This window comes from Micromys minutus, assembly GCF_963924665.1.
Source record: "Micromys minutus genome assembly, chromosome: 13".
Taxonomy (NCBI): domain Eukaryota; kingdom Metazoa; phylum Chordata; class Mammalia; order Rodentia; family Muridae; genus Micromys; species Micromys minutus.
In genome coordinates, this window is record NC_137982.1 from 32126711 (window position 1) to 32198799 (window position 72089).

At 39.4% G+C, this 72089-nt stretch overlaps 1 protein-coding gene across 1 annotated transcript; it reads right to left on the reverse strand.

The window, feature by feature from the left end:
* Positions 1 to 8258: 8258 nt before the first annotated feature.
* On the reverse strand, positions 8259 to 34436 carry CYTIP (cytohesin 1 interacting protein; the record flags this gene model as incomplete). Its single annotated transcript, XM_080927304.1, has 8 exons — positions 8259 to 8851; positions 12838 to 12904; positions 20334 to 20403; positions 22850 to 22943; positions 23141 to 23243; positions 26036 to 26090; positions 26415 to 26464; positions 34266 to 34436. 8 exons carry the CDS (start codon positions 34434 to 34436, stop codon positions 8385 to 8387), a joined length of 1077 nt encoding a protein of 358 aa, XP_080783430.1. The 3' UTR covers positions 8259 to 8384.
* Between the last annotated feature and the right edge of the window lie 37653 nt (positions 34437 to 72089).

Genomic DNA, 72089 nt, shown 5'->3' on the forward strand with positions numbered 1-72089 from the left:
AGGATATGTCTATCTGAGTCTCAGGAACTTGTCAGTTACAGTTTAGATTCTCATATGTTCATTACTTCTCTGTAGACACAAACTCTATGGAGCCATGACTCTTTGTATATTGCTTTGTATATTACTTTCTTACTCAAACTTAGAGGCCATGCTTTACCCTGTGACCTTAGTTTATGATATATCTAAAAACAATTGATGTGTAGCTTGTTTTTCTAACAATTCATTTGTTCAGGTGATAGTGGTGACTTCCAAATTTCTTAAAATTTGGCCTAGAAATCATCAATCAGCAGATGTTCTCAAAATAAATATATTTACATTTCTTTGAACCTTCCTCATCAATTTTCCCTTTATAGTCCTCTACCATGGCTCCCCTTCATTCTTTTAATCTTTAGTCACCAATTTAAATGTACTTCTTTTACTACACTCTTAAAGCATTATGTTTACAACAAATAATTGAGAATTGTATGCCTTTAGCCTATATACTTTGTGCAAAGTTCCCTCAGCTGTTTTAATCTTATATTGTGATAGCAGTGATGTATCATTTTCCTGGGGCAATAAGAACAAACATGTACTTAGATAGGGCACCAAGAACTGACAAAAAAAATCATTAAACACAAGTCTACCTTAGTGAATCAGTGAATTTATTGGAGCGATTTATTGCAGCCTGTGGTAAGGGTTACTTAAAGCACAGGTGACTCAGAAGAGAGCTGCATGAACAACAAAAAGAGAAAGAACCCACTCTTAGCATGAGTGACAGCTCATGAAAGCTGAATGCTATAGCTCTTTGTGAAGTCTAATAGAGCTCTGATGGTTGCTGAGTGTCAACCCATAATAATGGTTTTTGCTTCTATAACCTTAGGGAGAGATCTTGTGACTCTTGTTTCAGGAGTTTACTAGGATAAATGAGTTGTGTTCATCACTGAGCCTTATTTTATTTACTTCCTGACCATTTTGTTTGTAAGATTTTACTAATCGTTTACAAGTGTGTATGTGTGTGCATGAGCACACAGAAGATTTTCAGGAGCTGGAGTTACAGGTCATTGAGCACCACCTGATGTGGATTCTGGAAACTAAAACTTAATCATCTAGAAAAGCAACAAGTTCTGTTAACCACTGAGCCTCTCTCCAGCTTGTGTTTATTGAACCTCAATGAGCCTTCTCCCTCTAGAAAACAGTGTGTGAGTTTGGAGAAATAGCCACACACAAGTGCTGCCTATTGTTTGTCACAATTAGCAATCAACAAAGTACTAGTTGATTACTAGTACTAGTTTGCACTTTATCCAGAACTTCTTTCTTCTTAACTAGTACTTCCCTCTCTTCTACTTCTTTTTACCTAATACTTCCATCTGTTTCATAGGCCACATCACATCTGGTCGTTGTGTCTCAGGCTCCTCTCAGATGACAGTTTCAGACTTGAGTTTTTTTTTTTTTTTAATAGCTTTAAGAGAAGCTAGTTTGTCAGTTTACAGTGTCTGACTTGAGATTGGCCTACGTATTTCTTGTGAGTGTCTTGGGGCTGTGGGCTTGGGAAGGCATGCTATAAAGGTGAAGTGTGTTTGAATATGCATGATATCAAGGGTGCATATTACCAACATGACCTATTCAGATTTTTAACCTAACAATACTGCTGAAATAATGTTCATCAGGTAACTATAGTTCAGAAATATTATTTTCTTCTCTTTCTATGCAGCAGTATTTACAAAGAGGTCTCTGGACTAAGCCTACACTGGGAATGGGGTCTGATGGAATTAGGGAAGATCTATCCAATAACATGTTGTCTTGAACATTAGAGCTTTATAATAACTGAATATAGGACACTCTAGTTGTCCCTACATTTGTCCTTTCCTGAAATATTTTACTGGATGTTTTAAGTGATTTAATTTTCATGTAAATTTAGAAATAACTTTACGCATGCCCACAAGAAGTTTGTTGGTATTTGATTGAGGTAATACAAAACTATAGAATAATTTTTAAGCAGGTGGCATCTTAGAACTATTTAGCTTTCATTGGTACCCACTGAAGTTCTATGGACATGGATTTTTCTTAATCTCTTTCACTGGCCCTTTGTGGCTTCTTATACAAAAATCTCATACACATTTTGCTGGATTTTCCCTCTTGCACATTATTTTTGGCACAGTGTGGTATTTTTGAAAATTTTCAATTCCAACAGTTGATGGCAGCTGCATAAGAAAACAATGGCTCTGTACTGGCCCTGCCTCCTGAGACCTTGCTATACTTAGTATTGGTTCCAGCATTTTGTATTAATCAAGAAATAATATTGTTGGTTTATACCTGATTCAAGATAGGACATACCTAGTTTTGCATCATTGTGATACTTGAAAACTATTATATTAATTTCAGGCCTCTAAAGATTTTTTATTAAGTTGTGGAAATCACTTATCAGTTATTCCTAAAATGTAAGCTTTTATTTTTCAAACTGCTTATTTTATTTGTTTTCTACTAAATTCATTTGTGGTGTCTCCTGATCTAGTCTCACTCATTTCACCCTTTTAAAACATGGTCTATTGCAAAGACCTGGTTGACCTGGTTCTCAACATAGATTAGAGGCTCACCTCAAGTTAGAGGCAGTCCTACCTCAGCCTCCCAAGTGCTGGACTGACAGGCATGGACCCATCTTGTTCCCTGATTTTTGCTCATGCTTGGTCATTTGGTTTTCGGCCTTATAATTTTGATAACACATGCTTTGTTTTCATTTGTATGACTCCCCATTGTCCTATGATCTTAAAGACGTACCTGTCACTGAACTTGGATGAATCGTGTAAGTCGGATCTGAAGCAAAGCTGTAAATATATGATATATGGGTTCTCTAGTCCCACCTTGTGCTATCTGTGCCTCTTTCAAACCCCTTTTTCTAGTGTCTGGAGAGGTTGCTCAGAAGTTAGAAGCACTTGCTGCTCTTCTCGAAGGACCCAAGTTCAATATCCAGAATCCACATCAACATATTCAAAATGCCTATAAGTTTAGCTCCAGGGTATAGGATACATTATTCTGGTTTATGGAGGTGCCCACACAGGTGACATTCACTCATTCACACAAACATATAGTAAAATTATAGTAAAATGAATCTTTAAAATGTGTAAATAAAGTATTCTGCTTCTAGAAAGTGGCTCTCATGTCTTACTTCTAATGCACATACTTTGATAGGATGGGGTTCTATGAATATAATCTGAAATACAGCACCAGGGTCAAGGTACCACTCCCATATTACACTATCTATCAAAGAGGATGGAAAGATATTTCAGCAGTTATGTTACACAGCAAATATTATGGTCTATCATCCATGACTAAACTGAGTTACTTAAGATTCTGCCTGGCTTGTGACCTCTCCCTCCCTTTCCTTTGATGGCTTTGAAGAAATAAGATGACTGGAACCATATGGCCACAAGAACATTATTCTGACAATAACCAGGAGTTTACAAATAAATTCTCACTATAGAGTTAAGAGGAGAGTTTGCTCCTGGACAGCATCTTAACTGTAAATTTCTGAGACACCAAGCAGACCCACACTTGTGCCTGGTTATGTGACCCAGCTCAGTCTCTACATTCGTTGTTTTTTGAGTCATGGTGGGCACCATGGCAGCAGGCAGGCAGGTCTGGCTCCGAAGCAGTAGCTGAGGGTTCCCATCTTGATGGACAACCAAAAGACAGAGACACAGGATATGACTAAGTCTTTTGAAAGCCCACATCTCACTCCTTGTGACATGCCTCTTCCAACAAAGACACAATTCTCTAATCTTTCCTGAACAGTTCCACCAACTGGAGAGTCTATGGGGATCACTCTCTTTCAGAGTACCACAAATAGCATCACAGAAATCTCAAGGCAGTCACACAAATGTTTTTATTTTCGTCTTTGAAAGAAACTTTTTGCTTCTAGTAGAGAATGACTCCTGCTGAAACTCAAGAAAAGTATTCTTTATTTCAAAACATAGATACCTTCATTTTGTAGTCCATAGTTCTGTATACAAGTAGACAACAAGCAACAGTGTTTGTGACCTGAAGTTCTCAGTCTAGTTACAAATTGGTTACTCTTCTTTACATACAGAAACACATTTCATAAGAAGTGCACATAAACTAGGTCCAAGTTCAGTCTCTTTTACTCAGACTGATAGTTCTGTTACCATTTGTGTCATGTACCCTAAGATATAAAAGTATTAGAAGTAGAATGTTTTGAGTTAAAGTTTGTTATTTAAAAAAAACAAAACAAAAAAAAAAGTGTTTCTTGGAGCTGGAGGGATGGCTCAGTGGTTAAGCACACTAGCTGCTCTTGCAGAGGACCAGGCTCGATTCCTACCACGTACACAGAGGCTAACGACATCCTGCTCTAGTTCGATAGAACTCCAATGCAGGTACAGCACTCATACACGTAAAGGGACAAAATCTGAGAGAGAAAATATTCTCTTTCCTACCTGTTTCATGCCATATTCTTTTAGCTAGATGATACGGAAGTTCAGAACGGGCATGACTCAGAATTGGTTTATCAGACACCATTCTAGAAAACAGTATTTTCATGACAATTTGTCAGTTAGTGCAATGCACCAAAATTACACACTTGGCAACTTCAGAATTCAAAAAGTATGTAAAACGTCTTTTAAGTTATTTTCCCCATAAATTACATCCAAGTGGGTCACAGTGCTACAGAAGCTACTTCCAATGCCCCACTAAGGTCAGATGCAGACTAAAACATGGTGTGAAATTCCCCCATATTTCCACTGACCTGCTTGTGAACACTAAGTATATGGTACACCCTTCCTTCCTGTCCCCTAGTTAACCAGCTTTGCTTCCTCTCTCCCAACCCCAAGAACATAGATTTACCTTTTGATGCTAATTCTTTTCAACCCAAATGACTCAATACTTGCTCTGTCCCTTCCTTGTCCTCACTTTGCATTTGACATTTACTAACATAAATCTGCATTTCCTCATTAAAACCACAAGGGAAACCCGTGACCTCTGCTCTGCTCTCCCAGATGATCTGAAGTGGCTCTGAAATGGGTTCCCACTTTCAAGAAGCTTTGACCCATACAAAATTGTACATCTCTTCCCCATATATCATGAGGTAAGATTAAGATACTGTGTTTATGTAAGCTTATCTTTAGCATGATAGTCCTAAAAGATAGAAAAATGCTCCACTAACTCAATGGTAACTTTTTTTTACAAACTCTTAAGAAATCAATAATGTATTGCAATTAATTAATTAATGTATTATATGGAAAATGTGATGTATTGCAGCATTTAAACACTTATGTACTATATTTAAATGTTTGCTAATGAAAGATAAGGAAAGAATGACCCTAAAATTTTGGTTTCCTACTCTCCAGGGATACATTATTACATTACATTATTAATACTTTCTGGCAGGTAAATTAAAAGCATTAAAATTAGATGTTCATAGAACTGACGCTAGAGCTATCATTCAACAGGAAGTAAGGAAAGGGGGCTCATAGTGAAGATTCCTTGTTCATCACAAAGGGAAGGTGATACTAGGGTTAAAATGAAGGTTGGGGCTAAAACAATTTGGTCAGTAGCTGCAAGGACGATGGAGAGATCTTGGAGCAGAGTATGTCCTAACCATGTTCACTTGATACAAAGAAATGCAGTCTACTTAGCAAGGTCAGTACTGGAAGGTCAGACAGTCATTGTCCTGAGGAGTTGATAAATTCTAGAGCTGATGTATATTGTTGACATGAATGCTACCATGTCAAAAGACCTCAGTGTCTCAGACCCCGGGAATGGCAAGACCTTCAGTGGTCAGAATACAGATGGTGACAGTGTTTGAAAGTATCAGGCACAGCTTTCTCCTCTGGGATGACTACAGCCTTAGAACGCTGTCCTGCAGAGACCTCTTACCAAGATTAACTAACCCACATCCTTGTTAAGGTGTGTCTCAGACATGCTGGTTTCCTGGCTGCTGGTACACCTTCATCAAAGCATACGAACTACACCATCCAGATTTTCTGTACCTATGTCTGTTGTCACTTCACTCCAGTGTCTGAGTCAGGACAGTCCCTTCCTGGTCGCAGCACTGGGGGAACACGCATAAGGCAGCTTCCTTTCCCTATAGTCTTGCTTGTGATTGAGCTGTGGCAGACTAAATTGTGGGTGAGGACATCTAGTAAGAAGCTTCCATCTAGTTCAGAAAGGGGAACACCTTGTAAGTGAAGACCTAAAAAATGACATAAAAAGGACAGCTGCTTTGATTGAGTAGCTTTGTAGCTTTGAGTGATCCCTCTGAAATGTTAACAGTGCAAGCTGGTCATATAGAGACCGTAATTTAATTAGCAGCCAGCGATGTACTCATAATATTAACTACTCAAGGGCTATCAGCTAACAGACAGAGGTCAAGGCCTGTAGCTAACTAACAGAACTCAGAGATGAACAAAGCTGGATCTCTGCAGCCTGCAAACAGGGAGTGATCAAGCCCATGGTTGGAGCAGAGTGTGCTGTTCCTCTATTAGCATGCACCATGATACCCTAGAGAGCTGAGAGATCCCCAAAAAATTCCTCAGTCTTTTTCAATATCTGCTGCAAATCCTATGAACCAATATAACAATAAAAACATTTCTAGATGAGGCCTTTCCAGGGCTTTTTCATTCTTGGGATCCCTCCCATCTTCAGAAGTTTCTCCTATTTGTCACTTTTTCCCATCTCCCCATGTAAAACTTCTTTGTCTTACCCCTTCCACATGTGTCTGCATCATTACTATTTATCTGAGACAACTCAAGAGCCACCGTTGATTTTTTTTGGTAAGAGTTGAGTTTCTGACTTTCTAAGTCCCTGTATCACACACAGCCATGATGAGAAATGTCCAGTTGTTCTAACAGAACTCCACCAGAAGCAGCAAAAGAGAAAAGATTTCAATAGAGGCCAAGAGTATTGGCTAGATTCAAGAAGAAGCAACTTCCATTTCTAGCCAGGACACTGACCAGTCATGTGACTACAGGCTCTGCATCCCTGATTTCTTCTTTGTATCCTGTCCCCAATTGTCCCAGGATCACATGTAAGCTGCTTTTTTAGACTGCCTGACACTCCATATTTGAGAGACAGCCCTGCTGGTATACCTAAGTATGCATAACACACACACATATATAAACATGTATCTCAGTTTATAGACAGCAGGTCCCACCTAGATAGTTTACTATTTATTGTTCTGCAAAATTTACCTCGACTTTTTAAATCAAAATTGCTTTCTGTAGGCCAACTAGAAATAACACATACACACACACACACACACACACACACACACACACACACAGCGGGGGGCAGGGGAAGGAAGGGAGAGGGAAAGAGAGGGAGGGGGGAAGGAGCTTAGAATCAATATGTCTTTATCACATGGTTCAGACTATTTACTTGAGCATATAGGTAATGATCAGCTGTATCACCAGAACAAAGAATTTAATGGATGCTGAGATAACATGGAGTATGATTCACAAGTGAGAACACAATACAAGCGCAGCTAACAGGAACTGAGAGCTGAGGCGATACAGCGATACCTATGCGGAATGTTTAATGACGTGTATAGCAGGAAAAACACACGCAGATGGGAAGTTCTTTTCCTGCCCTCATTTTTAGAAATTTAGACAGTTTGCAGCAAAATATAAACAGAGATCGACAGGATCCTGAGATTTCTGGTCTTGGCATCCATGTGTAGGCAGAAAATAAAAAATTGAAATGGGCAAAAATCAATGAGATTCTCACTCATTTTGTTCAGACATGGAGGGGGAGGAGCTTAGGGTACCAGTCCCAACCCTCTGCTCCCGATATACGGAGCTTCTCTCTTTCCTCACTGTCACGATTGAAGTGAAAAGTCGCTGATGGTCATATATTTTTTAAGTTCCTTTAATGGTTTGAAAACAACTTTAATTCCCTCTTGTGGAAGCTCTCCCAGAGGCTACAGAGTAAATTAAGCAAATATAAGGTTTTGTAGCCTATCAAATTAGCATATGAAAAGCAACCCAATAATTATATTCTGTCAGTCCATATTCACACTTGACTCTAAGAATTATCCACTTTTTTACATACGTAGTCAGTATAATAAATATTTTTGTACTTCCGTGGCCAGCATTAGAATGAACAGACATGTTATTACATTATTTAATCTATTACTGTCCTCTTCTGATGGCTGCTTAGAACTTGAGCTCTGAAGAATAAAATAACAACAAAAAAAAAAAAAAAACAAAAACAAAAATAAAAAACAAAAAAAAAAAATAAAGTTAAGAGCCAAAACTAACCGTATAAGAACTTAAAGGTCAACACTGCCATGAAATGGGATGTGCGCTTTGCAGTCTATCTGAACCTCCCCACTAAGCCGGGAGTTCAACTTGGTGGAGAAATAATAACAAGCCAATTCAAAAGGTCCTTGCAGCCCATCAAAAGCGACTCTCTTCCTCTTCCACCGCACGATGAAGACCAGGGATGAATTTCAAAATTTGTTTCCGGACACTTCCCCGTCTGCTTTTCCGGGGCAGAGTCCCAAACACGCTTGTGTAATTGCCCTCCCACAAGGGAGAGAAGGACCCACTACTAGTGACACTGATGCTCCGGTTTCTCCTGGAAGAAGCATTCCTCGGAATCTCGTCTCCATCCTTAGAGTGAAAGCACTCGTCATCGGTGCTGGTCTGCCGGCTGAAGGCGCCCCTGAGGGAGTCCTCAGACACGCTCGTCCGGTAGCCGTCCTCACTGTCCACGGTGAGGGAGCTCAGACAGCTCTTACAGCTGCTCTCACTAGACAGCCGGTGCCGGTCCAGGAGAGCCGGATTCGGCCCCAGCAGGTTTCCAAACAAGGACGACTCATCGAGGTCCATGTTATCTAAATTTGGGGAGTTAGCTGTGTCTCCTGCAACGCAGAGAAGAGTCTGTTGTGAGAGGAATTCAACGACCAGTCCCTGCAAGATAGCACACCCAACTTGAAAGAACACAAGAGAGGAAGAACAAGTATTTTTGCCCACGTTTTCACTTACACAGATACGGTTAGGAGGGGTCTCCAAACTAGCTTTCATGGACTGGCAGACTAAGGGAAAGGTCAGGAAAATTATAACTTCGAATACAGTTAAACAAGAACATTCATGCTCATAACTTGGGTCTAGAACGTACTCCAGGAGGCTCACATGGAGATGATATTGGGAGATGGTGAAAACTTTAAAAGGAACTACCTCCCAGGAAAATTTAGGGCACTGGGGACACAGTCATGGGTTAAAAGGTCCGTGTCCTGCTCCATTTTTCCCCTCACTCTCTAGCTACTGCCAGCAATTTCAGACTGCTGAGAGTTTCTACCAAGATGTACTGTCACAGGGCCTACCAGTTTATTATGGACTGAAACCTTTGAACACTGAGTCAAATAAAACTTTTATTTCTGGAAGCTGACTTATCTTAGTGGCAGATAGCAGCTGTGCTTGACTTGAAATCAGTTCAATGCAGCTGACACTGAGACACTGTGACTTTATGAACCCCCAAGTGCTAATTTCTTAAATTGTGTAACCCTGGAAACTCTTATGAAAACGCTCAGAGAAGCGAGGTCAAAATAAATGCTCAGAAAAATCCTTCTCTGACTCTATCTGTCTCTGTAAAGAATTGGAAGTTTATTATAAAGCCATATAAAGCATATGGGGAAAACAGCTACAGATGAGAACACGTGTTTATAAAAGGCTGGTGAAATCAATTGTACCTTATAGTCTCAATATTGCAAAATTTCTCTTAGAATGGCTGACTGTTCGAGGATGGTGCTGGACTTAGAAAGCATCTCTGTCCCCAGAATTTTAGCTGCTTGGCCGAGTTTTTCTGCTTCATAAGCCACACATGGGCTCCCCAAACTGAACTGTGAGCCACATTCTTTCCTGCCCGCCTGCTTCTCTTGGCTTGGGCAGCTAGTGTGCTCAGAAAAACATAGCTGAGAATGAGTCTGCGCAGAGGGCCAAGACCTCCACACGGTGACCCGTGTTAGTCCTCTTTACGTTGCTCTCCTGTGACTTTGGTTGACAATGTAGGAGGAGACTGTTCTGCCTCCATTTGATCGATGAAGCCAAGCACAGCCAGTCTACATACTATTCTTTCTGCTACCACCACTGGCTTGTGTTAGCTCTCAATGAGCTGTTGAATCTGGATGGGAGAGCAATTGCTTTGTAGATCCTGGTATTCTGGGTACTTCCTCTAGTTCTAGAAAAAGCAGATGAAAGAATACCTCCTCTAGTCCCCTAAAAATGTGCAACAATATAGCTCCTCATATTAGATCTACTCAAGACTCTTGGTGTACATGTAGAAACTGTATGCTGCGAACCTTCCATAATTTAGCAAAGGTTTCGGAAACACTCCCTGTCTATGAAAACCAGGAAGTTGAACAAAGCTTCAAGAAACTCTCTCCCTCTCCCTCTCCCTCTCCCTCTCCCTCTCCCTCTCCCTCTCCCTCTCCCTCTCCCTCTCCCTCTCCCTCTCCCTCTCCCTCTCCCTCTCCCTCTCTCTCCCTCTCTCTCTCCCTCTCCCTCTCCCTCTCCATCTCCCTCCCCCCCCTCTCTCTTTCTCTCTCTCCCCCTCCCTCCCTCCTCCCCTCTCTCTCTCTCTCAAAGCAAATGACTTCCCCTTCCCCTGCTGCTGCAACCAAAACCTTATTCTGATTTTTCACAAGTGTAGTGTGATATGTCTGGACATGATGGTGTGCCTGTAATGTTAGCTAGCACCAGAAGAGAACTTCAACATAACAAACCTCCATTACAGCAACAACAACAAAAATTAACTGAAATTAAAATAAAAAAGCAGGCCAGTGAGATGACCCATTGAGCAGGGGTCAACCTGACAGTGTGAGGTCAACCTCTGTGAGCCATATGGCTGGAGAGAACTGACTCTCACATGTTCAGACACACTGTGGTACAAAGTGTGTCTGTGTGTCTGTGTGTGTGTGTGTGTGTGTGTGTGTACAGAATAAATATATACTTTTCAAAGGAGAGGTAACTTGTCAAATTTTCAAACTTGTCTAGTAAAAAATGAAAATCAAGTCTCAAAACTGTTAATACCTAAAGGATAATTAAGAAGGTAAAGGCTCTTCAGTGGCAGAAAGAATTAGACTGTAAGAGAAGACATGGAGTTGGCCAACAGGTATATGAAGAATGTCTGTCATCATTAACCTACTGACAGGCACAGATCAAACACGGTGAGCGTCGCCTCACCCTTGTGACATGCTTACACAGACTAGACACAGATAAAAATCAGTGGTGAAGCTGTGGAGGAAACACAACCTCACACCGTTCAGCCGCCGTGGAGAACAGCATGGAGGCTCCACAGATAACAAACAAACAAACAACCAGCACACTGTTCCATCATCCAGCACTGTCAGTAGTGCATTATATCTACAGGAAACAGAATCAGTGTTTCAACAAAACCTGTGTTCACATGCTCAGCCTATTCCCAGAAGCCAAAACATGGCATCTGCAAAGATATCTGTCAGCTGACAAATAAAAGAAAAATAAAGAACAGAAAGAAGAAAAAAATTATTTGTGATAACGTGTATGAACATGGATGTGTTAAATGAGAAAGTACCAGTACAAGAACACAAATATGAAGTCATGTCACTATGGGTGCAATCAACAAAATGTTCTAACAGTTATTGAGAATACACTGGTGGTAACCAGAGGCTAGCCAGCAAGGAGATATGTATCCTGAAACCTCAGTTCATGGGTACTAGTTATAATTAGGTATGAGTGAGAAGTTTGGTGTGTTACACGGTAGGGTGATTACAACTCATAAGAATACACTGTAAACTTCCAAAAGCTACAAGGAAGATACTGTAAAAGCCTTTATCACCAGAGTGAGTAAATAAATAAATAAATAAATGAATAAATAAATGTCTGAGAAGCCAGTTTATCTTGACTCAAACATTATATAATGCCCACATCAAATCCCAATTTATCATATAAATATACATATATAGTATATTATGCATATGATATTCATGAATTTGTACAGTTTTATGACTCAATTTTAAATGATTTTTAAGTTAAATCTTTTTCTGCCAAGTAGTTACCATTTGAACAAATATCCAGTTGCTAAATAGAGATTAGTTGAGTGTTACCTAAAGAAGAGAGGGCCTACATTCAAGCCCACACAGATAGCAGCGCCAGTAAATTATTTGTGCATAATGTTCCCTCCAGCCAGCTATGGTGGTGTGTGCCTGACATTTCTGTGTTTGGGAGGCTAAGGCATAAGGAATTTCCCTTGGACTATTTAGTGAGCATCAGAATACAGAGGGTCATATAGCTGGACCCTGTCTCAACTGACCTAAAAACAAAATTCACACCCCAAGTGCCATAGCAAAGAACAAGTCAGCTGACTAGATTAAACTCCTTGCTTCAAAACGCATAGTTAGCAAATGCATCTTAATGTAATAATTTTGCATGTATGACTAGGTCCTGAGATTCTTTGCATATATAACTAAATTTTTTTTGGAAAACTGTTGTTACTATACCTATAAAGAACATAGTCATTTCAGTTTGAATAGCCCCAGCCAGAATCATTTTCAGAAATCTAATTCAGTGACTGTTGAATGTCAAGTAACGTTTTCTATGGGTCTTCTGCAATCTCTGGTCACCTTTTCCAAATGCCTACATGCTTGCATCCATGCATGTTTTCCTATGCATATGTAATATGTATGGAGAAGAGAGAGGAGCATGACTCAGTCTCCTCCAAGCACAGTCACTCCAACCAAACACTGACCAGTAGCCTTCACTGCTGCTAAGCAAACTTTTACTGTAATGGTGATGGCTCTGAAAATATTTGGAGGTAGAGATGCTGAGGGTGTGCCGAGAATGTGGTTTCCTGGCAGGAAATTGAGCTTACCATGCAGCAGGCGCTGTTCCTGTAAGTGCAGAGACCTGAGCTCCACCCATTTTTTCTTCAAGGTTTGCTGTGAGAAAGAGAAGGGGGGAAGGTTCTCAGTCTTAGGAAATCCAAGTGGGCAAGGCAGGGGAGATTGCCAGCAATGCCTGCCCCACGAGCATTCTCTAGAGACATAGGTTGAACTATAGAGGATATTAGGAATACTGTCTTCTCAAGAACCCACAAGTCTCCTCTTTAAAAAAGAAGAGAAAGTGGTGAAGCTCATGTTGTTTTAGGTTTTAAAGGGTTTACTAGTAATTTCTACATCAGTGATACAGATAACATTGGATAGAAACCCTAGAGTTTTGGGGGCTGTATAAGTTAACAAATGGAAAATTTAGGACAAGCAACTAGAAATTAGTAAATGCTTAGTAAATATCATCACCAATCAGAGGATCTGGGCTCTGAAACAATCTTTTTATTTGACATCTATTGAGAACACACTGAAGCACCCCAACTTTCCTTGTTTGTTTATTTGTTTGTTTTGAAATGTCATCTAATGTAGCTCAGGCTAACCTGGACTCTTGATCTCACAGTTGATGATGATACTAAATTTTGGATTCTCCTGCTTCCAATTCCCAAGCACATGCTCTACCTTGTCATTTATGAGTTTCTCGGGAGCAGTCGTAAGACATGATACATGCTAAGCAAGCATTCTACAAACTGAACTGTATCTTCAGCCCAGCCCTTTTCTTCCAAAATGCTTCTTCTTTCGGCTACTGTATCAAATGAAAAGAATGTGACCAACATGAGAAAGAACTGACTATAAGAATAGTCACTCGGCATAGAAGGCCTGGCCTGGTCCAGCCCACAGGCTAGCCAATAGGTGGAAGTCAGAGCCAAGCGAGAAGAAGCCATCTGGAAAGGCAGGTGTTATGTGTTCACCCTCCTCCCAGTTTCCTGCCCCCTGCTTCACTGTGCCTTTGCTATTTTAGGTCCGGAGAGCAAGGCCACCAAGTGGGAACAGCTCAGGCTTGCCAAGGACATGTATCCATGAGAAAGATGGCCTAGTTGGAACAGAGCAGTCCTCTCCTTCCTGGAGGGAGTGAATGGTGATTAAAATAGAAAGATTTCTTTTTATTGTGCATTTAGATGGAAATGGAAGAAGGGGAAGAAGATAAAATCTCAAGACAATAGCTGAATGAGTACCAGGAGTAGGAATCATTCCTCGGTCTACAGAACACGTGGGTTCACAGCAGCACCAGAAGCCTTTCTGTGGCTGCCAATATTCGGTCAAACAATGAAAGCAGTAAAACGCTTAACCCAGTTCATTTTTTGTTGCTGTTGGTTGTTTTGTTTTTCTGGGTGTTTTTGTTTGTTTGACTATTGTTATTTTTTGTTGTTTTTGTTTTCTGAACTGCTATACTCTATAGTAGTTACAGGATGGATGGCTGCACCAGTGACTACTCTTACCCTATTAGAAGTTTATAGTTATGTGGAAACCAAGACCAGAGGCCTGGGAAGCACAGGACTAGCCAGAGCTAGCACATGGACCTACAGATTTCTTCTTTTGTAAAGATATTTATCTCCTAGAAGAGAAGAGAGGAAAGGAAAAAGGTAGGTTGTTGGTCAAAACTAAAGACCCAAAGACAAAAAAAATTTTTTACCATTCTGAATTTGGTTTTTGGAAGTTCATGGACAGAGCTTTTTAAATAATTCATATTTGTGACTGAAGGTTTGATGATCCCTGATTTTCTGGTCTAGCCTAGCAATCTCAGTGTGCTATTACTTACACTAAGAAAACTTCAGCGTAAAGAGCAGAGGTAACAAAGTGACTTTTTAAATGAGCCTCTTTTCTATTTCCCTTAAGGTTGTTAAACATTTAGTCACGTCTAAATGTTTTATATCAGATGAATGTTAAAAGTGTATGTGGATCTGGCCTCATGATAATACATTACACCAGACCCATACATGTCAGCTGAAGGTATGATCAAATATTGTTGAATGAATACACAGAAAGCAGCTTCCTTAAATAATCCCAAGCTATCACACAGTGAGTTAGTTTCAGGTACTTCCCCAGTATTTCCATTCTACATAAAACAAATAACACCTAAAGTCAAATCTCCCAGTACCTAATCTTTGTATTTTGCTCTTACAGATAATATGTCACTTAATTTAATAATTTTGTTATAGGCTGGAAAAAATTTTTATTGAAACAAAATATTTTTCAAGGTATCAAATAGGCCTAGCAAGTAACAGAGATACGTTTAAAAGTGGCCCTTTTAACTGGTTCACTATCTGTGCTAAGCATCTGAAGCATAGGCTAAGATAAAGAAAATCCCTGAAAATGTGAGTCAGAAGGGACAAAATCCTTCCAATGAAGAGATTAGAGCTCTTCGTCATCTTTGCACTTTTGTGAATAGAATGGTCACATATATATGATGCAAAATAAATGTCATCATGCAAAGGAGAAGGGAGACTGCCTTTAGTTATAGGTCACAGCCAGTCATTTCTGCCCTGAGGGATTAAGTCCATATCTCATAATTTCAAGGCTGGTTGTCAGACATAAATGTTAGGTGGTAAACGGAACTTCAAGAGCTGTCAGGTTGAAGCATCAAGCATTAGTGAGGAATTTAGATCCTGAGATAATGTGTGGCTTCAAAGCTTCTATTTAACACTAATTCAGCTAAATGTTCTTCTTGAAAAATAAACCCTGTGTGAATATTAGGTAGTAAGAAAAATAGACTGATAAAAGCTGCTCACAACCTGAGACATCTTGGGAGACATAAACACAGCAACACTTCATGACCTGAACCACGCTGGGCATTTAGTTCCTGAGAGAGGCAGCCAAGCTGCTGGACCTGGATCTAAAAGGAGACCTTTGATGTTCTATGTGTAGGGAAGTGTATAGCCATCCCATGGAGATGACGCTAACTTTCAGACCCACAGTATTCTCAGGTGCTCAATGACAGGAAAAGTAGTGAGCTGCTAATCAAGGCATGGATCTCTCCCAGCAACATAGAAATGGGAAGAATCCAAACCAGACACCAAAATAAAAATACTATAAATTCTGATGAAAACATAAAATCAATATTCATAAGCATGAAAATATTGAGAGCAATAGAACAGATAGATACAAAAAGAGCCTCTTGTCAATAAACTATAAATCACAGTTAAAAACTCATTAGAAGGGACACATTCTGTATAGGATACAGATAGCAATGATGCCACTGAAGTTATTCTTAAGAAAGGAAAATCAAAGGTCCCTAACACATATTTAATGGAAGTCCACAACATAACGTGGAAAGTAATAAAGATGGTACACAGAGGTAGAGTCACACGTTTATAGATAGAAAGATTAGAGCCAATTTTAAACAGGATGAATGGAGGTATGGATCTGGACCTAGCTAAGTTATAGTGAAAAGTAGTCAGGAAACAGAGGGAAAGACACACACGGACATGGACAAACATACAAACACACACACACACACACACACACACACACACACACACAAAATGAAGGAAGGATAAAGAGAAAGTCCCTTAGAGAAAATTACCAAGTAGATAAAAGGAAAGCATGAATAGAATAAGTAAAAATGAAGATAAAAATCATAGCCATAGCAGGGATTAAAGATTAAGATGGAAGTTTTATGAGAAAATCAGGCAGGCCCTACTATATATTTAAAAATTAGAATACTTTATTGATGAACACAGAGCTTACTAATACTGTTCCAGAAAGACCTCTGACTACCTTTACTAATAATAAAGAAACTGAAGCCATGGTTTGAAAATCTTCCCTCCAGAAAGATCCCTGAGTCCTGATGATTCAGATGGCATTACAAAAATCTTATTGTGGGGGTGGGGGAGAAGAACAGCCAGCTCATGTCATAAGCTTAGTGAGTTTAACACTAAACCTAAAAGGGAGCCTTAGCAACAAAAATGTAGCTCATTCAAAGCTATTTTCACACACCAGTGGACACTTGATCTTTGACAAAGAAGCCAAAAACATACAGTGGAAAAAATAAAGCACCTTCAATAAATGGTACTGGTCTAACTGTTTGTCTGCATGTAAAAGAATGAAAATAGATTCATATTTATCACCTTGCACAAAGCTCAAGTCCAAGTGGGTCAAGGACCTCAATGTAAAACCAGATATACTGAATCTGATAAAAGAGAAAGTAAGAAAGAGTCTCGAACTCATAGGCAAAGGGGCAAATTTCCTGAAGAGAACACCAATGGCTCAGGCTCTAAGATCAACAATTGATAAATGGGACCTCATTGAACTAAAAAGCTTCTGTAAGGCAAAAGATAAATGAGCAACCTACAGATTAAGAGGAAGAAAAAAAAAAACACCTTCTCTAACTCTACATCCTAGAGAGAGCTAACATCCAAAATACATAAAGAACTGAAGAACTTAAACACCCCCCCCAAAAAAAACCCTCAAAACACCACCACCACCAACAACAACAAACAAACAAACAAAAAAAAACTTCTCAAATACCTCATTTAAAAACAGGGTACAAAGCTAAACATAATTAAGAACAGAAGACTCTCAGATGGCTGAGAAGCACTTGAAGAAATGTTCAAAGTTCTTGGTCATCAGAGAAATGCTAATCAAAATGACCCTAAGATTCCACCTCACACCAATCAGAATGGCTAAGATCAAAACCTCAGGTGACAGCAGACAATGGCAAGGGCATGAAGAAAGAGGAACACTCCTCCATTGGTGGTGGGATTGAAAACCATTACAACCACTCTGGAACTCAATCTTGATGTTCCTCAGAAAAATCAGAAATAGTTCTATCTGAAGACACAGCTATATAGTTCCTGGGCATATACTCAAAAGATGCCCAAACATATCACAAAGACACATTTTCATAGCAGCCTTATTTATAATAGCCAGAAACTTAAAACAACCTAGATGTTCCTCAACCATAGAATAGATCCAGAAAATGTGGTTTATTTACACGATGGAATATTATTCAGTGATTACAAATGAGGACATCATGAATTTTGCAGACAATTGGATGGTACAATTGATGTTTAATACCCTATAATACATAACCAGCATACTAATGAGTAAGAATGTGGTTTAGATGGGAGCCTCTTGAATCAAAAGAACTCAATCTTATCATGCAAGGGCCTGAAGACCCACCCTTAAAACACAAAGTAAGGATGCCAAGATTATTCACCTCACCTTAAGCAAAAATCCTCACCAAATGACCCAGAAGAGAAGGGAACTAGATCCATTTTGTACATTATTATCCTTGTAGAGCACACCCAATAATATACAGAAACCTAGTAGATTATATGGTTTAACAAAGTGCTTGACTATTAACAACACCATACAAATAGTCTGTTTTATCTATTTGTTAACCATAAATTTTACTTTTATAGAAAAACTATAATAAAATCCTAAAGTACAAAGGATAATACAACAAAATAACTATATGAACAGTATGTGTAAATTATCAGATTTTATGGAAGACAACAGCAAAATGGTTAAGAAAACCTAGCAACCTAGCAACAAGAAAATGAATTACTATGTAATATTTAATAGCCTTATAGCCCTGGCACTAATATATATATATATAACCACATTAGAGAGCCTGTGCATAAATGCAGGCCCACATGGAGACTTTGTTAAAATAGAAGTTTCATGGCAGTTCAGGTGAAGAAAAAAGAAAGGTACAAATGAAATTTAATTTGGAGAACTTTCTGTGCATATGGAAAAATTCAAATTATCCCATACTTTATAGTATATGACAAGAGTATCTCTGGATGAATTAAAGACTTCAATGGGCAAAAGGGAAAAAAACCCTAAATTTTTAAGGAAAAATTTTAATGTAGATGACTGACAACTGACCAACATTTAGAAGCTCTAAAAGTTGGCAAACTAAACTTGGATCTCATAAACCTAGAATACTTTCAATTACCTAGAAAACAGTTCTTTAAAAGTAGCAAAGAAGTATAAGGACTGTTCTGGAAAGATCTAGTGATCATCATTTAATGAAATAATATACAGGATGACCTACAGAGGAGGAGAAATACACTCACATCAGTGGAACACATTAGTATACATTTTGTTTCATGCTGTTAATAATAAAATCTCTTGTTATGTGTGTTTGAATTGATGTCATGTTCTAAAGTAAATAAGAGTCAGGACGATGAGCCCTTAAGTAGATGTTCAAAGTATTAAGGACTTATTTATATTCTAGAAGAGAATATAGAACCTGAAATTTTACATAAATTCCAGAAGCAGTCCTTTAAGTCAAGAATAATATAACAGTTTACAACAGACTGAAGATCCTAGCCAAAGCTATAAGAGAAGAAAAGTAAATTAGTTGAATAACTGAGCTACAAGACAAAACTTAAAAAGAATTTTTATTCTTTTTTTAGTTAGATAATGTATTTGAAAACTCGTGAAAGAAATTATCTCAAAGTATATGAAGTGCTAAATAAAAGTGAAAAACATATTCAAAGACAAAGGAGAGCTAAGACTCAAATGAGAGACACAAAGATTTCAACAGTTCCCACTTATTTTATGAACAAACTTTAATTCCTATCAAAGTCTGAGTAGAAGTGATTCTTGATGTTTTTATTTAAAATAGATCTTGAAAGTCACAGTGAATGGGCACTGTGACAAAAATATCAAAAGTAATATTAGTGAGGCTTGCTAATGAATAACTATGCTGGCAGGAAAAGGTTCTAGATACAATGTAAATACAGAGAACTGTCCTGAAATGAGTCGTTTATAAGCATACTTCATAAGATAAAGTAATGAATTGAGAGTGTTACAAAATACAAGTAGTTTGCCTGGAACTACACTATCCCTGCTTAGCGGGCAGCTCCATTGTCCTGCAGGGGGCGGTACTGAGACCTGGGAGGAGTCAGAGCACCTTTAAACTCATTCCAGGAGTGTCTGGAGTTCACAGCCTGGAAGGCTCACCATCCTAGAGAACTGAAATTTTGAAAACCTTCAAAGAGCTATGCCAGAGAATTTGTACTGAGCAGACACTGCCTCTTGTGACCCTTTTCTTTCCTTCCCAGATGATAGCATGTTTGCCAGTGAAGGTAGATTCAAGGACAGACACGGAGTTAGTGCATAGTCCATTTTCAGAACTGCGCAGAAGGAAGAGGCAAAGAAGAAGACTGGAAAAGAAGCAGTGTGGGTCGGCCAGCACTGCGCTCAGTGCTAACTCTTCTCTGGTTTCCTCCTTCAACGGAATGTAAATCAAGAGTGATCCCAGGTGCATCAATGACTTCAGGTAATGTGCCTTCCTGCTGGCTTTCTGAGCCTCATAGACTCTGAATGGGGAAGGAAGAGGGTGATTTACACATACTCACAATCTTAGATATTCCTGCAAAGGTAATTGTGTGGTCCTTGACCTGTCAATAGCTTAGATGCATCCTGACATTTCCCCTTCAAGGGCTATCTTGGTTCCCAAGATAGAACATTATTCTACAACTCACACATTCACGGATGAAAAATGACGTGCTGTGTTAAGTCAAGTTACCTTTAAAGCCTGCAGCTTTGCCTCAAGTTCTGCTCTTCTGTGAATCATTGTTCCATTAAGAGTCACTATCCTGTTTGAAGAGAAGGGAAAGATGGGGTAAATAGCAGAGCTATCCCTTCAAAGAGACATACCATCCTCAAGAAGCTCTGCAAGTGGAGAGCAGACTATACTAGAAATGCAACATGAATGTTATCCTTTCTGAGGCTCTTGCCTATGGAATGTGGATACTTGAGTATCTGGACCTAAGCCAAATCGCTGAACAACAGTGAGGAAAAGAAAAGGGGACAAAGGAAAAAATGCCTGGCAAAAAGTGGAGGGAAAGGTCCTGGTTAATTATAAACCGTAGATCATTTTCTAAAAGGCACTATCTGCTGGTGGCACCATGTCACTAAGACACTATGTTGCTATCATTCAGAATCTATTCTTGCCTGGACAGGCTCAATAATCTTAATTATTTGGTGAATAGTTAAGCATCTACTATGAGATAGATAGTATACCAATTTAAAACAAAACAGTGCACAGGACAGGACTTCCTCAACAGTGAACTCAATGTGTTATTTCTTGAAACAGGGAAGATTTTCTGCAATCCTGTATGGCTAGTTCATCTCAAAACCTTTAGTTTACAAATGGCCATCTAGAGTAACTGGTTTAACAACGTCTTCTCTTCCTACATCAAAGATTTTCTCCACCTGAGGATGATGGTTAATTTTACCTTGGAATCACACCCTTAAACATCTTAAAGTGTTTGTTCTCAGCCTTTTTGACAACTAAATGATAGTTATATTTAGGAAAGCATGAGAAAAATTTGAAGATATGGTAGTTCTCAATGTGAAACCACATTTTCTCTTTTCTTCTGGTCTCAGATAGAAGAGCAAGTGCTGTGGTGTGGCTTCTGATTGAGACAAGGTCTGATTTTTGGACAATAGAATCACTAAGATGCTTCATTAGACTCTTAGTGTTGTTCTAAGCTGCCTAATAGACGTCTCTCCCCTTCAGCATTTGTTGGCCTTGTCTCATGTTTGATCTCTCTGTGGGTTTCTAAAAATCATCTCTACCCTTATTTACTTATAGTCTTGCCTCATCTACACGACACATATTTTTTAGACTCTAACAGAGTTTTTCTCTTGGATTCCACATGATTTCTTAGAGACAACGCTTTCCTAACCTTTACTCCTTAAAATTCGAAGGGCTAGCCTCGGCAGCATCATCATCAGTCATCTTTAAAATCTGCCTTGATGCACCCACCCACCACTTCCTTCAAAGTACTCATGGAAAGCCTAGTAGATTCTTCTGGCAGCTCACAATGTGCAGCAGTAACTGGAAAGAGCCAGTCTTGACATCTTAGCAGACTGGGTCCTAATGTCACTCACTGCCTAGTTGGACTCACCTAACCCCTCTTTAGCCCCAGGCACTTCCTCTATGTAAAGGAATAAACCTGGACTTACAAAGAGGCTGTGAAGAAAACTGAATTAGGTAATGTCGAAACCACCCAACTCAGAACATCATCCAAATACCCTGGCACAGCAAGGCATCCCATGATCTGAGGTTTGGCCAATGGTGACTCCATTACTCATACAGTCCCTCTAATCCACCAGCCACCAATTTCACGTCACCCTTAGGATATGTCAAATTCATTTCCAGGGCTCAAAGACATCTTTTTTTTACCTGCAAGTTTCTACAAGGAGTTCAGCAGGTCATTCCTTCCCCCGGCTGAGTCTCAGCTCCAACAGTACTTCCTCAGAGTAGATGGAGCACTTTCAACAGCTAAGCTCAACTAGCTACTGTCTTCAATATTTGCTCAGTACGTATGACTTTTATGCAATAATGAATTCCCTTATAGCTGATTATTAAGATTCTATTGGGACACAGCAAAAGCAAGTCTGATGCTGTCTTATTTATTTATTTATTTTTTAGCTAGTTATGGCTTTTTGGATAGTAATGGGTATGTTTGTAGATATAGCTCCTTGACATTTTTATGATTAGTCCAAAAGGTTAAATCCATTGAGTAGCTGGGAAGACCAGTGTCCTTTGGATAAATTAAACTTTAATACATACGACTATAAAAGCTCCAAGGTGGGAGCATTTCATTATTTCTTATAAAACAGTGACAGAGGAAAAGAAGATGCTTAAGGCATATGAGAGAGAGAAAAAAATGTGTAGCTGAAAGATCTTATGAACTGTGGGAATGAGACCATTTCTCTTAGTCCAAAAATGTGTGCCACTTTAATTGAACTGACATTTAAAATATATTAATAAATGATGTCCCTCCCACAAAGACTTTGTCTATTGTCATCCTTTGACTTCAGATGTTGACATATGTTTGTAACTCATGAAATCTTGGGAAACAAAGGGAGCCCATAAAGATATTCATACCCACTCTAAAGCTGTGTGTTCTATTCCTTCTGGTGCACTTCAGACAAATAGTGTCTCAAAAACCAGACGAGTCACTCACATGTCAGGTAGTCTCAGACACCAAAATAGCTTTGAAACCCCACAGCAACTAAGCAGATATTTACGTTAGCAGATTTCCTGATGATCGGATCAGGTCAACCACTTGTCTGTGAGTAAAGCCTTCTGTGCTTACACCATTGACATTTGCGAAGATGTCACCTGTGAGATGCCCAGGGGGGAAAAATGAGTGTTTTATTAGTTACTTAACTAATGACATGGAAATGAAGCAAAACAAGCAAGCTCCCAGACCACAGTGCCTCTCAAGGAAACTCGGAGCAGCAAGTGCTCCCTATTCTTCCATATCAAAGAGTTTCTTGCTATGTGAATGGCTTTTAGCATGAGCAGAGCTACATTACCAACTTGCAGGCCAGCGTGGTAAGCCGGGCTGTCTTCCTGCACTTTGCAGATCATAGTGCACACTTCTGAGGAGCAGATGTTCTGGTTCTGGAGCCTGTATGTCTGGAAAATATAAGTGGATACATAGAAACTTTTCCAAATATTTGTCAAAACCTAAAACCATGCCAAGAGCATTAAGCGGAGTAATAGGTAAGTGCACAGGAGAACTTTGGAAAAGCTTTTCCCACCGCACATGGAATGGAAGGTACCAATTTTGCAATTCCATCAGCCGCCAATTCCATTCATAAAACATCTGGCATGAGAAAGAAAGTGGGATGTGAGCAGCTCAAAATGTTCTGTTTTCAAGCCTAAGAGACCACCTGATGCTATCGTTGTGTATTTATTAAGAAAAAAAATTAAGAGTCTTAGTTCAAAATGGGCTTAAATAACCATTGCCAAGTGAAAGAAAAAGATCCTTGTGGGTGTTTCAGACTAAAGCAGGCATTGGGGGAGAATGTATGAGATACAAATTACTCAGCAGGGAGACTGGCCAACAGTAATTATATCAAATCCGAGTTCTGCAAATAATGACAATCTGCCCTGGGTTTGTTCTAATTGACTCAGTCAATTTCATTTCTGAGCATACAGACCTCTCCTGCCCTGAATTCTCACCAGTTCCTCAATCAGCCAACTAAATTAAAAAAAAAAAAAAAAAAAAAACTTCCCTAGATGTCCCTCAGTTGGACACAAATAACTCAGTGGGTTCTATTGTTGGTGTTTTTAGTTTTTACTTCAAACTTTAACAACTAGGAAAACATTTGCCCCCGTATAGCAATTTTGTAACTATGAATTTAAAAAAACAAAACAAAACAGTGCTTTGAGTTTTCCTTTAAAATCGGATTACTAAAAACTATTCCACACCAGAGTGTTGCTTTCTTCTGAGACACTATGATTAGTCACACGTAGATCACACCTAGAGCTAGCCACTAGGCTCTGTTTAAATATTGATTTCCACTCAGATGTGGTGTATTTAGAATTCAGCATCCTCTATTTAAAAGAAATAGGAGCTTTGTGGCCTACAACATGTGTCCCATCTGTATGAGAAAGCTTGTTGTAAGAGTGTCCTGCCTCAGAACACACCAGAGCTCAGCTCCTTGTAGAAACGGAAGCCAATCTATGTACTGCAGGAGCCAAACACTGATAAACATTTTAGGAATCACTGGTATAGCAATCGACACCAACAGAAAGGCCGACCTTCCATTGCTAGGTATCACAGTGAGCACAGAGCAGGGATAAGCATGTCGAATAATGCAGTTGACAAAGGCACATTCCATAGCAGCTGTGGATTTGGGGATTAGAGATAGAAAGGGCAACCCAGAAGTAATGAAGGCACAGAAAAGAACAGTTGGTCAAATCAAATGACCGTATCACCCACCCACATCTCCCATCCTTGTTCTGTTGGCTCAGAAAGAAATCATCACAAGCATCCCTGCAAGGCAAAGCATTGACGTCTGAGATGACATGTATGTGCTGTAGCTCCGAGGTGAAGCCATCTGGTGTAACTGAGCTCCTCAGGTTTCCTGTTTTTGTGACCTGTCATCTAGTAACGATGATTTTGACTTTGGTTCTACACACACACACACACACACACACACACACACACATACTTGTGGTGAGAAACAGAAGGAAGAAGTGATAGGCATCCTATTACTACCACTAGGCAACCCTGAAGAGGCATCTCTTCAGAGAATTCCGAAGCTCATGTGAGGGGCTGTATTTCTAAAATCTGAGAGATTTCACATATTTTTCTGTAGAAAATTAAGTCTCACTTATTTTATGGTAGATTATAGATTTCTCCAAATTTTAGAGGAGCGGAGCTCAGAAAGCAGAAATCTCTCCTCCCACAACTTCATTCATTCCATGTCGTTTCTTTACTCATAAAACATATTTAATGTGGCAGCTTCCTGCTCCTGATCTTAAAATACCACCTAGTTCCCTTTTTTGGGGGTTGCTATCATAGCAAAGTTTTCTGAAAGCACCATTCACTGAAGCAAAGATCTAACCTTTGACATCTAGCATGAGAATACGATTATGCAAAGCACGTGGAAAAAAAAATGCAGAACTGATGTGGGGAAAATGGGACTCAAGTTGCCCCACTCACTTTGACTACAGTCCACTGGACTCCATTCTCTGTCTTCTCAAATATAATTACAAAAAGACAGGCAACAAATATTCTTGGACAGCCACATTGAAACCTAACTGCCACCAGTGGATTTCAAATAATAAAGCATTATTATGGCGTGTGTGTGTGTGTGTGTGTGTTACAAACTTCTCACTATAACACAAAAAACAAACAAACAAACAAACAAAAAACCCTTATGGTCTCAACTGTAACATGTATGGATTCTATATAAGCATATATACCATCTGACAAGTATTTTTTATTTTTATTTTCATTTTTATTTTCTGAAACAGGATCTCACAGTATAGCCTTGACTAGCCTGGAGCTCCCTGCCTCTGCCTCCCAGCGCTGGGATTAAACCTGTGAACCACCATGCCCAACCAAAGACTGTGATTGACATACAATAAAAATACGATTATCTGAAAATAAACTTCTATGAATGTCTTTTGCTTTCTTTTTGATGGTCGTGAAATACCACACACCTTGTCTGCAGTTATCCTTAAGACCTCAATGATGCCTGAGGAGCAAGGTGAATCTCTAGGGAAATAAAAGGTTCAACCTTTTCTCTCCCCAGAATACCCACCACACTGAAAAACAACCCCACGCTAAGTAAAATGTAGCCTCCACAGCTGTTCTAACCCTATCCTGATTTCATTGTTCTTTAAAAAAAAACCATGATGGAATCACTGCCTGTTTCTCCCTTGGAAATCTAAAATGCTTAAAAGCTGCCCACCTGAATTTCAAATCCAAAGGCTCCATTGTCTTGCTTTTCCACAGTAACAACCTTCCTGTAAGTAAAAATAAATACATGGACTGCATAAATATCAAAATATCAACATTTGGCATATATTTAGTATTAACAATAACTGCTACAATGAAAATTATCTTTCATTTCTAAAACTGTAGTATGGGTTTGCAGTGTGTGAGTGAGTCTGTGTGGTGTGTGTATGTATGTGTGTGTACATGTGTGTGCACATGTGTGTAGCACTTATCTCAGGCAGATGTATAAAAAGAAGAAAGGAAGAAAGAAAAATAGAAAAAAAGAGAGACAAAAAGAAGAGGAAAAAGAAAAGATAAGAAAGGAAAAGAAAATAAACACAATGATCTCTTACCTTTGAGAGCAGGCAAAGTCCCCTAGAGAGCTTGATCTGGCCAAAGCAAGCTGAAAAATATAAAAGAGCAAGGTCCGTTGAAGAAATGTCCTTAACTTCCCTGGATCACAAAGGACTTTGTTCTTTATCATCGTCTTGGAAACCTTGTTAGATAAGGTAAGTAAAGTCCATCCTCTCTAAACAGCAAAGGAGAGCATGAGAGATCAGGGACTCCCAGACATTCTGTTGAGAAGATGAGGAGAAGCTCAACAAGAAAGACACTGGGGAGAGGGGGATTCATACCAAGTAGCAGACTTCAAATGTCCAGTGATGGCTTCATGCCTAAGTAGCATTTATGGCAACCTCTCAAAATAGAACATTTAGTCACACTGAAACACCTACAAAGACCAGCATGAAAACCCTGCAGTCCATATTGTCTTACGTGCCAATGAAATGCGTATGTTTATAAAAGCTCAATGTGTTACTCTTTTTACCAGGCTAAGAGACTCTGTAAAGAGTAAGCTAACATACAAAAAGATGATGAAAGATGGCTGACAAGGTGCCTCAGTGGGTACAGATGCTCACCACGCAGGTTGAATTGGTGAGAGGGGAGAACCAACTGCAATTTGAGCTCTGCCTTCTTCATACACAGCAGTGTGTTCACGTCCACACACGTTGATGCTCACTCAGTCCCCAACACCACCCGAGCACAAGTAGGTTAGAAAATGCAAAATAGATTCAGAAAGGGACTCCAAACCTCAATTTCGATTATGATTTATTTCACAATAGTCTCGGAAGAATATGGTAAGGTTTCCAGCCAAGAAAGGGAAGAAACTTCATAATGCTATAAATAATATAGCTTTCACTCCTCTGCACATTTTGGGAAAAGTTATTTAAGCATAAACTCCTATAAAGAGAGGGGGTGAGCAAAAGGGAGGACCTCAGTTGTAAGGACCACGGTCAATTTCTAACATTGTTATAGTTTTGTTAATGAAATATTTATTAGATGTTATTCATTAATTAGTCCTTTCTTAAATATTGTGCCAAGGACTCAAAACATAACTTTTGCCCCTAATTATATTTTAAAAGGTTTTGTTATACATACATACATACATATGTATATACATATATATATATATATATATATATATATATATATACATATGTATGTACACACACACACACACACACACACACACACCATGCTGTGTGGTCAATGGTGTCTTCAAGGTCTAAAAAGGTCACCAAGATCCTTGGAACTGGAATTAAGGGCAACCTGTTGTAAGCTTCCATAAGAGCATTGGAAATTGAACCTAGAGCCTAAATCCTCTACAAGAATGCAAGTGATCTTAATGGGGAGCCATTTTGCCATCAATAAGCAATGGTGTTTAAATGCTATAATCCTGTAATTGCCATTCATAAGCAAATAAATAAAATAGTAGATTAAAGTAGATGTTACAGATAAATAAAAATAATTTGAGAATAAAAACACATAGAAAATACATAGGAGGAATTAATACATACAGGACAAGCTCCACAAAAGCCTGCATTACTCAAATTGCCAGGCACCACATGTCAACAACTGTACAATTTTCTGGGATGCCTTATGTTAAGAATTCACCCACCAGTCCCTATATGTAACAGAGAGGTGTCCTCTTCCACAGATCTCATATGTGACAGTTGTTCTGTATGCTTTTGTCAGTTATGCCTGGAGTCTCAAGCAGAAGGGCTCAGAGCTAAAATTATCCTCTAGTCTTGTAGTAAGTTCCAACTTTTGATTTATAAGGACCAATTATGGGATACCAACAGCATTTGAATCATTTGTAATAATCTGATTTTGTGCCTAAAATATTAAATTATAAATGTGCATACAGAGAGAGACAGACAGACAGACAGACAGACAGACAGTCCAACAGAAAGACTGCAAGACAGCAACATGGATAGAGTGAGACTGAAAGACACAGAGAAACACAGTACATGTGTACTCGTGTGTGTGTGTGTTGGGGGGGTGTGTGGGAGAGAGAGAGAGAGAGAGAGAGAGAGAGAGAGAGAGAGAGAGAGAGAGAGAGATTAATGAGACTAGAAATGGAAACTTTGCAGTTAAGTCAGAAGGTTCCACCCTTGTGAAAGCGCCTTTTTAAAGGTGATACTTGCAAGCATTGTCCATCTCACCCTTACAGTGTGCTCAGATTTTCTTGATCTGTTTTCATCAACATTTCCTTCTATTTCACACTTAATTCATATTGTCAAGTACTTATTTCTGCTATCTTTAAATTCTCTTAACTATAATCACAATTAAGAACTTTACATTTTTAAAACGTGCCTCTTGCTGTTAGGATTTCTCACATTACTGTCTTTATCAGCCACCTAGAGGCTTTCATGCGTCCACAAGGGCATGCATGTGAAGCACATGAAGCATGTTTGACTGAGTGCTTCACGTCTGCAGATAGTCATCTGTGTGCTTTCCGGCGCTGGGGAAACACACTGGCTTTACGTTCCACCCCAGTGCTTCACAGGAGGCCAAGGACAGATTATGTCTTTAAAAATAGTAAAACAGACAGAACTAAGCCACAGATGCCATCTGTAAGTGAATGATGGTGAGACATTCGGTTCAAACTGATGTACTAAGATCCCCTCTCACTTCAGCCTTCATTAAAATTAAATGTTTGTGGGAAAATTCCAGGGGCGATTTTTAAAAGAAAAAAAAAAAGAAATCTCAAATATAGGATTGGAAAAAAAACAAACAGGATGTTAAGACACTACTCAAAAATCAAGTAGAACTGCAAGAGAGCTATGAGAAACAACTTGCAGTGGTGACGCCTTACTACTAATGCAAGTGACTGGGTGCTGGAGCGATTCAATCAGTCCTCAAAATCAAACAGTTGGGAAGAATTAATAAAGTGGCTACCTACCATAATGCTAAATGTCCTTTTCCTTGCCCAGTGTTTATAGAAGTGTTGGAAGCCTCAAGACTTCCTCGGCATGCCTTTTAAGCTACTGATTTTTTTGCATAGTTTAAAGTTTACAGTCCCTTAGGTCCTCCAAACAGTGTTCTCTATAGAGAGGAGGATGTCCCTAGCTTCCCTGCTTTTAACAGGCCTATGTTGCTCTCTCCCTAAAAGTACATACTAAGGCAGGCTGGGGGTGGGCACTCCTGCAAATGATTTGTGTGGGTTGTGAGTGACACAAATGGTTCAAACTAAATCAGATTATAAATTATTTTCCATTCTGGATTAGTAAATAGGCTATTTTAAGCAACAAAATATAAGTTTAAAAAAAGCAATTTAAATACACCGTCATACTCTCTGATGGGGCATGGGGAAGGGAACACTGCCACATCTTGACACAGAGTCTTCTTAATTTTGATCTGGGCTGTCCTAAAGGATAACATAAAGGAAACTCTCAAGTCTCTGCCTTGGTCACCTGCTAAACTGCCTGTGTTACTCAGAGTGTACCCAAGACTTTACCAAGAGTCTTCTGAATCTAGTTTTCCCCATCTCCCTCTCCCTAATGTATGCCAGCCCTATTTAAAGATGGAGACTTGGATGGTTTAAGTGTTCCCCAGACTGCCCTCCCAGCCAGAGCGTTTCTGAGCTGTACTAATGTCCCCCTCCCCCAAATTCATGAATGAAGAACTGCTGTGCAATTTACAGCATATGCTGACAACAGCTGTCTTTCATTACACATTATCTAATATGAGAAATCTAGGTTTAGCGATTTGGCAGGCTTGAAAGCTACCCATTCAGCTCTGACTACAGTAGAGACGTTAGCTACTCACTATCCGGGAGCCTAGTGTTGTCTGGGGCTGATCTTAGGAGGCTCCTCTGTTTTCAGTGAGATGACTTAAGAGACAAGGCATTAATATTCCACACACAATGTCTCCTGCTATGCAGTGTGATTCACGGGTCTCTCTTTAGTGCAAAATCAACACCAAATACAGCAGCTGTCAGTGTGTAGCTTTGAGAGGAAATAGGAAACACAGCTTGATGGAGAGCCTGCCTCAGAGCAGCTCAGAGACCAACACTGAAGCCACTTTTGCTGCTAGGTTAGACTGTTATGGTCTTGCTCTGGCCTTGTGGATTCACTTCCCCTTAACACTCAAGATGTGGGTGTGGTAAGGAGAGGTTACAGGTTCGGAAATAGGCTTTTTTTTTTCTTTTTCTTTTTTAAAAAGTACTTTGTTTCAAGTTATGTCCTTGGCTCTTTCCAATTCCCCGTCTATCTCACTTCCACTCCCAACTGTTTCATGAACACAGCTCTTCCCTACTTTTGAAAGTAGACCATTAAGACAGAAAAGACTATCAAACTATCCAAAGACACAAGAAAATAGTGAAAAGAACATCAATACCCTAAATAATTATAACCATATGAGAGGTAAACAGGAAGTTCCAGCTTCCAAGAAGGTCTGATTACAACCCCATGCCTCCTTTAAAAAATATGCTGAGTATTGACCTAAACATAACACTGTAGTGTTGATGTTGCCTTACTGATGAGGGACTAGTACAAAGAAAGTCCCTATGCACAGAAACCCATCCCAGAGCTATTGAAAGCATCTAGACTACCCCTAGCCCAAACTGTATGTGAAACAAACCATCTAGAAGCTTCCTATTAAGCAACAATTTCATCACTAAAAGAAAATTAGACAATGATGATCTGTTCGAGTCTAATTTACCATCAACTCTCATACCTGTGTGCCAGATTTCCTGGTTTTCACTAAAGCATCAGATAAGAGCTACCTTCATTACAGTCTTATGAGAGAGGCAGACACAATATCTACCCCTGGTGCATGGCATGTTTACAAAACTTCCCTTTCTTTCTATCACCCTCCCTCAAGAGTTTATATTGCAGGGACTTTGCAACCCCCTGCCCCCCACCCGAAAAAAAAAATCAAGGTTCAAAATTAGAAGCATTCCTGGTGTGTCTGGCACTTGCTACAAATGCAGGTACTGAAATAATACACACGCACTGGAATCTATTTTTAAACAACGCTGAGTGCAAACACCCAGTGGATTCTGAAGATTTACCTGAAGCTCCAAGCCCACCAGATATAGCTCTGTAGAAAGCAAAGCCACAACAAGAAGTGTGAACACTGATGTCATCCTCAGAGTGTTGAGAATAATAGGAGACAGGAACACCTGTGCCCGCAACTGCCTCACGGGGATCCTCTGGCCGACCATTCACACAGGACCCGAGAGCGGGGCTTTTGTTTCTGTTATTGTTGTTTCTTGGTTTTTCTTAGAAAAAATTAATAGGAGGCAAGTATCCCCATGGAAAATTATAAAATCTTGACTTGTATCTGTGTGACTTTTCACTAACAGGGATTACAAAGAAACACGAGTCTATGCCCAAAAGGTTTGGTTTAGTTTTGCTTTTTTTTTTTTTTTGCTTAAGAAAATATAAAAGTAAGAAAACGTTTTAAGAATAGGGGAAGCACATCACACAGTTTGTTAAAGAGTATGAGAGGAGAAAGAGAAGAAATACAGAAAAGCATGTACCTAAGTGAATGTTATAGGAAGTCTCTGTGCTTACACATTTTATTTGTATAAGTCCCTCTACTAGCCTCTTTAATACCAATCCAGTCTTTCTTACTGTTCTTTTCCAGTTGATTCTATCCCAACTCAGGTTTAAAAGCCAGCTGAGCCTCCTTGGTCCTTATTGCCACTGACAACCGAGTCTTGACCCTTTCTCTCCATTGCCTCGTTTACTCTTTTTCTAAGTTCAGTAAAAGTCCCTCTACCTACCTGCCATATTTCTAGAATAATGTTCCTAAAATCTACAAGAAAACCGACTCTTCAGTGGCTCCAAGTCCTGGGGAAATCACAGTCAGCACTGCATCCATCCATGCTTTCAACCAGTTGAGGATGAAAACACTCCATAGAGATAAAACAAGTGGCATCTGTACTGAATATGTATGTTTTTTTTCTGCCTTCAGTCTCTAAATGCTACAATATGACAGCTACTCACATAAAGATATTGTCTTCGGTATTAGACATGATCTTAGTAGTTTATAGGCAAATAGACTACCACTTTATATCAGGGACTTCAACCTCTCTGGTCTTTGATTTTCAACGATGGCCATTTTGTAACCAGTGGGCTGTGGATAGCAAGAGCCAACTGCACTATTTTCTCAAGGAAATTTGCCACGTGTCTGTCCCTCCTCTTGCCTCTCACAGGCACACTGAATTTTCCTGACACACCAGAGTCTGTGCCCCCACAATAGGGATTCCCATGCTCAGGAATATCCTACAGCCGAAAAAAAATGTTTTTCGGAGACATGTTACATCAAAGCTGTACAACACCTGCTCAAACTGTCCCCTAACGGTCACCCTTCTTCGGGGGAAAAAAGCATTCCCTCATGGCTAATATAGTTAGTTTGATTCACCTGCAAGGGGTCTGGCACAAGGAAAGTCTGAGCTGTAGCGGAGATCTGGAACGATCCCTCCTTGGTGCACATAGTAACAAGTATTTTTCCTGGTAAGTAATGTATTCAGAGAACAAACCACAGAAACACAAATGATCAGAATTTGGTTTAATGGCTTTGTAGCAAATAGGAAGAGAAACAGGCTGTTCTCTATTTAGAATCCGAGTACAGCTGTTGGTGTTTCCTGTGTTGCCCATTTATAAACTGATACAGATGCTCATCGAACTTTGTATCATAAAAGCATTTTGGATTGAGAATAATATTGGTAAAGGAAGCTGTGATCTTCATCACTGTGGAAAATGTCAAGGACTCAGTTTATACCACATGAGGTCCTGACTCTCCTCTAAGCTTGAACTTTGTAATGCTGAAGTTAGGCTCTCTCGGAGAACATGGTATACACACTGTTGTAGTCCACCAAGGCATGCTCTCAATTAATTCTAAACATCTTTTGCATGGCTGCTTATCTAAGTTCAATTACACACGTTGGACCTTATAGCAAGCTATATGATCACAGTGGAGAAAAAAAGGTATATGATTAGTATTTATGCATTAAAAATGAAAGATCAAAAATCCAGAACAAATTCCCTAGACACAGATTTTTCCAGGTGAATTTTCATCTCTAAAGAAATTTTATGAAATAAAAATTTTCAAACAGCCTTTACCGACTGCAGAGCTCCCTGTACTTTTCCTTACTAAAAGAGCACAGGGTTCAAGGAGGTTGTTTCTGCTGTTACCCTAATCAACTGAATGACATTTACTCTGATAGCATCTTTTAAAGGAGGACATAATGTAAGGGTGGCTACCAACATGTTCTAGATGCCTCAGCTACTAAGCAGCCCAGCTGAGTTTCTAGCCAGCGTCCACCTCCCTGCAGAAGTCCTACATCCCAGGCGCCCAAGCTCGTGTAAGTCCTCTGGGGCTGAGGAATTTACACGGTTGACAAATTTCATGTCCAAAGAGCAGTTGTCCCCTGATCGTGACCGGATAATACTACCAGGGCCTGGAGGTGAGCCTAGAGGCTGAAAACCAACAGGTATGCAAACAAAAGGGCTGATCTTGCAGGTTGTGTTCATGTAAACAACCTTCAAGTTCGTTGCTTTCAACAACTTTCATTTTATCTGAGCACGTTTATTTTTTTAAACAAAAAGAAATATTTGAGTCTTACTTTAAAAAAAATGTGACTGTTTTCTATCTTTCAGCTGTGACACTATCTCTCGTAGACACGTCATCTTCTCCCCCACACACACTCTCAGTCATTAACTCCTAAGTTAATTGGCGTAGTAGACCGAGGTTCTCCTCTGGGAGAAGAACAAGAACCGAAGAAATGACTCTTAAGGATGGGGAGCGAGGTGAGGCCGAGAGTCAAAGACTTAACAGAGACAGAGGAGCGAGTACCACTTTCAGCAGAAGTCAGGCAAACGGGAACACCCTAGACAGCGCTGCACCCATACCTGCTTTCGTCCCCGAGGCAAAGTAGCAACAGTGTCTGCCAGCATTTGAATCCTTCTGTTGTCTTCCACCGTGAGTGGGCCTGTGAATGCGGAGTAGGACCTGTAGGAAGAGTCAGCACAGTGCTCCAAATTACCATTGCTTCTCTGCTGCAGAAGCCTTTGCAGAGACATCGTGGACCGAGATCAATCCCGCCAACACATGGTTCCGTGGCCTTGCAGGAGGGGGGAAGTGAAATGTACCGCCCTCTGACAAGCAGTCAAAAGGGAGCAAAGCAAAGAGAACCCATGTGACTACTGTGGTTTGAGGCACTGTTACAAAAGCCTATCTAGAGTTCACTCCTACTCTCTAGTGCTCCTGAGAGAACATTCATGCGCTTTGCCTACAATTAAAAAAAAAAAAAAAAAAAAAAAGTGTACTTTTTCCTCCCTCAAACAGCCAGAAGGAACATAGAGTTAGAGACTTTATGGCTGCAGGCACTCAAAACAAAAATTTCCAGTTCTTGAAAGAAAAGAAAACAACCTTGCTCGCGTTCGCTCATTTTCTTCTTATCGGTGAGATCATTTAGTATTAGCACCTCTGTGCACTAGACAGACTGTGCCCTTGCTCACTCTTTTGGCTGTAAATGTCACAGGCACTGGCCAGGCTGTTCTCTATTAAAGTCCTTGTAGTATTCCTCCCTGAAGTACACCCTAGCTCATTAAAGTTCATCAAAAATGCATTCTGTCCCTAGAGCCAGAGCCATTTGACATTCACCTAATTGTCTTCATGCCACTTTATTCTTACTGAAACTATCCATCAGCTTTATTAAGGACATAATGGGGAGGGAAAGATAGGCAACATATTTAATGCAGAATGTTGTTCATATCTGGGACTAAACATAGCTGCAGCATCGGGGGTCAGAAAACAGGGAAAGAAGGAGATCATCAAGCTAATATAACACAAGATGGTTCTATTGTGGCAGTGTGCCATCACGGGAGCTTGAAAACAGTTGCTTTTATTTATTTTATTATTTTTTTTAATTTTGTATTTTTTAAGTAGGTGAAGATAGCAGGTTTCGCAGAGAAGCAGGAAAAGTAGAGAGAAGAATCAAAGCAAAAGTAAAAAGGAGAAGTTTTAAATAGCACAGAAGTCAAGCATGCACGTAAAAGTCGTTTGGAAGGTCACTCCTAGGGTTTACAAGAACTAGAAAAGCTTCAAGCTAGAATGGAATGTGTGAACTAGAAGTGGACATGAGTTCAGCTCAAGCCGAACTAGCCAAGTGTGAGTCATAAAATCTTCAGAATTAATGGAAAGAGGAAGCTAGATCAAGAACGGTAAAACTAAACCATAGCATGATTCCTTGTTGGAACTAGATTAAGATAGAAACAAAATGGTGTCCTGAAATCATATAAAATCTAAGTCAGAGATCACAGCACACACCCTTTTAAGGAACAGGTATGTATAACTGGAAAGAAAGTGTTGTGACTTTGGTAAGTTAACAATAAATGGATCACAAAGGTGTTCATGTAGTTCCTGTGTATCTATGCATATGCATAATATAAATGTGTGAGTGTAGTGTGTGTGTGTGTGTGTGTGTGTGTGTGTGTGTGTTTTCATGTTTGTGGGAGAGGGAAATTAGAGAAATATGAAACATGTAAAACAATTAATGGATAACATCAATTCTTTTTCCTCTAGGATAAAGAACAGTCAGGTAAACGTGTTAATGTTAAATTCAGTGTTATAAGTTGTTAGTCTAGATATTGCAGACATTAATGATTAACTGGAGAAATAAGGAAGCATGTTTCACCATATGATGTAAAATGCACCTAACAAGCTGAATCTTTCCACAGGTAGATTTACTTTTAAATTCCATTAGTATGAAATCAATAGTGGGTCTGTTTCTAGTCCACACTCATCAGTCTGACCGCACCCATGAATGTATTTATGATCTGGACAGTCTCTATGCTTTATCTCTCTGTTCTAATTCTTGAGGCCAGCATTGTACCAGGTACTAGATGTTTTAAATAATATGCTGATCAGAAGTGTCATTTGTGATAAAATGGCTCATCTTCAATGACAATATAGCTTTCAGACACCAAATTGTTGGCTTACAGAGGTGTGTGTCTTTGTCAATTTTTGGAAGTTGTGTGTTTTTTCCCTCGAGAATTTACCTTCAGATCATGGTACATGCCAGGTTCCATCCCCTTTCAGCCTCTACATTACTGTAAGAGGGAGGCAAAAGCTAATCTGCTATGCTGTGTCCCATGTGGCTCTGAGATGTGCCTCTCTAGTCACAGGACAAAAGGAGGAGTCAAAGTTCTTTCTTCACTCTACCCTCTGAGAAGCCTGTCACACTTCTTCAGATCATCTCTTTAAGATCTAAGTACCACATGTCAGTCATAGTTAGACACACTCACGATAGTTTCTACATGGATGTACTGCCTTATCTCATTTTCGAGAGATCAACAGATGTCTATTAACTTTAAGGTTACATTTTATGCCTTACATGTACAAACTGTAAAAGAAATGTCTGTCCATAAGAAAAAAAAGGCTAATTTAAAAGTTTCATTTCAAAAAGTAATTAAAGAATAATTTTCTGAATCACCATGGAAGTAAAAGAAACCTAATAAAAGGAAAAGGAGAGGGAGGGAGAGGGAGAGAGAGAGAGAGAGAGAGAGAGAGAGAGAGAGAGAGAGAGAGAGAGAGAGAAAGTCAAATATATTCCACAGTGACTGTTGTGTTCCTCAAGAGTGATCTGAATGTGAGAACAGAAATCTCTAAAAGACTGTATACCATGAGCTCCAAAAGCTTACTTTATATTGTTTGGGGCAAATAATCCTCTTACATGAATCATTTTGTTTATATAGAAATCCATCTTTAGTATAAACAAAATTAACCCTAAGGGGCATGGGAAGATTTAGTCGAGGCAGATGTGCTGAGTCCAGAATACAGGAAAAATGGTAAGAAGCTATTCAATACACTGTGCCCAGCACGTTCACCATCCATGGAAATAACAAGAAGATAGACCCCACTGGTCTGATGGAAGCCTCAAGATTCTAATTCTGGCTCTGTTTTAAGAGTACAGATTGACATGTGTTCCACTCTGTGCATATGTCAATGCCCTAAATTCCAGTTTAGACTGCCATCAGATGAAGAGGTAATCAAAGTTTGTTGAGGTCAAAGGGATGGAGCCCTGATCTAAGGGTCTGTGTCCTTGTATGAACAGACATCAGAAAGGTTTATTTCCTTATGAGGACACAAGGAAGCAACCATCTAAAGGTAAGAAGAGATATCAGATGAGTAATTCAGCACCTTGATCTTAGACTTGGATGCCTCCAGGATCCTTAAAACAAAACTATCTATTGTGTAGACCCAACTAGTATATGGTGTGTCTTATACTTTGGGATTTGTTATGCTACGTCTGTTTTCCAGCAGCCTGAGCTGATTCATATACTCTCTACATAAGATCCATATACTCTCAGTTTCCACATATATAAACACAGCATTTAGAAGGAACAGATGTAAGAATCCATGTGTATCACACAGAACAAATAAGCTATTACTCATGAATTTTGTTTTAAGTAGTAAGAATTCTATAGGAAACCCTTCAAAGGAAACAGCCTAAATTCCATATGAACTTTCCTGTCCACCCAGTGACAACATGTGCAGCAGAGGGCCATCATCATCCTCACAGAGTGTAAAACTAGAAAATGTGAAGTCCCTATAGTAACTCAACAAGATGTGTTCACAAAGCAATGTTAAAGTCAGTTCCTGTAAAGTGTCTGTGCTCCTCTTTACCATCCTATCTCTGCCTCCCTTTTGGGGGAGGAGAAAAGTAGAAGCTATGAGGGTGGGTGAACATCATTGGCTGGGGCTAGGTGCTGGGAAGGTCTCATTTGTAAGCGGAGGAAATCCAGGTGCTGCTGAATATGACCTTATAAAGGTAGAGGAAGTTTAACCAGCTATGTTGACCTCCTCTGGTGAGGAAAAAGTGGGAGGCATCAGGGCACACAGGTATGAGGCAAGGCATACAATCCTCCGGCCAATCTTATCATGAAATTGCTGAGGTTTGGACATGCCTTGACCCCACTTTTGATCCAGGCCTGCTCCTCCAGGTCCCATGGCTCCTTAGCCCCATACCTCTTAGCTCAAAAAATCTAGTCATTAACATGAACATAAAATAGGAGTGTGATCACTGAAAGAAATTTCCTCAACAATCTCGTTAGGCTTTCATTCTGGCTTGGTGACATTTGTTCAAAGTTTTGTTTGGCTTTCTAGATGACCATAGCATTTTGTTTCATTTTGTTGGTTCACTTATACATTAATTTTTATTTTTTGCCCTTGGCCTTTATTTGTACCAAAATCTCTTATTTGACTCCCTGGACATAAGTAGTAAATCAGAGGTACATAGGCGAAAGTAGACTATTGTGTATTTGAATCTGTAGAAGGTAAATTTAAATTCAGAAAGCTACTTTATTTTTAAGATATAAAGATCATCTAAATGTTTTTAATATCTCTTTTTAAATATTGTATTAAGATGTGGTGTATGGGGGTGAGGGGTGTACACAGGCACCAATGTGTACACATGCTTTTTTGCAGGTTCAAAAAAAGGGTATTAAATCACCTGGAACTGGAGGTAGAGGAAGTTGTCAATGGCTGAACATGGGTGCTGAGATCTGAACTCCAATAGTCTGGAAAGGTCGCAAGGGCTTTTACTCACTGAACCATATCTCCAATGTCATGATTAGGTGGGTCTAACAACTGGCTTTGGCATTTCCATTTTCCCTGAATCAATGGAAATTAGATACCATTCTCCAAAAATGAGTATTAATCTTCAGAAAAAGGCAACTTAATATTATAAAGAAAGGCTGTAAGTAGATAGTTCAAGGAAGAGAAATTCATTTTCATGTTCAATCCACTTGTTCATGAAGCTATGGGTGAGCCATAATTACCCTAGCAAGGGCCCTAAATTCATCCAAGGCACAGAACCTTATCAAGATCAACTCTTTATGAAGGAATCTGGTTGCTAACCCTGTCTTCTTCAAGTGTAAAAATACATGTTCTTCCACGTCTAATCACTCCTTCATGACAGAGAAACATAACTGACAACTTCTTCATAGTTCCATTCTCATCTTGCCTGTTTCAGTTTTGGGAAAAAGTTGTGGCCGGAGTAGGTCAGTAAGACATTATGCTGTCATTGTAAAGATCATGTGGGTCACTTGGAGCCAGGGATATGTTTATGTTTTGAAAGCTACCCTAAGTAGTGTTCCTTTTATTTCTATTTTGTGGAATAGTTTGTTGGAGAGTGTTGATATTAGGTCTTCTACAAAGGTCTGATAGAATTCTACACTGAACCCATCTGGTTCTGGGCTTTTTCAGGTTGGGGGGCTTTTGATGACTGCTTCTATTTCTTAAGGATTATGGGACTGTTTAAATGGTTTATCTGACCCTGATTTAACTTTGGTACCTGGTATCAGTCTAGAAAATTCTCCATTTCCTCTCCTCTAGATTTTCCAGGTTTGTTAAGTATGAGCTTTTGTACTAGGACCTGATGTTATCTTTACTTGCCTCAGTTTGTTTTTATGTCTCCCTTTTTATTTCTGATTTTGCTAATTAGGATACTTTCTCTGTATCCTCTAGTTAGTCTGGCTAAGGGTTATCAAGTTGTTGATTTTCTCAAAGAAACAGCTCATGGCTTTATTGACTCTTCGTATAGTTCTTTTTGTTTCTACTTGATTGATTTCAGCTCTGAGTTTGATTATTTTATGCCATCTACTCCTCTTGGGTTTATCTGCTTCTTTTTGTTCTAAAGTTTTCAGGTGTACTGTCAAGCTGCTAGTATATGCTCTGTCCAGTTTCTTTTTGAAGGCACTCAGAGCTAGAAGTTTTTCTCTTAGCACTACTTTCATTGTATCTCATAAGTTTGGGGCTGTTGTTCCTTTATTTTCATTTAATTCTAAAAACATCCTTAATTTCTTTCTTTATTTCTTCCTTGGCCAAGTTATCATTCAGTAGAGCATTGTTCAGTTTTCATTTGTATGTGGACTTTTTGTTGTTTTTGCTGTTATTGAAGAGCAGCCTTAGTGATCTGATAGGATGCATGGATAATTTCAGTCTTCTTGTATCTGTTGAGACCTGCTTTGGACCGACTATATGGTCAATTTTGGAGAAGGTACCATGAGGTGCTGAGAAGAAGGTATATTCTTTTGTTTTAGAATAAAATGTTCTATAGATGTCTGTTAAATTCATTTTGTTTATAACTTCTGTTAGTTTAACTGTGTCTCTGGTGAGTTTCTACTTTCATTATCTGTCCATTGATGAAAGTTGAGTGTTGAAGTCTCCCACTATTATTGTGTATGGTGCAATATATACTTTGAGCTTTAGTAAAGTTTCTTTTCTAAATGTGGGTACCTTTGTATTTGGGTCATAGATGTTTAGGATTGAGAGTTTATCTTGATAGACTTTTCTTGTGATTAGTAAAATGTCCCTTCTTTATCTTTTTTGATAACTTTTGGTTGAAAATCTATTTTATTCCATATGGGAATGGCTACTCCAGTTTGTTTCTTGGTAAGATTTGCTTGAAAAATTTTTTCCCAGCCTTTTACTCTGAGATAGTGTCTGTCTTTGTTGCTAAGATGAATTTTCTGTATGGAGCAAAAAGCTAGATCCTGTTTGCATATCCAGTCTGATAGTCTGTCTTTTTATTGAGGAATTAAGTCCATTGATGTTAAGAGATATTGAGGAATAGTGATTGTTGTTTCCTGTTATTTTGTTTTTAGAGGTAGAATTATGTGTGGTTTTCTTCTTTTGTATTTGTTGCAAGAAGATTATTTTCTTGCTTTTCCTAGGGTGTAGTTTCCCTCCTTGTATTGCATTTTTCATCTATTATCTTTTGTAAGGCTGGATTTGTGGACAGATAATGTGTAAATTTGGTTTTGTCCCAGAATATCTTGGTTTCTCCATCTGTGGTAATTGAGAGTTTGGTGGATACACTAACCTGAGCTGGCATTTGTGTTCTCTTAGGGTCTGAATGATTACTTTCCAGGATCTTCTGGCTTTCATAGTCTCTGCTAAGAAGTCTACAATAATTCTGATCAGTCTGTCTTTATATGTTACTTGTCCTACCCAACTCATTCTTTGAAGCCAAAATTATGCCCATACCTAAACCACACAAAGATCCTATAAAGAAAGACAACTTCAGACCAATTTTCCTCATGAACATCAATGCAAAAATACTCAATAAAATTTTTACAAACCAAATCTAAGAATACATCAAAACTATTATTGTTCATGATCAAGTAGGCATTATTCCATGGATGCAGGGATGGTTCAATATATGAAAATCAATCAACTTAATCCACTGCAAAAACAAACTCAAAGAAAAAACCCAAATAATTATCTCATTAGATGCTGAGAAAGCATTTGACAGAATTCAACACCCCTTCATGTTAAAAGTCTTGGAAAGATCAAAAATTCAAGGCTCATACCTAAACATAGAAAAAGCAATATACAGCAAACCAGTAGCCAATATCAAGCTAAATGGTGAGAAACTTGAAGCAATCCCACTAAAATCAGGGACTAGACAAGGATGCCCGCTCTGCCCCTACCTATTCAAAATAGTACTGGAAGTCCTGTCCGGAGAAATTAGACAGCAAAAGTAAGTCAAAAGAATACAAATCAAAATTCCATAGAGTTAGAAAGAACAATTTGCAAATTTATTTGGAAAAACAAAAGTTCCAGGATAAGGAAAATCTATTCTCAACAATAAAAGAACTTCCATGGAAATCACCTGACCTAAAGCTGTATTACAGATCAATCGTGATAAAAACCGCAGGTTGATCAGTGGGAGAGGAGATCCAGTGAAGGCGGGTTTTCCCAGTGTAGGAGAATGCAAATGCACTGAGGTGGAGATGGTGATTGGGAGAGGGAGCACCTTTATGGAAGCAAGTGGAGGGAGAGGGACATGGGAGTCAGGGGAAAGGGGATAACATTTGAAATGTAAATACAGAGAATATCAAATATTTTTTTAAAAAATTAAAACAAATTAAAAAAAAAGAAAGTTATATTGCCTGTGTACCGCCTCCAGGTGTTACCCAGAGTTATCTGGCAGTGCACAAGTGTTCTCTGGAGATTTAGAGGCAGACAATTCAGTAATTTTGAGGTTACTCCCTTTCAGATGAGAGTCCTTAAATTACTCCTCCTGTTGAAGAGGGAGAGGGGGTAACAGGTGCTCTGACTTGCCTGACTGGGACCTGCTATGCTATTCATCCTTTGTGCTCTGTTTATCCCACTCTGCCCAGTTTACGTAGGTTATAAAAATAAAAGCCAAGTGAAAACAGCAGGCCAATAGAAGGCAGAAAGGAGCCTGCACCATGTCCAGAGAACAATAGCCTATTGATTGCTCTGCAGCCAAGTGTCCAGCCAGGAACAGCTTCCTCCCCAGTTTCCACAGACAAGGTTCTCTTCTGGAGGGATAAAACTGGGTTCAGAAAAAAATGTCTCTTTCTATAAAAAGACAAAGCAATCTGCGTCGCCATCAGTTAAAAGAAACCTAATAGAGTTTCTCTAAAACTTTTCTAGAACCATCTTTTCCCATGTGTTTACCAAGTTGACCCAAGCAGGATTGGAACCACATTTGCTTTGCGAAGACAGCCTAGTAGTGTGGAGCTGCCTTTCAGCAGAGACTCAGTCACTATAAATGTTCATTTTACTTTTAAGAATCTCAAGCAAGCTAGGTTCCGTCAGAAACAAATAATATAAATCAAATCTAAAACAAAATAATCTCATGTGTCAGACCCTTCCCCTAATATATAAAGATTTCAAGGGTCAGATCTCTTCGGGAGTAGGCAGGACTTCCGGGTCAAAAAGAGGAAAAGGGGAGGCAAGCTAAAGTAACTTCCTTTAGGATGGGAGAGAGCATGAAAGTACAGTGTAGGTAGCCAGAGGATTTTTGTTTAAGCCTTCTCTGCCGTGCTGAGAACGTGCCGGCCTTATCCACCCGTGCTCTGGAGCTAGCGTGGGATGCCTTTTTATATTTCATGCAATACCCCCAGATATATGCTAAACACTGAAAGTAACCACAAATAATCTAATGATTCGGGTTTCAATGACTAGACTCTCCACGATAGAAAGCTCGGTATAGAGCAGACAGTTCACAGGACACAGGAGTCCTGTCATTCCAGCTTCTCGGCACAACTAATGCAGTCGGATTGCTTGATCCAGGAGTTAAAGCCAGCCTGGTCGACATACTATGCCTCCTTTCAAAAGAGGAAAGAGCAAACTTAGCAATAGTTTGTACAGTATAAAATGCAAAATTAAAATACAAAGTAAGTTGCTTATATAACTAACTGTTATATATGGTATTTTATAGCTCTTCTTATAGATATACTTAATCATTAAAATTAGTTCATTGTTATATTGCAATATCATTAAAAGACTTAACAATACTGGGTGAAAGAACCATTGTCAAAAACAGCCATAATGTCATAAACAAGCATGACTCTAGAAAGCATTTTGACAACTTTTATGAGGATGTCTCTAAAATCTAGACTGAGGGAAGCCACAAGCAAGGGCTGTCTCATAACCATGTTTATTATCCTAAAATGCTCTGAAATGTTCAGTGTGCTACAAATCAGAACTCCATTGTTTGGTTTATAAGGTTGAAGGGACATTCTAAGAGTTATCTGGAAGAGAGAAGGCCTAAGACCGATCAAGACAAATGTCAAAATAAAGACGGTGGTGTGTTGAGGAGTGGCTAGGCATCGGGAATCTCCTCATGAGTATTTATGCAGTGTAACTCAGAGCAGCAAGTTCGGTGGCTATTCCTGATACAGCTCTTTTTCTGAAGAGAAATGGAGAAAAAGTGGAATTGGGGAAGAAGAGAAGTGGTAGGGGAGGGATGGGGGGGCAGAGGAGGGAGAGGAACCTACAGTCAGAATGAAAACATATGAGAGAAGAATAAAAAATAAACTAATTGTTTTAAATTTAAAAGGAAAAAATAGTATTGAATGCTGTCAAATGAATACAGAAGACCCCAAAATATCCAAGCATGTGCACAAGTCCGGGCCTCTCAACACCTGGAAAAGTAATTTTTTTAATTACTTTTATTGAATGTTCTCTGTTTTTACATTTCAGATGTTATTCCCTTCCCCCAATTCTATCCCCTCTCCCCCTCCCATTGCTTCCATGAAGGTGCTCCCTCTCCCAACCACCCTCTCCCACCTCAGCATCTTGGTGTTCCCCTACACTGGAAGAAGAGGATAACATCTGAAATGCCAGGGAATGCTGTCCTCTGCTGCATATGCACCTGGAGCCATGGGTCTCCCGGTGCAAACTCACTGGTTGGTGTTTTAATCCCTGGGAACTGTGGTGAGTTTGTTTTGTTGATCATTTTGTTTTTCCCATGAGGTGTGCACAAGTAATTTCAATCCATTAGGAAAAAATAGACCTCTCAATAAATAAAACCAGGATCTATTAGGTGAGTGGGTGGGAATTAATTCGTGTCCTTTTAGCAGAATTGAGTAAACTCCTGATACTTAACCAGTTACATGCATACATTACAGTATATAATAAACATAAAATATAGAATATTTCAATCAGACAAGGTCAGGAATAGCTTTCCTACATAATTCATAAAAAGTCAGAGAGCATCAACAGGACAAAGATGAGAAGACCTATCTAGGGAAAACTCTGATGGACAAGATGAAAAGGAAGAGCCAGCCAGGTATTACTTGACAGAAGCAATTATTTCGTGGTTGTGATAAATGGAATGCTTAGGCTGGACTTCAGCTCACTAGCTGGTGAGTGCAAGGTCACGATTTCAGATCACACAACGAGAAGAGGGAGGAGAAAGCGGAGGAGTAGAAAAGCAGTAAATAGAGTGCTCCCAATTTTATCTCTTAAAGAACTGTTACTGAAAAGACAAAGCCATGAACAAATATTTAGGGAAGAAATACAAACCACCAGTGCATCTTTCAGTGTTCCAACTTCTTAATGAGACAGGAAACAGAAAAACTAACTACTGCCTACAGACGGAAAAGAGTTTGATGCCGTACGGTACTGGCCACATTGCAAATAAATGGGACACTCGGAGTAGGAAGACAGATCTACAAGCCTTATGAGTGGTGTCATCTGACAGTATCAAATTAAGTGGGCATCTAGTATTTCTAGCTTTAAGAGTGCCGACAAACCTGTCTATCTGCAAATACAGTCTAAAGATGATTCCTGGGGGACTGTTTGAAATTACAAAACAAAGGTTTAATTGTGCATCATGCTGGATGTTACTAAATGATTTGTGGTGTTTTAATTCTATGAAATGCATGGCACTAAAATAAAATAAAAAGCAAAGTGACCCATTAATCTGGGTTGCCATGTGAGAGCCAAAGCTACACTTTCAATTTTAATGACTGTGCGTAAAGATTCATGAAGCAAAACTTCCTCTAACCCATTAGCCTCTTGGGTAAGGACAAACACTTCCGAAGTGCTGGAGGCTGTTGTTTGTGAGAAATAACAAGCTACGTGTTTTCACTCTCCTAATTAAGTTTTACTGGACCCATATGCATCATGTGTGTTTGATCACATGTGGGCCAGAAATAAGGTCCAAATCAGGATGTATGCTTGCCCTGACTGGATATAGGTGGGAGGTACCTACGCAGAAAATACATCAAGATGTATGCTTTCCTGCCTGATTGGACCTGATGAAAATGTGGTGAATTGTGGGTTTTTTCATTTTCAGCTCCTGCAAATGTGACTGGGGCCATTTTACGGAGCCGGTTAGATTTTTTTAATATCTCTTGGCTTTAAGGTCCTCATTTCTTGGTTTATGCTTACTAATAGTAATTGTTCTATCCAGTGGATGCCTGGTCTTGGTTGGCAAACAGCTTTTATTTCATTATTTTTCATCTTTTTCTCCCCTTCTTCCAATAATGCAAAAATTCTTCCTCTAAAATGTCTAACAAGGGATATACATAACAAGGGCAAAAGAGAGAATGACATCACAGGCAAAGGACACTGACCTGGGCTATTAAAACACACTGATTGTTTCTATGATGGTCATTGTGTGTGTGCATGTGTGCGCGCGTACTTGCATGTGTGCCTCCCTGCCTGCCTGCCTGCATGTCTCTTATGTCATATTGTGCCCTTTTTCTTTTTCACCATGCTCACACAGCTACATTTCAAAACCAACTCTTTCATAAGAATTCAAGATAAACAAACGGTTCTTTCCTCTTCCCCTGTCTCTCCCCCTAAGACTCACCTTTCACACAACCTCACCCTTTTACTTGGGTACAGGCAGTCAACCCTGCAGGATTGGGAAAGTCTTTCTTAGAAAGCTAGAGGCCTACTTGGGAACTGAAATTGTACAAGACACTTTGAATAACAAAATACTTTTGTGAAATCTGGGTGCTTTCCCCCTTCCTGCTCCTGCTGGTTCTGATAGATACCTGACCTCCTACCACATCTCACCCCGTCATAGTGACCTTCCTTTTCTCCCTTCCACAGAAGGCTCCTCCTTCAGGGAGCTTATGTACTCCTTCTTTGTTCCACAAGGTTGTTCCCCTAGTCTTAGATCACTTGCCTTTTCTCTCCATTCAAATGCCAGCTCAAAAGGAACTGAAGAGGCACCAGTTCAGCCCAGTTGGATGGAGAAAGATGTTAAACCACATCCAAAAAGGAACAGCTCCCAGGAAGCTTTCCTTTAGGGTTCTCCAAATAGACCTTTCTCCGATCTGTTCTCCATCTGCTGTGGGAGTCACTCTGCCACCTGTAGAGGGTGTCTTTGCACATGGGAAGTGAATCAGCAAAGAGGGTCAGCACATAGAAACTCATGGACTGTGCATTGTCTTTTCCACTTTAGTTTTCATAATCCAGGTGTGTGTGTGTGTGTGTGTGTGTGTGTGTGTGTGTATGTGTGTGTGTGGCAGAAGGAGCTACAGATGGCCAATAAGGTAACTTCTAAGAAAACCAGAATATTTTATTTTATTTCCACCCCAGCCTATTTGCAATTTTAAGTAGATATAAAATCTCAGTTTCTTTGAGATTTAAATGCAACACAATAAAAAAAACAGTACATTCATCATTTCTAGTCATTCCTGACCTAACACAAAGCCCAATTTAAGGAAACAAGAAATAGTTCTTAAATTTTAATACTAATAATAGTAAGTTAAATAGATAAGTACAAAATATTATACACAAGACATGAACTAACAATGTGTCTTTCCATGAGGCCATATTACAACCTCCAAAAAATATATACAACCAGTAATCTCTCACCTGCTCACTCTTACTCTCTTGCCCTCTGTCAATGAGAGGAATATGAAAATAAATTTACAAGATACAAAGTAGAAAAAACTCCAGACTCAACTCACATAATATCTTTTACTTGCAAGTGAAAACAAAGACAGTAGTTTAGTGGTAGATTTCTCAGTATATCACACAGTCTTCTTCAAAAGAATTCTATAAGCATTTTCTACTGGAATAGCCATAACAACAGGTAGGCATCTGCCAGATGTTCTTAATCTCTTACTAACTGCAAGGATAGTACTTTATTGATCCTTTTCTAGAAAAAAAAGTTGGATCTAACAAACTTACTCACTGGTACACAATCAGGACCTAGTACAGCTAAGGTTACCATCCAATGGTGATCAAATAAAGTATGCTACAATTCTCTAACACCACAATTGTGCTAACCTTGAGAAGATGTAAAATGTGATCATTGTCCTCATGAGTTTAAGACTCTATTGGAAATATAAAGGTCTACGTTTAAAGGCTAAAAAAGTCCTAACCCTTGGTACCTGTCAGACAGGATATGTTTAAAATAAACCTTTGCAGATGGAATCATGATAAGATGACACCATGAGACTAGGCTTTAGCCCAATGGGTCTAATAATTTTATCAATAGAGAGAAATCCAATGTAAGCACAGAAGCAGAGTTTGAAATTGAAGACTTGCACTTTCACACCAAGGAACATTGAGGCTAGATGCTCACCATCACAAACTGAGGAAAGATTGTCCAATCTCAGGGAAATAGTGCCTGCATTTCAGACTTCCAGCCTCAAGACTGTAAGAGACTGACTTTCTGTGCGGTTCAGCCACTACATTGCATTTCATTAATCCATAGCATAGTATATGATCTCTTACTGCTCTTTAGAGACAAGATGGTATTAAAAGTGTATCATGCCCTTCACAGCCTAGTATGCCAGGACATTGACTCAAAATACAATGGAAATTATTGAAACGTTACAAACAATCCATGGTAAGTTATGGTCAATGCAGAAATGTGAGTGACACCTTAGCCAAGCAATGCTGAGCATTTGACATTAAAATAAGAATGAGGGTGGGTAGAAGAAACAAAATGTTTGTGTAACAAATAATAAATTCCAGTAAAATTTCCATGTACTTCAGACCCTGGGGATCTAGGGGGCAGCCAGAATGTCAATTTCTTCACTTAATAAGGACAACGGTGGCATTTAGTCTAGGTTCTACCCCACAGTTACCTGGCAATAGCCAGGTGTGCCTGACTCACTATAAAAGTGGCTGTTCACCCCCTCCTCTCTGTCTCTGTCTGTCTTTCTGTCTCTCTGTCTGTCTCTGTCTTGTCTGTCTCTGTCTCTCTGTCTCTGTCTCTCTCTCTCTCTTTCTCTCCCCCTCCCCCCTGTTCTCTGCCCCTTTGCCTTTCTCTGTCTTTACTACCCTCTCAACTCCCCTCCCCATGTCCTAATAAACTCTAATCTAGACTATATGGTCTTGTGGCTGGTACTTCATGGGGGAAGGGATGCCTCAGCATGGGCCCGCAGAGCCACCACCTTCCCTCATATCTTACTGTCCCTCCACCAAACATATTCCTTCCTTTTCCTATCTTTTTATAAAATACATTGTTGCCCAGTGACTTGGATTTAGAAACTTGAAGGTTCTGAACAGTTACTACTTCCCTATCTGGACCACCCACCATCTGAAGGACTTTTGCAAGACCAGTGTCATTTGGGATGTTTCTTCATATACTCAGTGGAGAGAGAGATGCCACATTATTGTGAGTATCAAATAATAATGGGTAGAAGAGTCTTTGACAATGCAAAATACTACATTAAAATAAAGGGTTTAGAAGTTCCATAAACTAAACAACCTAAGTTTCCCTGCCACCATATTATTAAAACCATTATGGTAAAATTCTAGTACACTAATGGTAGTGGGAGTCACATGATTCTTTCAAGTCCAGAAAATCACATTACTTCAGCTGCCAAGTTAAGTTCAGATTTCTTCACATCTTTTGTAATTCCTCTGACCTTCGGCCAGCATTCTTTCCCAGTCACACGTCCCCGTGTGTGTACCCTTTCACATGCCTTCTCAGAAATAAAGAATAAGGCAGGCCAGCAGGTGAGGCAGAAGTCCTTACACTGCTGACCAAGGTACTTCATTGAGCTCAGCTCATCTTCTACATCAGGACCAATGATGCAATGAATCATCATGTGAGGCACACAATATCCAGTACACAGTAATTGCTTCAAGATTCCCAGGATGATTACTTTTACCGATAGCCATCCTTCCAATGACACTACCCTGCCTCTGTTTATGAAGCTGCAGGGGGTTCTTACTTTTGTGCACAACACATGGTTCACCAGAATCCATCTATTTATCTACATTGGTACCCATCCTACCAGGTTCATTTTAAATTTCTTGTCTTTCTTCAAGCTCCACCTGATGCCCCATGAAGCAGTAAGTTCCTTTGCTCAGACACTCCGAAACACCTCCCAGGGTTCATCACATTCTGCCTTACACAAATGAGATGTGTCTGACTTGTCTTCTTTTGAAATACAGCCATGTTTCCCCCATGTATCCCCATCCAAGAAATTTCTCTTTTCTCTTTCATTTGTATTCTTTCAGCACTTAAGAGAGAAGCGTGATTATCATAGATCTCAGGAAGTAATGATGAATGCATTCACAATTTGCTTAAAGCTCTGGAGGTTGACTTATTTCTGTGATTATTTACTTGGGGCAATGTATGTGCTTAGTGAATAATATTCATGATGTCTTTAATATTTAAATGTAATTTATACTCTGGACTGTTAGTCTTCATCATGATGAATATGACTATGTTAAGGCAAAACAGCAATATGGTAACAATGTACCTTTTATTTTTGCATTTTGATTAGAAATTTTATGTATTTACATTTCAAATGTTATGCTACACCTTGATAATAAAGTGCCATTGATTAGAATATGTGCCATTAATTCACTAAGTGCTTCTCAAGAGGGGAAAAAAAATGACACTGAATGTATCCAGCAGTAATCAAAAGTAACTTAATAACCCAAATATAGAGTTCAGAAGATGTGAAACACAATTGAAGAAGTACAGTTTGCAGCCTTTGCCTTGCCACAAGATGTTCAAACACTAAGCACAGAACCAGACTGTCTGGGGCAATGCTGTGTGACAGATACAAACTGCCAGCCCATCTTTCTCAGAGTCTCTTTTTATATGCTAGGACCTCAAGTTTTAGCACCTCTTCCTCTGAATGTCCATCCTACCATTTCATCAAGCTGCTTCTAGTCTTGAACTCAAGGCTTGGCCCTCAGCACAACACACACACACAAATACCACAAAATGGTCTTTCAATATTTACTGTCCCCAGCTATCCATCTTCTAACATGTTCCATGTTGTCATCTGAACATATTGTGACATACCTGCCAGATTAAGTTTTCATTCCCAATCTTTACGTTCAAACCCATCTACAATGTCATTTTTACCTGATTGTTCAGTTATCAATTTTAATATGAACAAATGGGCTTGTGGCACCAAGATGAAATAGCCCTCCTTCTGACGGCTTAGGGGAAGCATACCTCAGTATCTTCAAGCTGTCTTTCCTGCCTGTAACCTACTTCTTACCTTTCACCATTGAACTGCATACACGCTACATGGTTCACCTCAGATGCTCCCTCCTCTGGAGTATCTTTCTATACCAGCAGCAGGTTGTGTGTCTTTACCCTTTGCCTCAGTCACACACACACCCACTGATACACACCTGCTTTTTTACTCACATCACCATTCAGGGCAAGTCACTTTACTCACTGCTTTCTGACACCTCCCCGTTGCTTTAAGCAATGTTGTGATGAAGAAACAAAATTATTTTAAGTGGAGAGTTGATTTAATTCAACCTCACAAGGTGGGTTTCTGGGGAGATGAGGATGGACACAGAACATATAAAAAAGACTAAACTGAAAATTTTTCTTTGAAACTGTAGCTCATGTTCCTTTGGTAGGACACTCAGCAGCTTGATGCAGGCATGTTAGGCATGTTTAGGGAAACGGGGATACAATGTCTCCCTGAGAAATTCATGTTGTTTAAACAGAACTGAACAAGTAGAAAGTGGATGTGATTATTAAATACTTGGAGTGTCATTGAATAATAGTCTAGGGCAGGTATAATCATCTAAATACTGCCATCTTACATTATCAGCATCCAAAAAAAGATGTCCTTGACCATTTTACAGGGAGAAAGGATGCCTTTCTGACCCCTTTCTTTTTCAGTGTTTTGAGACACAATGTCCTATAGCCCGTACTGACCTTGAACTCCAGACCTTCCTGTGTGTCCACACTATAGCTAGGACTGCGGTCTCACACCACTACGCTTGGCTGAGAGGCTACACTGTTTGCTGATGGCAGTAACAATTCTGACAGTAAGCATTTCGGCCTCACCGTGCTTACTCCACAGCACTGGAGCATTAAAATGCAGAATGTGTAGGAGTTGTGTCTGGAAAGAGACAGTAATTACTGGCCAGGGCTGATGTAAATTCTTGCTAGGACCTCCTGAAGGACTCCGATCAGGGCTGCACACTGAAAAGAAGGCATAGCAGCTGCTTGCCAGAGCACGTGTGGCAATGCAGAACAAAGACAGCAAAATATATCCCTGGCTCTTAGCCACAAGCTAAGAAACTGAATGAAGAAGCAGCCAGATTGTATCGATCTGTCGCTCCTTTCTGGGACATGACATTCAACTCCATAGTCAGTGTGTAAGACAACACTCACTAACAAGGAAGAGGCGTGCTAATATTCCCTAGTCTTATGCTGTTGTATTTCTCTCTAAATGGTAGCTGTCTCAAGACTTCTGTGTTCATGTTTTGTATGTTTTCTCACTCATAACACACAACAAAAAGATCTTTCTATATACACCAAGCTAATGTTTAACCACAAAGGGGTGTCTCCTCCTCCCCTCTGCACTCCAGACAACAGGCTCAAGTTTTCACCTGAAAATCCAGGCACTGCAAGGTAGGCCTTGGCCACTCTATGGACTCCCTTCCCATGGATAGTCTGCTCATTGGTGCTTTGAATAGTTGTGTTAGGACTCCTCTCTTCCATGTAGGGATAGCCCTGATCAGATACAACAGATACTACAACTAACTTTATTTATTTTGCAACTACTGATCTTATCACAGGTACAAATGTGGGTCTAGAGGGAAGACATTGAAGGCCCCATGTCCCTGTGTGCCTTTAGAAGCCTGTAGAGACACATAGATAAGAAACTAGATAGTTCATTAAGGAGAAGACACAGGGCTGAAGGTGAGCCATGCCTCCCTTATGGCCTGGCTCCAAGAGAGAGAGAGAAAGACAGAGACAGAGACACAGAGAGAGACAGAGAGAGACAGAGACAGAGAGACACAAAGAGAGAGATAGATAGAGACACAGAAAGAAAGAGAGAGAGAGAGAGAGGGAGGGAGGGAGGGAGGGAGGGAGGGAGGGAGGGAAGGAGGGAGGGAGAGAGGAGACTGAGATGAGGTCTCCCTCCAGTGACTTTTTGTGGGTCATTAACATAGTCATCACCTTTCCTAAATTTGTGTGAAGACTAGGCTTTTCTGAGTACACTCTCTAGATCACTGAAGCCCAGGTGGACTTTGGACCACCAGTCTTTCCTTTGATGTAGCCTTGCCTGTTACACATCTGGAATTTTCTCCTTCACTGTTTCACTGCCTTTATATCTGATTTGACTTTTTCAAAATGGTCAGTGTTCCCTTTAAATCATAAATAGTTCACGAGTTGCATTCTGGACGTTTTCCAGCCCCCAGTTTGTCCCTTGCTGGCCACTTGCCACACTTGGCTTCTTAGTTTCACTGTTGGACGAGTAACTCACTGGAAAGCCAAACTGGAAAGCCAAACCACCTAAACTGGTGAACTCCTCAGGTAGAAAAATAAAGTGTAATTTGTTTGACATGAATCTTGGGAGTGTTTAGGGACACACAGACAGGGTGGGGGTGGAATGACTTCTGTTGTTTTCAAATAAAACACCTTAGCTTAACCTAGGCATTCCCTTCCTCCAGGTTTGAAATGTGATTTCTCCGAGGGAAAAAGTGGTACAATGGAGTTTGTGGACTAGAGTGAACACTGAAGATCATCTAGTGCTAGCTCAATACCCTGAAGCATCCTGCACCGTTTTCCAGGCAAGCAGCAGACCATTAATGATTTACTTGTCCCACGGGCTCCTGGAGGACTTCGGTGCAGAGAGAAATACACTTCAGTGTTGTTTTCTGTGAGCACTGTAGTCTGAAAGTTGTATACAGGTTTATAGCTGTAATTCTATTTCCTTAAAACAAAGAAACCTGTTATTTCTTGCAGGAACAAGATTTGAAGAGAAACACACCCAAATTGGTATGCAAGCCAGGTTTGAGGGAAAAAAAGTAGGGCAAGGCTGAGATGCCACCGAAGGAACTGAACTTGCATTAATTTTTCTATTTTCATTCTTTGTGTTTCAGAGCTGATGTTTGGACATGACTGCGGATACAAAAGACACAAGGGATTCTGCAGTGAGATGGGAAGAAATGAGCTCTGCACAAACGCCGACAGCACAGATTGAAGATGCTCCCTAACGTCTATGAGCATCCATCCAGGCTCAACAAATGATGTACTTCCCTAGCAAGGCAGACTCCGGGTACTTTGTACCTCTGCTTGCTTTGTATTTCCACTAGATTAAAAGGTGGGAAGACATTACATTTGCCTTATGCAATGCCACATTTGACTAAAATGGGCAGTTTGACAAAGAAACGGCCACTTGCATGGAGATACAATAGGCCACCGGAAGGAACTGTCAGATGAGGTCCAACCCTCGACCTCCCAGAATGCCACACTTCCCACAGAGGCACACTACCGTCTACTGGAAGATCATCAATTGGGCTTGGCCTATTTTTCATTTTGCTTCATGAAGTCAGCCTTCCCAGCCTTCACCCGTCTTTATTCTCTTTCAGCTCATCTCTAAGACTTCAACATGGCATAAGATAATGTAACTTTTCAATAAAACATAAAATAATCGCTTCATTTATTCATCAAAAGGCTCAGGCTTCTCGCTTTACTACTTTTCTGTATCTCCCGGTAAAAATAATTCTTTACTGCTATTTCCTGACTTAAGACCAAATTCTCATACATATTTCTGCTTTCACTCTTTTCCTATGCCTTTTTTTTGTGTGCTGCAGATCAGACTGCAGAGACTGCTGAGGCCTGACACAGGGAGCGTTTAGTGCTCAATCTTGCTGCCTACTGCCTGTCACCCATCCGTCAATTCAAAAATGAATATGTACAAATGTATTTCACAGTCTTGGCAGGACAAAATTTTTAAAGACTCTGATTGATTTTACAACATCTACCAAATTACTTGACATCTATTCTGACAAAAAAAAAAAAGTCTTACATGCTATAAAGTCTAATTATAGAAGAGCAAGGGGAAATTGCTTCATTCTTCAGGTACATGGAAGAAGCCCATTGAAAATAGCCCTAAATGAAATACAGATTTTCTCATTCCATGTCCCTTGGAGTTAAATAAATCTTGAGTTTTTGGGGTTTTATTTTGTTTTGTTTTGTTTTGTTTTAACTCAACTATTTGGGATGATTAAGAGAAGATAGAAAATACATTTAATAGTGGTTAGCAAATTTTTATTTAAAAATAAAATTAAAAAATAAACACACGAAAGAAATAAAATTGATCATAGTCAATGTGCACACATGAATTAGCATACCCTTTCTTATGAACCACATGGCTATGAAAGAGCAGTTATGCACTAATAAATATTTCTCCATTCTGAACTCTTGACATCTAGGGTGGGAAGTTAAAAAAAATATAAGGTTATTTTGATATAATAGTAAAAGTCTTTAAAAGCACATATAGTCTTTCTGATCAGCATTGTACTACATAAAAGGAAGGAAAGTTGTCTTTTTAAAGAAAGTCTAGTCAACAATAAATAAAAAATAATTCTAAATAAATTAGAAAACTTAAATATATTCCATAACAAAAATCTCTTGATCATGAAGCACCTTTTTAGATTCATCCCATACTTATTTTAACAGAACTGAGTATCCCTGTCTAGCCCCATTGGTCAGTCCTCTGCAGACTATGTTGGAAGACTAACATCTTCAGACTTCATTTTGTGTGTTTGTTGTTCTATTGGTTTGTTTTTAATTTTTTGAAGTATCCCAGGCTGGTCTGGAACTGCTGGTTCTCCTGCCTCTGCTCTGTGTGCTGGAACTTGTGCTGTCTATGACCATTTCTGATAGCAGCCTATTCTAGTACAAACCCTGTCACTAGGATGTCCTTTCAAGATTATTGAGTACTTATTTATTTATTTATTTTGGATTCTCTGTGTAGCATTGCCTATCCTAGAACTCACTTTGTAGACCAGCCGGGCCTCACATTCACAGATATCCACTTGCCTCTGTCTTCAAGTTCAAGGATCATAGGCATGTATCACCACTGACTGGCTCCAGATTATTGAGTTTCTCAAACAGAGCAACTGGAGTTGACCTGGATAGGGAAAGTCCAACTTTGCCCAGTAAATCTAGAGCACGTAGAATTTTAGTATGGAAACTTTAATCACTTTAGACTGTCTCACGAGGTAGAGGTCTGGTAGGGAACTGTGAAGAAGCTATTACCTCAGTGATAGGGGTCCCATGTGATCTGATTGCCACAGGGACTTCTGTTTTTTAGAGGAGGTGAGACCTCAGAATCTAGTCAAGGACAAACTTGCAGTGATGTTGAACAACCAGGTAATATGAGGTGATACTTTGATGAAAGAGAAGTCCATTCAGCATTGACAAGGACTTCCAAAGGAATTTATAGAGCATAAGAAATTCCACACGGTTAGACAAGATATCAGAGGAAAAACACTGGAAACAAGGCAGTGAGCAAACATAAGGAATAAGTGGGGTGGGTGAGCTGCTGCCTTCATCTCTCAAGTCCTAATAAGCAAAGGATCAAGAAAGTGACCAATGCGATATACAGTTTATACTTCCTCTGTACAAGGGATGGAGGAGCAAAAGGAAATTGCCTTAATCTGTCTTGTTGTATTTACCATCAGGAACCTGCTAAAAGACACTATCAAAATCTATCAATTTGCCGGTCACAATTTCTAACTCGCTGTCCTAATTGCCTGATGTGCTTATCTGCATGGATGTGGTGAGAAAGGCTGTTATTGCTTTACTGCATTTAGTCTCAGTGTTAAATATAGGAAATGTACCCCCCAAAAAGATTCTTATCTACAGAAGGGTGGAACACTTTTTTTTTTCCACCATGATAAAAGAGTCCAGTAGAGGGGAAGGTAGACACGCTCAGCCTCCCTGCTGCATGCTTCAACTGTGCACACAAAGCTCCCACCAGCTTCAAAGAACAAGCTGTGCCCATACATTAGCCACATGTTTGGTAGAGGCCAACTAGCAGGGCTGCTATGAATAGCATTACCCAAAACATTATGAAATACTCAAAGGTACTGATGGGAAAATGATACACCATTCAAAACTGAATCAGAAAGCTAAAAGTCAGTTACAATATCCAAGGAGAGCCAGGTTTGAAACCTATACCCTTTAGTAGAGGAAAGACTTGGAAAAAGATACAACTAAAAGCTTTTCTTTAAAAAAATAAATAAAAACAACTTGATGACTTCAATTAACATCGCTTAATAACACTAAATCTCAGGCTAGCTTACTCATCTATCAGATCTTCATAGTGAAACTGAAGATAGAAGCAAACACTGTAGGTTCCTTTTTATCATAAATAAAACACAACTCAGCTCCATTTAAACACAACAGTAAAACAACTTTATGAAATTCCTAGGAAAATGGATGCATCTAGATAATATCGTCATAAGTGAGGTAACCCAGTCACAAAAGAGCAGACATAATATGCAGTCACTGATAATTGGATACTAGCCACAGAAAGCTCTGAACACCCCAGAAACAACTTGCAGGCCTATGAAGCTCAAGAATAACAAAGGCCAAATAATGAAAGCCTCTGGTCCTTCTTAGGAAAAAAAAAAATAAGTGTATAGCACCCTCTCAGAGTGTGGTACACCTAGAGCTTAAATCATTAATAATCCAAGAGCTAGGAATATAGCCTTGTGGCAATTTTTGGTATTCAAATTCATTATGTTTAATCTATACACACCAAAAAAACTCTGACTGTTTCCATGTTATGCTCTGTCCTACATGTACTTTATGCTTATGGTAACTAGTGGGATTTCAATGCATGCTATCAAACCTATAAAAGAATTGTCAAAATGCTTTTAAAAATCTGTATATGTATCTCTCTTCTTTAAATAAAGTTGTAAGAAAAAAAAGCATAAAGGTATAGTTGTGTATTCCAAAGGCTTGAAGACTTTCGATACTGATACATTTTATAAACATCTATAGACATCACTTATATACTCTGGGTTTAGATCTTCAGGATATTGTTACAGGCCAGCAACATGATATAGTAGGTAAAGGTGCTTGTTGTGTGATCCCAGTGACCTAAGTTCATAGTCTCCTATGTTTTAAACAGCCTTTATGAAATCACATTTTGAGGATTTTTTCTTTAAAAATGTAATTTGAGTAATTGGATATTAATTCAGCCATACATTTGTACTGCATTTTCTGTATTAGACTTAACCTTTTACCAAGAAGAATCTGTGAAAACTTTGATTCCAAAGAATTCTACTGAGTTATGGCAGGTGCCAAGCCTCTAACTCTAGGAAAGTAACACTAAAGACACAGCTCTGCCCTGCGTGAGACCTTCTGGAAAGCATCTCTGCTGTCCATCTGGACAGGGCAGAAAGAGGATGAAAGAATTTCGTTCAAAGGCTCTAGCAGAGAGGTGACTTTCACCTCTAGACAAGAACAGAAGTTGTCTTTGAAAAAGCAGGACAGTTTTCACAGTAAGGCACAGTGTCCTGGGTGAGTGCTGTCAGAGGAGCTGACTGAATGGAAGGACCAGAAACAACTACAACTTGGTGTTTGTTGAGTGTAATATGTATGTGATAACAACCAAGCACCTTATTGAGATTTTTGATGAGGCCATATCTGCCATACTAGAAACTTTGGACTTGATTGATTATACCATAAAAGTAAATTTTACTTTTATTTTTTAGTAGAAATTAATTATTGAGAAACTGATTTGGTGGTGGATATATAGCAAGGAGGGAATACTGAAGGCAGCCCATCTTCTGCTACATAACATTAAAAATGGGTGATAAGCACTTGAAGTGGTGGGCTGTTGAGAATATAAGTGAGAAGCACCTCTGAAACATCAGCTATGGGACTTCAGGACTTTGTGATGTTGGCAATTAAGAAAGAGTAAGAGAGAAACTCAAGAGAATTCTGACTCATCATCAGGGACCAGGAAGATGATGTCATCAGCAATGACAATGGCAGTGAGTCTGAATATTTTGCTCTGCTGCCTGACCTTAATTTTGTTACTGGCATTGCAGCAAAACTTCGGCAAACAGTTTTCAGCTCCAAGAGCTGGAAATTAAACCATAAAACCTTGCCACACTGAAAGGTTTCATTTCTTTTCCTCATACTCTACTGAAGCCATTGGCAGTGAAAAGTCACTAAGTACCAAGATATTGTAGCTTTCCAAAATAATGATGGTTAATAACATCACATTCATTCACAACGTGAAACATGAACTCTGCTAGAGAACTGAGAATCCAGATAGTCCTTTGGATCAATTTCCCATTGGGGAACTTGACCTGTATATTCAAAGGTTCCCATGACTATGATATTATGACACTCACTTTTGAGCGTTTCTTCTTTATGTTTTAAGAAATTTCCAGTGACTACCATGAAGTCATACTCTACTGCTGAACATTATCCACTGAGGAACAAAGCAAACGATGATGGGTGAAAATGTAAAATTAACCTTTAAGGTATATTCAAAGGTAATGCTTCAAAGTAAAAGAGTCACAAACCTCAGAAGAAAACTGTATCTGGCAACCCATCTAACTGAAGAACTAAGATATGTTGAATGACATATTGCTTCTACAAGTAACCAGAAAACAGGCTCCTGGTTGTAGTTGTGTGCACACCTAGCCAGAGAAAGGGAGGGAATGATATTGTCTTTGTTTATCTGACAGAATTTTATAAATATAGTTAAACATGAGCATATTAACTTCTTTTTCAGCTTTATATCTGACTCAAGACATTATTACAGGCACTTATTGATTGGTAGCCTTAACTCAACTCAAGCCAGAACAGAAACATGAGAATAGCCCATGGAGTTTACATATTCAAATTAAGACTCCTAAGAAGGAAGACAGAGAGTAATTTACACACAGACACACACACACACACATACACACACATGAAGTGTGGGTGGGGAAATTTGTGGGGACCAGGCTCATGTGCAGGTTATCATTTTAAATAATGGGATAAAACTGTAATAGCATTCTGAAAGCAGATAAAAATGCATATATTAGGAAATCCAATGAAACAGAGGATGAAGAACTTTATAGAGAAGATAATAAAGACAAGGTAAACCATAACAGAGATGACTTTTGAAGTACATGTGTGACTGTGCCCTTTCATATACCTGTCTTTGTATCTTCTCCACTCTCAACTGATGCTGCAAAGCTGGTCCAGGAGATGCTTTTTAACAGGAATCCTCACCTAGTGTTGCAGACCTAGTTTTGATGTAAGAAGCCCAACAGTGATAGCAGTTCCTCATGTTCTACTTTGAGAGGTACCTATGATAAGTACAGTCAAAGTTAATGTCAACTCAAACTAATGTTCATATCTGGTGTTCATCTTTCCTACTTTTTATGTTACTGCTGATATAATAATTTTCAAATATCAGAGCACTGGGAAGTTTAGGAACGCTTCTGTAGAAAGGGTTATAGATGTTCTCATTGACTGAGATTCCAAAGGTGCAAGCTCTTTAGAAGTTTAAATCTAGCACATCTTTCAGTGCGCTAAGAAGTGTTGAGATAAAGACATAACTATATGCAACTTTCCTGACAAGCCCCACCAGTTGTCCCTAATGGGATCTTAGACTCTGCACAGGGCTTTTGGTGAGAGCTACACATTTTCTGTTTTAAGCCAGCTCAGTGCAGAAAGCTGCTTCCTTTAAAACTTTGTTCAACACTTATATTTCCTAAACATTATTTGAAATACACTGTTGATAAAACTGAGAAATGAAAGTCTAAAGCATGTAGAGATGAGGCTGAGATGAAAGCCTAGTTGGTCATAAGGTATAACTCAAAGATGGTGCTATCATTATATCCCATTCCACTTGCTATCCTCACACAATAGGTTCTGAGACATTATCTCCACTGAAATCTGACTAAAGCCACAGAAATGAAGCATTGTTCTTTTTTGTTTTCAAATGAAGTTGACAGGCAAATTATAAAAGGTTTTTCTCTAGTTCTTCTAGGATCTTTGGATGACAATCACTCTGTTCTGAGGAACGAGGCCACTCAACAGAAAGTTTGCATGTAGATTCCAGCTATAACCCTTCCTGAGGTCCCAGTTGAGAACAAGATCAAGTACCCCATGTGAGTGAGAGAGCTGTTATATAATAGCAGTCTTAGACTTTGAGCCATCTCAACTATTCCTTAGTGAAGACAATGCATGTTCACTGAGCCCAGGCTAAACAGACCTGTGGACAAAGTGAATATTGTTGGTCATGTAAGCCATTAAGCCTTGAGCTTATTTCTTACTAAGCACATGATCAGAACAGTTTTAAAAAATCTCCTAGACTTCAAACAACTTGAAGTCAATTCAAGAAGATAAGCACATTCATAAATGACCATTAGATGTCAAGAAATAGCTTAAGTACCTTGAACAAAGTACAAGCAAAAAATAGATGTATGTGATACATGGACAATAAGATAAACAAAATACAGAACATAAGATAAAGGAAATGACTATATGATGCTACTAATTCCCTATTAAGGCAGCATGCAACAGAGATACTATCTCTGTATGTCTCGATGTTTACATCTGCATCCTTTTGCCTCCTTAGAGCAAAGATCTAAAAACCAACAGCATTCAAAGGCATCTTTGCAAAAAGAGACAAGTTAAAGTTTAGAAAACAATACACTAACTTCTGCATTTTCCAAATGCCAAAAGACCAATGTGAGCAGTACACTTAGCCACCCTTCCCACTTCCCCAGCTTGCTTCCCTTTCTTCACTGTTTTCATTGGGTGTGACAAACTTGTCTGCGTATTACAGATGACTGGTCAACCACACACAGACCAAGAAGATCCGTGCTTATGATAGCTGGGTGCTTAACACTTACCTTTCCCCAAGTTTTAAATAACTCAGTGTTGTTTCAAGTGTGTCAAAAGAGCACAGATCTCATTTCTTTCTATATGTAGTTTTCCCCAGTTAAATTCTATAGGGTGGAAAAGGACACTTATAAGACAGAGTGGGGTCATTCATCTTCTTTCTCAAGGTATTGTCTGTTTCATCAAAATTGTGTAAAAAATAACAAAAACAAATAAAGGAAAAAATGTTCTATCTAGAAATATGAAGTGTTGGAGTTCAAGGGAGAGGAAAACAGTGGAGTTCCCCAATATGAGAATGAAACCATGGTAACTGCATCACTAAAGGCCAATTGAATTTCATTATTTCATGTCAGTAGCATCACATCACTGCTGTACACTCAAAGAATGAAGTTCCTCTGTGACTCTGGTTTCTCCTGTTGTTTCCTGTTTGATGTAACCTACCCGGGTAGCTTAGAAACACATGCGATGTTATTTTGGTCCTCTCAAAGTAGCTTGGCTTGACTTTGTACCAAGTGACTCAAGTGTTTCATCTCATGCAAATATAACTGTGCTTCATTGTCTAACTGATAACAGCTCCTCAGCTATAAAATAACTATTGTCACAATGAACATGTCCATGTGAAAGCTTCCTAAAGGACAAAGGTGTGGTCAAGGGATTGCTTTCTGAATTTCATTAGCTTAAAATTCCTTTTGGTATAAAATGAAGCTGATATTAAATAAGTGAAGAGATTTACTAGTAACAAAAGTCTCCCTGGCCTGTCTCTGTGTAGTGAATATAAATGAAAGTGTATGGGAATTATAACAACTGTGGAGAGGGCCATGCAAATTACACACTCAACATTCTCAATGACACAGGGAATGATTGCATAGGGGTGTAAAGAGTCCTTAATTAGCCCTATATGAAGTTATTGAAGGGGGAAATCACCTACAAGGATTCTGTGATACTTGGAAAGCAGTTAATTTCATCAGTAGATAAGTTGTTCATAAAATTTGTAGGACACACCATCAGACCCAGTCATTTTCTTCTCATTTAGAAGAGAAAACCATGGCAATAAACAGAGAGACAGCTACCATCATATCATTGACGTACCATTTAATCACACGTCATTAGGTCAAGGCTACCTCAACAAGAAGGCCACCAAGTGGGGCATTACTTCAGTAAACCACGAAATAAGACCCCCATGGCCTACATTGTGGTTAAACACCTCTTGTGCCCTTGACCTCTCAGGGTACCAGGTTACAGCTGCCTCTTCTCTCCCATGACTAGAGACAACCACAGTCCTGTCCTAACTTCAGCTCATCCAGCAAGCTTCCTGAGGCAGGGAGATTGTAAACGCTGCAGACTGTCAACAAGATAATAAATATTTAGGATGTTTATTTCTTCACTGTTTGCGCAAACCTGGTTCGGTTGCTTTGGGTGATATCTGTTATGTGATCTGAGTGTTTCTGCCATCCCAGTGCATTCCGTGGAGGAGGGCCTAGAAACAGAATGCCTCTCAGTTTTCAACTCTTCTCCTTCTGGTTCTAGAAAAAGGAATGTTCCCTGACTACTCTCCAGAAGGCACACTGAAGTGTCCTTCTTATATGCTATATTGTCATAGTACAGACAATTTTCCTACTATGATACGTTAGCTCTCTGGTTGTCTACTTACACTAGTCTTCTATAATTTGAGAGTCAAAAAAAAAAAAAAAAGCAACAACAACAAAAAAAAAAAAACAAAACTCTTGGTTTTCACTCTTAACCCTCTCCCTAAGCAGAGCACCCAGCAGTGGTTGCTTGCTCTCACCGGCTCCTAAGTCCTCTGTCCCACGTTGCTAAATGGATATGTGAGTGCTAGAGCTAGAGGCAATGGTGACAGTGTACACATCAGAAAGTAATGGCAGCGTGAATTGCCAAAAGACAGAAGAATGTAGAAGACAGGTAGTAGACATGAGAAAAAAGTTCATGAAGCTGATACAGCTCCAGGTTTATGAACATTTAATGACTCTAACAACACCTGAGTCCACCTAATCATATTTCAGTTTTAATTAACATTGTATAATTCTGACAGTAACTTTGATACTTAGAAAACTACAAACAAAATTTCAATAGGAATATGTCCCAGTGTCCACTCTGAAGGATATATGATGTTCCCACATATAAATATGACACCATTTTGCATAAAGGAAAGGAAATGCCCCATCTGGGGATCCAGTCTATATACAGTCACCAAACCCAGACAATATTACCACCAAGAAGTTCATGCTGACAGGAGTCTGATATAGCTGTTTCCTGAGAGGCTCTGCCAGAGTCTGACAAATACAGAGGCAGATGCTCACAATCAACCATTGAACTGAGAATGAGGTCCCGAATAGAGAAGTTGGAAGGGGTTTGCAACCCATAAGAAGAACATACCAACCAATCAGACTGTCCCCTGCAGAGTTCCCAGGGACTAAACACCAACCAAAGAGTACACATGGAGAAATTCATGGCTCCAGCTGCATAGGTAGCAGGGAATGGCCTTACTGGCATCAACAGGAGGAGAGGCCCTTGATCTTGTAAAGGCTCAATGCCCCAGTATAAAGGAATTCCCAGGTGGGGAAGTGGGAGGGAGTGGTTGGGTGGGTGAGCACCCTCATAAAGGCAGGGTTTGGGGGATGGGATAGGGGGATTCTGGAGGGGAAACCAGGAAAGGGGATAACATTTGTAATGTAAAGAAAATATCCAATTAAAAGAAAAAGAAAATTTGGCATTTGTGGTAATTTTGTGGCGGCAGCCAAAACTGCCTTCAGAGAGAAGGAGGAGATGAGAGAAGATGGGAGTGGAGGAGTGTGAAGCGACAGGCATCCTCTCTTTGGCTCAGCATAGGGACGCAGAGCAATTTTTGTGCCATGATGATTAATGCCCCTGGACTCAGTGACAGCTTGTTTACATGAACCACTCATCCTGAGTGAGGGACCCAACACAGTCTCCTGAGACTGATTGGAAAGAAAATCTTCCTTCTATAAAAATAATTCAGCAATAACTCGATAGAAAATAGAATTTAAATATTTTGTTCATGTACAAGTTTATTAGGTCTAAATAACTGTTTGTGTTTTAATTTTCAAGAATGCATCAATGTCTTCTGAGAAGGAAATGAAAGAAAACAACATTCTTCTCCACATGACCTATTCAAGCATTCCCTCACTGTTGGCCTTTGTGCTTTCTGAGTGGCTCTGGAAAGGTTTTCTGAGAACCAGATAAGCAGGTAAAAGCCAAAAACAAAACAAAACAAAACAAAAAAACATAAATTCTCCCAGGAGCAGCGCAATGCCTGTAGTCAAGAAGAGGTGAGCACGTATATGCTCCTGGGGAAGAAAATGTTTGAATGAAAGAGCTAGGCCCTAACATTTCTGTAAGATGTTTTAAAAAGTCCAACTGAAAGTAAACCTGAAAATTTTCAAACATCTAGACCATGGGAAGTAAGGTAATAGCAAATGAAATGGACAAATTACATTTGCTTTGCCATTTACCCCAGTGCCTAATTTATAATTTAGCATAAATGAGAAAGTTTGTCAATGGCAAAAACAGAAAGAAAATGCTAGACTGAATCCCAAGACTCATTCCTTTGAAAACATCTAGAGTATTTTATATAAAAAGTGGAAAATGTATATACTCAGTTAAAAACTGAACTGTTTCAGGAGCTCTGTCTTTTCTCAACATATTCCCACCACAGAGAAGTGCTGGCCAGGTCATTCCTACAGTCAGGCTGAGTGCTGGTCATTCCTGCAGTGATGCTGGGAGCAGCCCTGTGCTGGACTTTTCTGTAGTCATACTGTGTGTTGGTCATTCCTGAACTCATGTTGTGTGCTGCCCTGTTTTGAGCAGCTAGCTGGGGAACTTGTTTACTCTAAGCACCTGCCTAGCTCTGTCTTGGCTTCAGATGTGTGATCGCCTGCTGAACTTATTATTCCTGCCAATCTGACCTTTCTTCTCTATCTGACTCACTGCCCCGTTTCTCCTCCCACCCTTATCTTAAATAAGCCCTACGTCCTGTCATCCTGTCTTGTGGTTATCTCTGTGTTTGCTATAAACAACGTGCAAAACATAAGAGATTCCTACCCTCACTCTGTCTAACTTGCTAGCTTCAATTTCTGGTTGCTTCTGATTCCCCTAAGCTACTTTAAAAGCCAACCCAAGCTATGAACACGGAAGTTTTCTAAGAAAACGAAATTCCAGGGACTGCCATTTTTCTTCTGAGTAACAGTCATTGTAAAATTGCACCACTCGGTATGATTAAATGTGATGTACAGTTCTTTGTAACAAGGAAGGTACAGTGTGCTTTCTGTCCAGGATCACGTTCCCAGGAAGGGATTGGCTCTCCTGCACCTTCTGTGGTCTTGGTCAGTTACATCAGCATGAGACCCAGGCAGAGCCTGGTGTAGTGGTGGTCATCTTTAATCCCAGCACTCAGCAGGCAGCAGTAGATGCATCTCTATGAGTGTAAAGCCCATACGGAGATGCCATCTCCAACAAACAAAAAAGTAAATAAGATATTGGCAGTCAGTAGAGGATCAAATGATGCCTATGATTTTTTAGTCAACCTCTGTCCAAGAAGAGCCATATAACATCTTTCTGTCCCACAAAAATGATGAAGTCTGCTCTGTCTGGCTAACTATAATAGTACTGTTTATATCTAATAAGTTTTAGTATATTTTTAAGTCAAATAGACTTGCAAAAAGATAATGTGTGAAAAGTTCAGAGTCTTCATGTGTTCAGTCATCACTGGAGGGAAGCCTCTGCCATTACCAGCATCCTGAATCAGAGTGGTATAGAGGTTACACCTGATACACTATCATCACTACAGGTCCAGAGTTCACATTACCATCCACTCCTCCTGGATGTCAAATCTATGAATTTGACAAATATATAATTATGGACAATCAGCATTGCAGCATTTTACAAAAATCGTTTCACTCCTCTAAAAGTCCTAAGTTCCATTTCATTGATTCTTGTCTCCTGCCTAACCCCTGACCTTTACCGCACCCTCGTATTAACTCTACCACAGTGTTGTATTGCTGTGAGTGTGTTTGTGTGTAAAACCATTTTATATTGTCTCCTTATGTCTAGTAATATGCTGTTGTTTCCTTTGTATTTTTCCATCCCAATAAAAAGAGTTGGTCACTTTATCTCTAAATAGTATTTCTCTGAGTGTGTCTATCACTTGTCTATCCATCCATTTGATAAAGGAGATTCTAGTCTCTTCTATGTATTTCAATTCTGATCCAAATACCTCAGAAATGTGCATGTGTGCATGAATGTGTAAGTGTGTAGAGGGCATGATTTTCAACTGATTTGAAAAACACCAAGCAACAAGTTGCTGGATTTGATACTGAGACTATATCCAGTTTTGAAAGAAGCTGCCAGATATATGATGTTAAGTGTTTCCAATTAATCTCTCATTGGGGGATGTGTTTTTCATCCTCTGGATACCAAGTTATACTCTGATTATTGAGTTCTATGAGTTCTCAGAATAGATTTCAACTCGTAACTGACTTTTTCCTCTATTTTTACTCTGTGAACAGGTTCTCACTATGTAGCCTAGGCATGGCTCAACATTTAAATTCTCCTGGTTCTGTGTACACATGCTAGGAGTACAGACATATACACCTGTATTTATCTACAATGAAGGGCTCAGATTTATATGAATCAATGCCCCCTTCCCCACCAACTTCATAAATGCACATGAGCACATGACCTCCTGATATCAGGATTAAAATATTGGACAAACGAGAGTACTCAGAGCAAGGCACCTTCTACAAAGCTTACCAAAGGACAGGCCAATGGCTCTTCTGCTTCCTGCCACCATCCCAAATTGTGCTCTTCCCTTTGCTGTCTAAAAGAAGACTGAGAAGGACAGAAGAAGGCAGCCTGGGTGGGGACAGGAAGGAAGTGCTGCTCAAATTTTCCATCTGCTCCCAAGGGCAAACGTCTCACTACAGAGCCAATAAGAAAATCATTCTTAAACCTGTAAGAAAAGGAGCCAGTCCTGACTTCCACATATGCACCTAAAATAGACTGGACAATCCTCCTTCACATCTCTGAGGGAAGAAACAATCTTGGCAAGGATAGCCCTGAGCTATCCACATGCTTGTATCCCAGATGGTGTACACACCACTGCCTTCCACCCAGAAGCTTGTGTTTGACTCACAATTTTTGAGCGAATACCTTTAAATGGGCTGAGATTGAAACCTTAATAATACTGAACTGTATTGTGTATCTGTTTTTTATAGAACTACAACACCTCATATATTTGCCAAAGAAAAAGATAAACTTGGCAAAATGTAAGTGACTGGGAAAGGAAGCATTACTTATAATACCTGTGCTCCTGGTAAGTTGACTATTTAATAAACTTAATAGTAAAAGTAGAAACATGATACATCCATCTCTTCAACTGAAGAATCACAAGTGAAAACAGAGTCAGTCCCTTGCTATTAGCATCATATTTAAGTAACACGATGAAGCAGACATCCTAAATCAAAAATGGAGCTGTGTAGATTTAACAATGATGGGGTTCAGAAAAGCAGACTTACAATGCACCATAGGGGTGAAAACAGCTTATAGAATAGGAGAGCAATGGATTCAAAGTTTGATTCTAATTTGAGGTAGAGAGGAAAATATACATATGTATATATTATTCTATATTAATGCACACATATATTCTAACTAGTACAATAATATAATTCACAGAAGAGCAAGTTTCTGGAAAAGCCTAATGATGTCTACTTCTAAGGCAGGTTTCTAATTTTCTAGGCAGGATTGACCTGAGGAAATGTGCTACCTGGGATGTTCGTAGCCTTGTCTCTAACAATCAATGGGCCTGGGTTGTAACAAAATGTAAGGAGTCGGGACATTGGATGATTAAAGAACACTGTCCAGATTTTCAATATGCTTTCAGAAATATTATAAGCTAAGAACACAACATGGCCTAATTGTATAAACTCCTTTTACTAACGAAGTTAAATGAGGCAAACAGAAATGGATTCTCTTGCTTATCGGTCACCATGTACAGAGAGTCAAACCTAGAGAAAATTCCTATTTTACTGCCTTTTCATTATATTTTAGAGTTCTACATGATAGGGGTTCAATATGGTAGCTACTGTCAAATTTCTTTTTTCTTCATTACATTCAAGGATTTAGTAAAAATGAGAATATGCTAATAATGTCAAGAGATTAAATAGAACTGGCAATGTGCTATCTCAGAACTCTATTTAAGTTATAATTTTTGTTTGTGGAGAAAGAAACTAAAAATTAATAATTCAAACAAAATTTCTTAAGATAGATACCTAGTGGTTCAAGAAATATCCTGTCAGTGGAAAAACATAAAATAAGATGTTGAATATTACCAAATATGCCATGTTGCAGTGGATGGAGACTAGACGATAAGACCAAAGATTATTCTGAGTGATGAGAAACTCTGACAGTATGACGCTTCAACCCACCCTCCTCCAGGTTCTGCATGGATCAGTTTGTTGGTGTTCTGATCAGATCATATGAGTTCCCCCAATTCCATTTTTTCTTCTTTAAGAAGAGCACATGAGATATATCACTGTTGGTTTTTTTTTTTTTTTTTTTTTTTTTTTTTTTACTTCCAGATTTGTGATCTGAAGAGAGTACGTAGGACCAGGCACTTGGGAGCTAGCCAGCCGGTTCCATAGACCCTCCGGTGCACAGCACTTCTACAATGCTTAATGTGATCCCTGCATCCCTCTTATTCTACCTCATTTCTCTCCATGTGTTGCCTGCATCCTTGGTGAGTGGTAGGCGTGAACAAATCACAGAATTGGATGTACTGCACTTTCTTCTCTTTTAGTGGCTCTCATAATGATCTTCCCAAGGAAAATCAATTGAGCTATTGACTGACACGCCACTGTGGGATCAATTATAATTGTAATTACTGGTCCTGTCTTGGTTACTCACTGTTCGTCTTAGAAGGGGGTAGGGAGCATGTAGCAGTAAGGAAATGTGCATCCTGTCTAAATCATGCTTTCTAGTAGATCTAACCCAGGACCTCAAGTGTGCTAAGCAAGCATGCCAACACTGAACTGTATCTGCACAGTCCAGTGTAAGATCTACCAGCACACATTGACCTTTGATCTTCATGACCTAAGACTTAGTCCCCTAGTTGTTGTTACCATTCCTATCTGTGACATTTTCCTGACACATAGGATACACCTGACATTCCTCCTCTAACTTTTGAAGGCTAGAGAAACTGTGGAGCTTTCTTTCAAAGCAAGGTTGTCTAACTGAGTTGTGGTCGTTCTTTTCCCGTTCTCTGGCAGCAGAAGCAGAGAATCAGCAAGGGCAGGCCAGCCTGTACTACAGAATGAGAGTCTATCTCAGACAAATGAAACTAAAAGGAAAAACCTGGGGAGACAGCTAAGTATATAAAGTACTCATTGTGTAGTATGAAGTTCCTGAGTTCTAATCCAATAATTATATAAAATCTAGGTGTGGCAGTGCATAATTGCAGTCCTAGTAGTGCTGGGGCATAGACATGGGTGGATCTCTAGAGCTCACTGGCCTTAGGGCAGCCTATTCAAAATGGAAGGAAAGCTCTGGGTTCAGTAGAGACCCAGTCTCCAAAACAATAAAGTGAAGATGTCCTTGAGGAAGACATTTCCACGTAAGCCTTTTGCCTCCATGTATTTCTATATATGTAAGCACTTCCAGACACATATGATTGTTCATGAGGACACACACACAGACAGTCAGAGAGAGAGACAGAGACAGAGAAAGAGACAGACAGACACACAGAGAGAGAGAGAGAGAGAAACAGAGAGAGAGAGAGAGAGAGAGAGAGAGAGAATGAAAAAGAGACACATTCTTTCTAATGCCTATATCCATTACAAAATATTCTCCAAAGCATAAGCCCTCCAGCTCAGATTTGAAGACTCAGAACTACCAGGACTGAGATCTCTCTACCCTATGCTTATTCAGATGCTTTCCAGAAGCCTACATGCATCAAAGTTTGAGGTCCACTGTGATGTGTCTTCCAAGACACCAGAGTACTTAACAAAGGCTCTCTGGACACAATTGCCTGACCCCTGGTGGTCTAACCCTAAGGTGTAATGCAGACACAACAGGGCTTAAAGGAATACTTTGTCTGGCTCAAAGCTCAACTTTTGGCTGGTGAGTTGAAAGTTAGTTGTTCCCGACTGAGCTCTAACCACCTCAGTCAGAACAGATTTGTTCTTTTAGCAGCCTCGAAAGTGATAGTCTGTCAATTAAAATATTCAATTATCTGTTCCTTGCAGATGATACAGGGCTGAAAGGACAAGAAGTGTTGGTGTTTAATTTACATGCACACACACACACACACACACACACATGTGCACATATGCACACAGAGTAAATTCCCACTAGTTTCCTTGTGCTATCTAAATCATCAGAATGCCATGTTTGAGTTCTAGTGTGCAGTCAGTTTAAAGATGACTTTGTATTAGCTTTCTCGACCTGTCTCTTGTCTTCGCCTTTCTTGCAATGATGCTTGTCTCCTGTTCATTAAACCTTTCTGACAAGGGTAAAAAAATTATCTAGAAAATTATCTACATAATGACATAAGTTCATCGTCCCCTTGGTGGACAATAAATCCACCAGCAAATCCACTGACCATATAATGTTACCTACATACATATGTGTACATGTGTTCACATATATAAACAGATCTTCAAACGAAGCGCAGAAGTCCAGAATATTTAGAAACAAACCCCCAAAGATCTATTCACCCTACTCATTAAACATATGAATGAAAGAAATACAAGAAATAATTTATTTATTTTAATATACAGGAGTTAGTTAAAATGTGTTCCCTTTCTCCCATCCCTAAACTCACCTAGAGTAATGCAGGGTGAAAGTCGACCTCCATTTTCCCCACTCAGACTTACCATAGGGTTATAGCTGGTGAACATCGGTAAGAACACCTCCTGTCCTCCAAGGCCGAGTAAATGAGGTCTTGTGTGTTCCACTCATGGGAGTTCAGAGCCCCCTGCAAGGCCACAAGATGGTTAGAGACAGAAAAGGAAACACAATCTGGCCCTACTTCATTCTAACCACCTCATTTTACCCCAAGTTTCTCCCCATCTATTTCTTTCAAAACTGACACTGAAAGCTATACCTAGACAGAAAGAAATAAATACATATAAAATTCAATGTTGCATATGTGAATCCACAGCCCTATCCAAAAGGGAAATTCATTCACTGGTGAAACAAGGGGAGGGGAAGAAAACATTTCATATCTGGAGCCCCTCCCAAAAGGGAGTTTCCTTCTGGCTTGCTTTCATGTGGACTATGAGATTTAGAATACCAAAAGCTGGGCATT